Consider the following 72,089-nt stretch of genomic DNA (forward strand, 5'->3'; position numbering starts at 1 on the left):
TATTTGCAATCTATGCAAAAGAATGTGAATAAAATTTATAACTTGGGCTTAACAACAATCGCCTTGGCCGAAAACACAGCAAATTATGTTATTACAGATGTAGAAGTGCATGGCAGTCTTCTTTTTGTGAGACTTATGGTATTTCAATCAGAAAGAAGTGAAATTCTTTCAATTCTCCTCTTTTTGTCATTTTGCTCTGTGTTCGGCAATCTGGAAGATGCATGACCAGCTGGATGGGAAAGATGCCTTGACACTAAGCACTCAAAGCTCAGTGCAAACAATGCAGTTGGAGTTCGGCAGTTGCTAAGTTGCTAAGCATCCCTCCGTGCCTCATGCCCGACCACGCCCACCACTCCTTTTTCGCTTTGTGTGCTGTGCAATTTCATTAATTTAATGAATTACATTTGGCAGCTGCTGCCAGGTCGGGATGCCCCGAGATGGCCGGGCTGTGAGGATTCCATTTAATTGCGCAAATACGCCCAGATCCCAATTCGCAGCAGTCTGCTTGGATGGATAACCGCTTGGTTATTTTTTAGTCTGCCGTATTAAATTCGCAATTTGCATTTGTATTCCGCACTTAGTTTGCCAGACAAATGTCTGGGCATATTGAATTAGGCAAGGAATTACCTTGCGAACTTGAATTGGCATAAAAGCAAATCCTCGAAATTAAACATAATTCCGGCTCTCAAATACGTTGCATACTCTGTGGCGTCCAGGGGGTGAGTGTGTGTGCGTGTGTGCGCGTGTGTGCGTGAGTGTATAAAGTGGCATGGGGTTTTTGGGTTGTATGCTTATCTAACATTGCTGTTGGTTTCGGCTTTGATCTGTCAAGTTTATTAAAAGGTGCTGTCCGTGTATGTGTGTGTTTGTGGGCGTGCCAGGGCCTCTGTGTTGGTGTGTGTGCGAGTGTGTAATTTGTGTGTTTGCTCGCTGTCCGTTTTATGTGCTAGTATTCATATGCTTATAAACAAACATAAATTACACAGACAGCCAAAGAGGAAGGCAGGCAGGCAAGCAGATAGAACCGCACACACACACACAAGCATACACACAGCCACACACTCGCACACACACATTTGTGCGTTTTATGGAAATCTCTGTGACCTGGGGAAAAAATGTTCGCAATTAGCCGCAGTTTTTACAGCCAGCACATTCTGGGCCAGGCAAAAACGCAAAAACGCAAAAACATAGGAAGACAAAAAAGACAAAAAATATATATATTTATGTACATATGCATATACAGAGCACACATGAAAGATAAATAAATGTATGGAAATGTATACACGACTGGCATGTGCGGTGGCTACAATATTTTGCAATTTAAACGCTTTCTCTCCCAATAATAATGCTGTGCAGCAGAGCTCTTCAATTTTTCGACCGCAAATTCCCATTTCACTCGCTGCCATTTGCCGTTTGTTTGACAAGCGATTGATCACAAAATGAATGCCATAAATTCAACAACGAATCGCATCGAATCGAATCGAATTGAATCCCCTCGGGAGAACGAAGGCCAGGGGCGAACCTTCAATTCGGTAGTCCAACCCCCTCGGATGGAGATGGGCATAAACAAAATGACGCTGAACTATGCAAATAGTTTTGCATTTCTCAGCTAGCGCGCTGAATATCATCCGCATCACGTATACGCCCCGTGTGCACTGCACTTGCCACCGCTGAAATATTAAAGGCAATTCAATATGGAGATTACCTCGGCCTTTCGTTTCACACCACCCACATCCCGCAACCCACTTCACTTTCACGGCACGCGATCAAATAGTATTTGTTAACATTTCGCAGTTATGCAGGCGAGTTCTGGGCGCGAGGCGGAGGAAGGGGGACTGGAGCGGGAGGGGGGCTGGTGTGCGTGCTCCTGTCGCTGATTTATGCCGTCTCATTAGGGTTTACAAGCTACCATAATAAGCTTTGCCTTCCTGCCTGCCAGCCTGCCAGTGTGTGCGTGTGTGCAAGGTGAGTCAGCGCCGCTTTTGGCGAACTAACACCTGAGCACCCAAACAGCCAAACAGCCAAACAGCAGAACACCTGGCCAACGGAACAGTGGAGCACTGCGAGCCGAACAAATCATCCTTGACGTGCAGCAAAGGAGTCGAAGCCTGTTTCGTCCTTTCTCACACTTTTTCACCAGGCCCGATAAACAGCACATTTGTAACTCTCGATCACATATTCTTCTTACTCCTGAAACCAACAAGGAGCCTTTCAGGCAACTGAGTGACAGAAATTAGCAGGACATCGAAAATCCAATCTGTTTTTAAGCTACTCCAAGTTCGAATGTCCAAGCATTGCAACTTCAGTTGCACTGTGCACTCGATAAGGTCAAAGAGCAGCACCAACTCCGACTTTAACTTCCACTCATACTTGCGCGGGGTCAAGGCTGCCAGAGCCGCCCAAGGTCGACAGACTGGCCTTGGCGACGACCTTGGAGGGCTCGCCCCTGGGCGCTGACTAATCACTGAACACCGCGCTGGGTTTTTGGGCTGCGGCTCTAGTTACTGCTCCGCTCACCCGGCGTATGCGCAATATGCAAATCGGTTTCGCTTGCGGCTGCTCTTGAATTCCACTGCTGCACTTTGGAGCTGGGATTATTTCCATTTCCTGTTCGCTATCACCAATTCCCGCTGGCTTCCGCAAAAGTTGGCACAGCTAAAAGCCACAAGCGAATTATTGGCATAATCACTGTATTGTCATGTCGCAGATGATACTTTATTTGCCCTTTGAATATTTTTGCATCCCGAAAGATAATATATATATTTATTAGAACTCTGATGCCTGTGATTAGAGCATTTACTATAAAAGACAAGCGAGCGTTTAAGTCTAGCTTGTACTGCATAATACGTTTAAATGAAATACGTTTGGTTGGCATCAGGTATATATAGCCGATACACATATGAACATATATATGTAACTATGTTTCAGAGACGAGATTCTCATATTTTTGAAGTTTTGCTTGCTGTTTGTCTTTTGTTTGTTGACACAATGTTCGCGGGAAGGCGAGTTGGCTAAAGCCGAATGCAAAGAGGACTAATTAAACATTTTAGCCAAGATGAAAATGAACATTTTTTGGCTGCCTACGCGAGCATACGGCTCAACTCAAATATTATTCTTCGCCGGGGCACTTCTTAAGTTTTTGCTCCACTGCTGTACTGCTGTACTGTTGTACTGCTGTACTGGTTCTGCCAGGTCCTGCTCCTGGTCCTGGTCCTGGTTCTGTTCCTCGACTCACTTCTGGGTACAAGCTCTAATTGTCTCTGTCATTTGCAGTGTTTGACCAGAGTCTGAGCATTTAGGGCTTCCAGCGGATTCATCACGAATGGAAAACGGAATACACTCCGCATTCGCCGGCATTAAGCCGCTTAAAGCGCCGCTTTCGGACTTTCCCGCTGGCAAGCAATTTAATGCCTGACAACGGAACCAAATTAAAGCTGTCAAATGAAATTAAATGCCCCAGTGACAAATACAAATGCCGCAGCTGACAATTCAGTGGCAGCAAAACGCACTTCAAGTACCTGTCACGTGTGCGGGCCAAATAAAATTGAAATTTACATCAGCAACAGTGGCAGAGGACTCTATGCAGGAGTACCCCATTTTGTATTTGCCCCAGCAGGAACAACAGCAGAAATGGCCATGGATGAGGAGGAGGAGGAGACCCATTCCCCGCGGAGGCGAAGGTGAATGGGTATATTGACATTGCATGACTTGACGCGACTTAAGTACGCCGTAGTACAGCAGCAGCAACATCATTGAAAAATGTGTCTAAGTGAATCGTCTGTTGACATCTGCCACTCCTCCCATGACATCCTTCGCCGGCTGACACCACTCCCAGCAAACCGCGATCCTGGCAGGACTTGCTCGTGCGCTAACTGATTAAAGTTAATATGCACTCATATTGGATTATGAGTGCTGTCAAATGGGTTCTGCCCTGTTCTGTTCCGTTCCGATCCGCACTGGAGTGTCTGTGCGGCGGGCACAAAGTGGAGGCACTCAAGTCGAAGGCCAAAGGAATAGACCAACCCACACCGAATCAAGAACCTTAGGAGCCCATACCATACCATACCGAACCAGAACAACTTGGAGCGCGTTCGCTGGATTCGCGCCATTTTTGGCACTCTGGCGGGACGTCGCGCCAATTTATGAGCACAGCCCACTCCGCCCATTCCCAAGGCCACGCCCCCGGGCCCTCGGCCCCTGGCGGCATTGCCCTCACCTACACCATTAATCATTGTACATCAAACGGGAGCGAAGAGTGCGCTGGAGAAATACGCATAAATAAGTATAGACATAAGTTATATACACACGCATAAATGTGTCATGTCTGTGCCGCGTGTACGCATATGTACATATACGTATACGTATGTATGTGTGTGTGTGGGAACACGTGGCACTATGGGCCAAAACAACTCATTACAGACTGGAAAACGGAGGTGCAGTTTTGAAATCGTTCTTTATTGGGGAAAACAGGTGCGTTGCATTATCTATGGGTATTATTTTGAACTTTCGATAGTTCAGGGATTATGAAATTGAATTTCTAGAAACCCTAAATACTCTATTGTAACCATATAACCATGTATTATAACCATTTTATCTATGTAAAGCACCATCAGTTGTATTTTCCTTAACATTGGAAATGTGTCATAAACATAAGCCGTTCTAGGAAGTGAAATACATATATTTTTATAAATATCTAAATATTGTAACTATTGTAATTCCTTGAGCATCTTTGACAACTGTAAAAAATGGGACACCACTCGAAAGGATGTTCTTCTTTTAGATAAATAAACCAGTTGGACTAACCAGTTCGACTAACACCTGACCCTTGAACTTGAGAAGGGTTATGAGGCGACTCTGTAACACTCAAAACTCATGTAATTATTTAAAGCAAAATGATTATCAGGCCATTAGGTATAGTTAAAATCGAATAACTTTTCATCTACATATAAAAGTGTTCAATTCAGTTAATTATTTACTATAGATATGTGTATTTTTAGCATTTACAAATATATATAAGTTGTCTTGAAGCTGTCATTGCTGAGGCCTGATTTCTTGTAATTTATTTAAAGTCTTTGTGTAATAATTACAGGTCTTAATGCTAATTCCTTGGCCCAGAGCGCCCCTCGCATTTCTTATGGCTTCAACTTCCTGCCAAAGTTCCAGCTGAGCCCTGGCTCATATTTGCCTTTTCCCCAGCTAATTACCAAAAAATTGCGGTTTGCGCAACGCTGCCTTCTAATTCGCTGTCGACATCCAATTCGTTTCGTTTTCTTGGCGCTCCTCGTTTTCGATTTGCAACGCATTACGAAATGTCGCCGACAAAGTGAAATAAAAATCAGATAATGTAGATTTTCACAATCGGGATAGGGCTACTACGGGTACTCCGGGTACTCCGGGTACTCTGGGTTTTCCGGGCTTTCCGGGTATTCCGGCGCCTGTCAGCTGGCAGTTTTCCTTTGCCAGCTGGCAGCCGGCTGACGGGAATTCCCGAAAAGTCACAGGGCCTACAATGGCAGTGAAAAATTGAGTTAGCGATAGCAGGAAGGCCAACGACAGAACAACGCGCCGAACAGAGGAGCAAAGCTTTTAAGGCTGTTAAGTTAATGTCGCTTTACGATGTGCCTCCTCCAAGAAGGGGGTATTCCGGATCTGGGTTCACCAGGGCCACGCTGAGGGTGGGGTATGGGTGGTTGTGGGGATAAGGTGAGGATGTAAAAGGGGGTGACCCACACCACACACTTCCCATCGGAAGAGCACCTCATCCGCCGGCGAGACAATTGTTTTCGCCAAGTCAAGGATGTAAGGGAAATGGCCTGAAGGCACTGTATTTTCATTAGGAGTGCCACCATCAAATTAAATAAAAATTATCTATTAATTTATCTGTTATTTTCAACTTTTTTATGTAATATTTATATGTAGAAAATTAGAAAATGTATGTTGAAACTACCTTACTGAATGTTAGCATTTTGGAGATATTTAAAAACTCTACAATACAAAACTCTACAATCACATTAACTTTACAAATAAAAGTGTTGGGAAGGACATAATATATTTTAAATATGATATTAATTACAGATCGCAACACATATATATAGTTTTACATTTTAAAATTATGCCTCTGTCTTTATTATTGGTATCTAAAGCATAAATAGTATGATAAATCTATACTACTCTTTATAGAATCGCATATTGATTCCCGATTGTTTCTCCTATAAATTTTAAGCATTATAGTTAAAGAATTTGACATAAAAATTCCTTAATGCAAGCCGAAAATTCTTTGGTAGAGAACCATAAATGTCCTGCAAGTAAACTTGTCACTTTCGAACACCAAGGAGATATTTGCGTGCTGTTCACAGCAAATTCGTTTGCAGTTTGAATAAACTTGGATCCTCGTTCGAGGGAATAGCAATACTTTCGGTGTTGATCTTGGACTTGGCAAAGGTCCAGCACTCACCTTTAAATGGCCCACTTTCCCAGCCCAGCGGCCATTCAACAGGCGCTCGGCCGGAGTCAAAGTGTAGTGACATTTAACGGAAATGAAGAAAATTTTTCTCATTTCCTTTGAGTGAGGCGGTAGTGCCCAGGAGCAGCAGGACCAGAACCAGAACCATAACCATAACCAGCACCAGAAGCAACAGCAACTGGAGCAACGCAGAAACAAAGGCCAAAGCCAAAGGACTTAAAGTCCGAGTTGGCTTAAATGATGTTGCATTTTAGCTGGCTGCTGAAGTGAAATTATGCGGGTTGCGCTGAAAAGTGTGCCATAATTTGTGGCCAGGAGCTGGTTCACCGCGTCATCGGCCAGACAGCGTCAACAGTGTCATTATTGTCATATTATTACCGCCTTCTGCCCGATCTTCTCAACGCCCTTAGTGCCTCGCTCGTCCTGGCAAAGTTAGGCTTGTATGGAGAAAAGTTTCCTAAGTACTTGGGACAAGGCTTGGCTTGGCGTCGTCGACAATGATGACTACGAGGATGTCGGATTCAGTGCCACTGCTGCTGCTCTCCAGCCAACCCAACTGACTGTCTGTCATCCGTAGCTCACCTTGGCCGCCACAACAGCGACATGTTCTGCTGCAGTTATGCGGCAAGTTGTCTCCAGAATATTACCACCTGCTCCCCTCCAGCGTCACGTGTAAGTGGCACGAACCCTGCCATGGCGCCACCGAGCTACCCCGCCCGCCCAGTGATGTTCCAAGCAGCCAAGCCAAGTCAAGCCAACCAACCACCCACCTGGCCTCACGTACGTAATTGTCGCAAAAACTTTGCGTTAAGAAAATTATAGAAGGAATGTGCAGCGGAAATTCATGGCTGGTTAAACTTTTTACATGGAGGCGGTGCGAGTAGATAATGCAAAGCGGTGCAGAACTGCTGACCAGGTGGGTGGGGGAGTCCCAGCAGCGGGAGAGCTGGCGAAGCTGGTTAAACAAAGGGGAATGGAAACTAGTTTAAATCGCTACGTTAATTAGTTGATCTGGGGTTGCGCTGCATTCGCGAAAAACAAGAGCGTGCTACGTGATAATTGCTAAAAGAAAATGTTTCGGCAGATTAGCTCGCAGATTTTATGCGGTTCAAGCAAAGTTCTAGAAGTTCTTCAATTTTCGAAGAAAAGTATTGAAGATACCATTTCAGCTTTTGAGTAGCGATGAATTGTGGAACTACAGGATACACACGCACATGCGCTTAGATGTGTGGACTCCCGTACAAGCACAGCCGTAAGAGGTCCTTCTGCCTTGCCTGCTTTTATGTTACTCCAACTTCGGTCTGCCGCTGCTACATTTTTGTCTTAAATGATTGCCATAAAAAATAAGTGCACATTATTGTTACAGCAGGGCCGAAGACTAAGGAAGTGAGGGAGAGAGAGAGAGGGCGAACAGGGCGGACAGAGACGGAGTGAGTTCGGCGTTCAGAGGCACTTTGCAGTCATCCATACGCTGAGTGTAACAAATGATTTTCCCAGTTTTTTTGCATTATCAGCTTTTGAGAGCAGCGCCAGGAAATCCTTAAACGATTTACATCGCTAAACGGCTAAACTAACTAACTTTTTGTAGGATGAAAACAATCCACAATTTTTCTGCATCAAGACTTTGTGTGGATGTTTTTCGCATTGAAATCATCTGTTTGGATCATATAATGCATATAATGATTTAAAGTTCGCATCGTAATATATATTTTTTCCCAGTGACTGCCACTCCACTATACTCACTATATATTTACCTTATGAACTTTAAGCGCACTTCTATTTATACCTTCTGTTACATGAGCACTTTGCAAATATGCACATATTTATTTTTAGAACATTTCATGTTTGATAACCCCAAGGGGAACAGCAGCCAGCTCATTTTCAATATTTTCGCAATTTAATATTCATAACGTCCAACCCCTTCGTTATTCTTGGCTATTTTTAAACACGCTCCCAGTGGCCCTTCTTCCCTCGCAGAATGAGTAACGCGTACCCTGGCGTTTGGCAATGATTTCCGCTTTTCGATGGTATTGCATTGCGGAAGGGATGGATGCCAGGGCAAGGAAATTAGAGGTGCAGGCGAAAACAAGGGCATAAATAAAGGGAGGCGGGTGGATGGGACTCTCGGGACCTAAGGCCCCGTAGCTGGCAATTCAGCAGAGGGACAGGTGAAACAGGAATCTGGATGCAGGTACAAAGGGTCATTTGGCCAGTCAATCGCCGGACTACGGCACGGAATTGAATGTCATTTCCCTGAATGTCATTTTCCAAGCCGATGCGATGGCTGTGATCCTACCAGGCAAATGACACTCGATTCCCTTTGCCAGTTATTTCCAAGTATTCTGGAGAGTCGGCCTGTTCCCAGCATTACGCATACGCCGTGTGGTGCACCATAAATGACTATTATTTTTCCGCAATCCTGTGCATACGTTGGATACTTGGGAATATTCTCAATTTGGCATGGACTAAAAATGCAAATGAAAAAAGCGTAAACGCCTTATTGCTCATACGCACTGTTGGCAACCAGCAAACTGCAAACTGCAAACTGTTTTAAAGTCAACAGCAAAAGAAGAAATGTGTGACAGAGAGCGCTGCTAAATAAATTTGCTGGAATAAATCAATATAAACAAAACGAATTAAAATCATAAATGAAAATCAAATTTGAAATCACTTTTATTTTTTCTCTCAATTTCCTTTCACACACACTCGTGGGAGTATGCACATGCACACGCACATCTCTTTGTTCAAGCCATAAATTAATTAAAAACAATACATAAGGCATAGGAAAACAAAGCTTTTCGGTATATCCATGGCTGTTTTGCAGCTCTGCAGTTACTTAGTTTGCACAATGGCCTCTGCCGACATCGCGGTCGACGTCGTCTAAGTGCAATCGATATATGCTAATAAAACTGTCCCACACACTCGCACTAAAAAAAGCACACACACTTGAACTGACACTTTTGGGGTTATATTATATACAATATATTGGAAACGAGAGCGGAAATCGCTGTACAAAAAAATCTGCGTGGGCGGACATCGAAAGGTACTCGAAATCGGCGATAAAGACACTCACCTACAAAAAAAAACCCACTCGTTGTTCTAAATCAAACACGAGGCGCCTCGACTATGAGATACCCCCTAGAAGTTGGGCTTTTTTCAGTTAAATGATAATATTTAATAATAATAAGTTAAGTTAAGTCAAACCCAGATCCAACACCGGCTAAGAAGCATCGTTTGTATCAGCAACTCAGCTAGTGGAATATGGCGGCTGGACTTAGTGGGGCATGACGGGATCTCTGGCGGGATTTCTGGCGGTACATTGTGGGATATGTCGGTACATGGCAAGATCTCTGGAGGATCCTTGTGGGGACATGGTGGGACAAGGCGGGAATAGGCGGGATTCGGCACGATAGGGCGGGACAAGCCAGGACCTCCGGGGACATAACGGGACATGGCAGATTTGGGCGTTGGAGTGGGCGTGGCAATATGGGTCAACAAACTTGCACTGCGTTTATGTCTCTAGAATCTGTATGCTTATTCTCAACTCTCCAGCTTTTATAGTTCATACGGACAGACGGACAGCCGGACATATGGACAGATCGACTCGACTATCGATCCTGATCAGAATATATATACTTTATATGGTCGGAAACGATTCCTTCTGCCTGTTACATACGTATCAACGTATCTAGTATACCCTTCCACTCTACGAGTAACGCGTATAAATATGTTAGTAATGTTTATAACAATGTATTACAACAATTTAACTTAAATTATCGCTTCTATGAGTAATATTGTGTTGTTGCTTGTAAAATGAATCCATTACCTGGAATTACCTAGATTAATGAATTAAACTCGATATACTTAACATTTTCTTAAAAACTAGCACTCAATTAAAATCGCGTCTGTTTCTCACAAAACTCTAGTCGCAGGTGATCCGCGAAAAATGGCACATCTTTTATAAACGGAATCCGTTAGTTTATTTTGTTTCTATTATTATTATATTATCAATTATAAGTATATTATCATTGTATAATTAGCTATGCTGGCCTAAGCTGCCTAAATATTTATGAATTTATTTACATACCAAAAAATCCCCATTTGAATTGCTATTTTGGGCTATTTGGGCGGGAAACTTGAAACCCCCGATTGAAAGACATTAATTTCGTTCAGCCGTCGGGTGGTTGGAGGTGGATCTCGGCCCCACTCCCCCCCACCACCTCCCCCGTTTTTCCTAGCCCAGTGACACCCCTTTTTTGCTCGACATCTGGGGGTTTCCTAGCTGAGAGCCGCGTGCGATCACGAAGCGCATAAATGGCATTTGACACGTGACAGAAATGCTGAATTTTAATATTTGCACCACTGTGTTTTGGGCCACAGCTTCCTTCTGTCTGTCTGTGTGCGTGCGTATTTGTGTGTGGTGCGCATTAGTGTGTGTGTCGCCGTGGTGGCCAGTGTGTGTGCTTTGGTTAAAGTGAATTTCATTTGGATTTCTGCGGACCGCTATTGTTTCTTCGGTATCATTTGCCCAATGCCAATGGTCTACGACTATATATGTATGCTTGCCATGTATATAGCCAAGCAGGCATATAGCCAGGATGCTAGGGGATTCCAGTTTCTAGCTACCCCCGTCAATGTGCCGTCAATGGGTATCCACTGGATTGGCGCTCTTTAAATTTGTTTGCCCCGCATGTGCGGACACTTTGCTCAATTGATGCGACATAATAACTGCCGGCAACCAGTTTTGGCCAAAGTCGGGACAGTTTCCTCTGCCATCGCTGGACCTGGGCCCCCATCAACTTTTGACTGCCCATTAAATATTATGGCAATGCAAACGAATCAACAAAGCCAAACAACACGGCCTACATACAGCCAACGAAAATCAACAGCGGCAATCATTGGACGGGTATTTTGCATATTTGGCCATTTTTGGCTATTTCTGGCGACGTGACGGCAAATAAAAGTTAAATGAAAATTAAACTATGCAAATACAAGCAAATTTTGTGGGTGAAAGGCGGGACAGGGTTGCGGATTTCGACAGGATTCCGTTGGCCTGCTGGCGTTTGAATTGCCGTAGAGCGTCTGGTCATTTGCCAATCAGTCTGAAACTCAAAATTGAATTGGGTTTTCAATCCGCGCCCCCTCTGCCACCTGAGCCATTGTGGATTATTCCGATTAAGTGATAGACTGGCATACATATATCGAAATTATCGATGATGGTTGATATTATCGATGATGACTGAATTCGGCATCGCTAGTATTGCCTTTTGGTTATTGAACGAGATCTATGGCAGTATTGCTTTCTTGTGTTTTGAAGATTTAATTTTAATTTAATACTAAGATCATGCATGCATTTTTTATTTTCAATAAGGGAAATTGAATTGGAATAAGTTTAAATCGAATGTATCGATTTTATCGGTAATGGGCATCAGCGATAGCATACAGTATGTTTTCTCAACACAAGCTTCAAGTAAGATTAGCATTATCAGTTGCCTAAAAAGTGGTGGTGTGGGATATAAATTTAATAACTTTAAGATTTTTTAAACCGAATTACTAATTTTGTGATCGATAAGTGCCACGAATGAAATCGAACTATGTGCGACTGCTCTAGTGTTAGAATCTTCTGCCGCCGGAGACCTCATTGCATACTGGCGAGTGTGAGTGGTGAATTCCAGCGACGTCGATAGAGCGATGTTCCTGAGCGATGTTCCTGACACGGTTTTCTAGTCCTGCGCCTGCTCATGTTCCTGGCGCTTGAAGTGACCCTGGCTCTGGTTGCGGATACTGCCGGTCGCCTGAAGCCCGCTTGCAGATTTGCTCGTGGTGATGGGATCATCGAAGAAGCCTTCGTAGAGCACAAAATTGTTGCCCTGCGGAATGGTGCGGACCAGGTCGTAGTGCTTGGCCATGAAGGCCAGCATCTTATTGGACGGTCGGTCTACGGAGCACTTCTGCGCTGACCAGCCCTGCTTCTCCAGCATCCATTCGAAGAGCAGCTTGCCCTGGCCGCAGCGCTGGCGACTCTCGTGGACATAAAAATCCAGAATGGCTGGCGTTTTATTGAACCGTCGGTAGCAGCCCCCCTGGTCGAAGACAAAGAGGTCCTTGGTGCCGACCTTAAGCAGCCCGGTGATTTCCCAGTGTCCCGCCGCTTTGTCCGCCATTAGATATACCACCTGGTCGGGAGCCAACTTGTCGGCGGAGGTCACTGCATGGCAGAGCCCCTGGGCGTCCGCTGACAACTTGCCCATGACGTTTATGATTTCGCTAAGCCGGCAGCTGCTCCTCGGCTGTTGTCCCCGATTCGTTTGGGGGTAAGGTCTACATTGGGCGACTTCGGGACTTAGCGAGTGCGCCTGCACCCGGATGATCGACTGCGGAAAGAGGTGCTTGATATCAAAGGCGAACTCCACCATCATGGTCTGTATTTATGACTTGAATAATTCTCAGGGTATTCCGACTCACACTCGTACTTGATTAAAAAACATTCAGACTATACCTTTGACTTTGGAACAAAGCTAATCGCATAGCTGGCTGTGATAGCTTTTTCTGGGGGTGAAACTTGGGGTCTCGAACTATTTCAAAATACCATTACACATGCCTCAAAAATGTAACGATTCATTGATCTGGTGCAATGCATAATTTAATATCTCATCAAAAAAGGGACATGCCGGAGCCAAGGATCAAAGAAACTAAGCAACTCGATGAAGCATAAGGACAAAAGGATGGAGCCACCGAGTTTATTGAGAACAATATACCTTTTCAAGGACGTTTTCCCAATCAATCGATCATGACGACAACCAACCAGGAAAAGCATCGAATGACAGTAAAATAATAGTATTGTAAGAGCTTCCACTCACTTAAGTAAAAGCCAGGAGTAATACCTAAGCATATTAATAATAGTTTACATCTAAAGAGGCTTAAAACTACAATCAAATATTAAATTATATTAAATCCTTGTTTACCAGCTAAGCAAATGTACCGAAAGATAGAAAATATTTTGGGCCTGTATCTATGGGAGTGCATTTATTTTGAGTTTATGGCTGGGCACTCAGTGCTCCTCTTTCATTTTCCGCTGGCCAGAAGGCTAAAAAGTCATTGACCGTGAAGTTGGAACGGCAGCAGCTCGGGATGGGACAGTAATCCACTGAGAAGGCATGCTTGATTGCACTAACCCCATCGCCTGAGGTCCTGGGTCCTGCGTCCTGCGTCCTGAGTCCTTACACATTTTAATATTCGGCCTTGTATTTAAACTATTTCTGGTCGTGTGCATATTTTTCGATTTTGACTCTGGTCCGTTGAGCTTCCGGTTGCCAGAATTCCATTCCGGGTCAGATGTTAGGCCGTAGTGGTGGTGGTGGTGGTGGCAGGACGAAGAGGAGCAGCAGCTACAGTGGGAAATAGCCCAACTGATTTAACTGATTGGCTGGGCTGGGCTGGTCCTACTGGGTCCCTTATCGAGACTTTGCTCGAGTCGGAACGCCTCTTTAATTTTTGTAAGTTTCCACGGCATCCTGGTCTTGAATTCCGATCAGCGAACTTCTGACTACAAGTCCCATTCGCAAATCACACAGTTCCCTGGTCATCGAGCCTGGCATATGGCCTCTAACGATGGGGCCAACAAATTTCCTCCGTCCCCGTGGCTTCACTTTGGCTTTTGCAATCCAAACGTTAATGGTCTGTCAATTATCGCCACCCAGTGTGTGTAACGATAAGATATCGCCCCCAGACGCAAAACATTCCATCCGCTCCCTCCCTGCTTCCTCGTGTCCTGTTGTTCTGGTATCTTGGTGTACATTGCTCTGGGCACGAGTATCCGTGTTCCCTCAACACTTTAGTACATCATTTAGTTCGAATTAGTTATGGACATAGAGCACACAACTCTCGGGCAGCCGAAGACACACAATCGAATGAAACAACTTTGCGCACACCCAGGATGAGGCCGGGAATTCCAACTAGCAGATGGGGCAGGGGGTCAGGGGTCGCCTCTGGTTGCCCTTTTTACATTTGTATTTATGGCCTGGCCAAGACACTGCTCCAAGACAATGATGCCTCTGCGGGCGCACACGAAATTGGCTATCGGCCTGGGCGGCATTGAAAGAAATTGTTGATGACTATCGCTCCAGACATAATATATAATGCATATATAACGTTTTTAAGGACTTATATACGCTACAAATATGGCTCGTATTATTAAAAAATGCTGGTCAAAAATAATATACAAACTATCATAATCACATGATAGACTCCATAGATATTATGCAAAACATAGAGCATAGAACAAAGCTATATCAAACACAGTTAGATTTGGAAAGCTATTTCTTAGCAAATTTCAGTATTGGTTTCTATTTATAACCCTCTAGGATCTATGCGATCTATGCCTCATTGTGATGGATATGAACACCCCTTTTTCCGGCAGTGTACTTGGCCATTTGGATGAGGAAATGGCGGACTGAAGTTCGCTCCCATCCTCATTTATTTTCCCGCCTCTGTCTGTGTCTGTGTCTATGGATCCGAATCCGAATCCGAGTGCGCCTCCGACTCCAGGATTGTCTGACTGAGTACCCATTAGAGTATGACGAGTGGTGGATGGTGGGCGGCGGAGGAGCCTTTTGGCCTTCATTCCCCGGCTGCGACTCCTTACGCTCATCTATTTAGAGGCTCTTAGTTGGGTTTTTGGTTTCCTGGGAGGTGGCGACGGCCGTGAGCTCCTTCTCGAATTGATTCTGCCATCCCCCCCAACACCGGAAGTGGGTTCACCCCATTGTGCGTCTTGTTTGTCTTGCGTAAGTATTTTTATTTCCTTTGGTGCGTATTGGAATTTTATTATCAGCTCATATAAGTGCAATAAAATGTTGATGTACGAGTGTGGGTACCAAGCTGGTGAAAGCGAAAGTAGTACATGTGAACTTACCGAGCCCCGGACCAAATCCTTCGCCCTTCGAAATGAAAAGTTGGCGTTCGGTTTTGCCTTGAAATATTTTCAGTTTTGCTTTATTTATTTGATGTATTCTTATGCTGACGCATACTATTCTGTACCATTAGTTTATTGTTGTTATTCGCTATTATTATTTCCGTAAGCTATGATAATTATTTTTGAAATAGTTTGCTTTTCTGAGAGCTTAGCCTACGCTTCATTTAGTTAATAATTCTCATAATTTTCTAGAAAAAAAAAACCGATTCTCGCCTCTCTTTAAAATAGTTCTCATTTTCATCTCAGTTTCTGCATTTCCGCTTGCACCCCAGTTATCTTACAAACTCGTATATATGCTTTATTGGTAGAGAGATCTCGGGGGACCCTATATGTATGCTATATCCCATTCACAACGTAACGATAACAGACAACAATTCAACGACTCGAAAACTCAGGCTACAATTTTGATAAATTAACATTAATGTGTGGTGTGTGCCTATGTTGGTGTACGCATGTATAAATAGTTAGTTCGAATTGCAAATTTACCAATTAGCTATAATTAATAAGCGTTTTCTTTGGAAGAACTTAACTTAGGAGCATTTCGCACTGATCTGAAAGTTGAACTGTTTCCATAGTCTTAGTCTAGTCCTATCGCCTAGAGTTTTATCCTTTCGAAAAAAAAACCATCCAATCACCCACTCACACACACACGCACACACACACAAACAGACTCAAACACACACACACTGAAGCTAACGCGTATGTGGTAGTGGAGTTCTTAGGAAAGTATAAAAACCGTTGAGCTTTTCCGCGAGTTTCCTACGGGGTTTCATGGAAATTTGAGCCGGGGCACTGCTTACGCCTAGGTACACAATAAATGGAATCGTTTTATAAACTACTACACACGTTCGAGTAATTACCTATCAATTATTTGTCACATAGAAACAGTTAAAAGGACGGCTGTTGAAATCAGGGACCAAACGGCTGTAGTCCTGCCGGCATGCCAAAATACGGCTTGGATTGCCCGGGGCCATGCCTCTGTGCACCCAAGTCCGGCTCTCATTTGCGGCAGGACACAGGCTTCGGTCCGTGTTTCAAAACTCAGTTTTGATATTCCACTATACACGTACGCTTACACCGATATTTGCTACTCTATCCGCTAAGGTAACCCTCATATTGCTTCCAGCAATGCGATAGCCTTTGCTCTAGATACCCTGATTCTCCCCCTACTCCCTGCTATGCATCCCGGCTCCCCTTGGTACTAACTGATTTATATCTACGCATATACATATGTGGGTGGTGAGTATATTCGATCTAGATCAAGTGACTAGCCTAGGTACGACCTCTGGATCTTAAATGCTTCTATGTAGTATATACGAGTATATCCTGTACGAGACTGTATGTCAAACCGAAAGTCGAACTGAAAGTGACCTCTAAGCGGGACTTTCATCGGGGTCGGCGCCCCTCGATATCGTATTCATTTGTGGGGCTCATTTGATTCATTGCGTCTGTTCGTGTGTGTGTGCGTGTTACCCTGTTAAGTTGGGTGCAATTCTGTCGCCGATGGTTGTGGTTACGTCCATGGCCCATCAATGGGCGGTCAGCCAACTAACTTGGAACATTCGTATGTGATGTGTCTGTGGTGGAGGGCGCCGACCTCGAGGCCCGCTAGCTACTGTATCCGATTTAAGTGCGATCTATCCGCGATTTAGCTAACTAACTCTAGGTACCGACACCTCGTGTCGCTGTGGAACAATCCGGCCTCTAAGGATATGAATTTCTTTACACTCGCTTACCTAATCGTACTGGGGGAATCGGAAGGGGGGTTCTGTGTGCCGTGGGTCTTGGTTTTTGGGTGGGAGGAGGAAAAGCTTGCTGCTCGTGATATGTGATAGGTTGTGGGAGCAGCCCACTTCGAAGGACACTACTCTATCCTGGTAAAGCGAATCGTATCCGTGGCGCTTTGCTTACGGCTACTTTGGAATCATAATCGCGTGCTGGCTGTGTGTTGATTATATCGCTACTTGGGGTTAGCTTAATGTAATTGTTAAAAATTGTACCTAGCCTACAGCTCGCTATCCACGCTCCATGCTCCACATAGCATGTATGTATGTATTGTAGTTTAGTGGTATGTACAGATCTATTTACATAAGTAGCTGAACCTTAAAGCTATTGGGAAACGCAACGAACGACAAACGAAACGAAACTGGAGCCCAATTGAGATCTCTGCTGCATCGATGGCCTCCATTTGGCACACTTTGCCATCCGCTCCCGGGCACGATCCGTTCCACAAGGGACCCATCATCCAATTGGCTATTGCTATGACTATTGCTGGTGACGTGCTCGCCGTTGATAATCACCCCATGTGCATGATCTTCTTGAAGGCCTTGCGAAACTCGGGATTGAATATCGTGTAGATCACCGGGTTCACGAAGCTGTTGATGTAGCCCAGCCAGGTGGTCATCATGTAGGCGGTGAGCCCAGGTCGGCAGTCTTTCTTGAACTTGGCGCACATGGCGTCCATGATGTTGCAGCTGAAGAACGGCAGCCAGCAGAACAGGAAGACACCTGTTTGAGGGTTTGAGAGTTTGAAGGTATACGTATGATGGCATAAGGATTAGACAAGGACATGGTCTAAGCGGCTAAGGGGGCTCAACTTGAACTCACCCAAAACAATGGCCAATGTTTTGGTGGCCTTGCGCTCCTTTTTGGCCGACGATTTTTCGCGTTTCTTTTTCGAGGCCTTGTGCACCTTGTATATCGTGAATCTGTGCGTCACGCGAAGGATAATAGGCCACGGTGGTATATATTGCATTTTCCGCAGGAAAAGAAGAGGGGAGGGAAGGCGAGAAGGAAATGGGGTGGCATTAGCATCGACTGGCCAACAAAAGCCCAAATAACTAATAACTGTAATTAGGGGCGATGGACGACGGCGTTACTCACCTTGACGCCTGCGAGTTCTTCTTATCCTTGCGCGAGGACGTTTTCGATGTAGTCGATAGCGTCGAGTCGTTGCGTGCCAAAGTCATGGCCTCCTGCACTCCGTACCGCACAAAGGACAATGGCTTCATGGCGACGCTGTGAACGGAAGTCGGTCGGATTCGGAATGAGAACATAACGGCGGGGCATTACGTACTACTAGTCACTATTTTTGGGCTTGCCGGATTGCCTACTTGGCCAACATGCGGCTTCTATTTCGGGTTTCGAGGATAAAGTGGCAGGTAACTCGCTAAACACTACGTAATGGGTCTGTGGGAAAACGTGAGCTCTTTCTTTTTGCCCAGCAACTTAATCAAGCGATTGTGCAAGAATGGCACCAAATAATCAATTGATGACTTCCAAAGGCTGTTACATAAGTATGTAAACATGCCCACAATAATTGTGAAAAGCAGAACTGATACTGCAAATCGCTATTTAAATGTGCAATTGCATTGCTATCTGTTTGAAAAATGTGATGTGTAAAATAATACATTATTTGGTTGACAAAAACATTTTAAAGTTGACAACATAACCCGACATATTTAATTAAAGTTTGCTATTTGTTTACCAATTATTAATTGGAAGCAAAGATGTTGACATTTTTGACGCGGTCAAACTCTTTGTCTGTTTTTATTGAATGAAAAAATGAAAAAAAGCAATGCGCGTTATTCGCATTTATTGTTTTGTTTATAAATAATGACAATAGATGTGTGCATTTTAAGCCATTTTAATATGCTACGTAATCTAGTGTAAGCAGATGAAAAAACATTGCGCAAAAAGAGCACTGCCTCCAGCTAAAAAAAAAGTATTATATTGTGCAAAAACTATGTGCAAAAACTTTAATGGGAATGCTTAATTTTGTCGGGCTGCAAAAACAGTTCATTAAACTTTTAAACTGTTGCAAATAGTTTCAATTTACGTATGGTACAATCAAAAAGCTAGTTTTTCAATGATTTAGTACCAATGTGGTACAGATATTAAACTGTTATAAAATTAGCAATTTTTTTGAATTTCCGATATAATTTGAAAATCATGGATTTGAATTGGGATTTAATTTTTGGCTTCTTCTTTTTGTGCATCAAACCTATATAAATATATATATTTGTTTAGTCCGAAATTTTGATTTTAAAACAATAACTTGGATGAGGCATTATGGGTTTCTCCGTGCACCAACTGCTACTACGCGCATCCATCTACTGGGGATGCTATGTCTACGGGGGCAGGCTTACGGATCTGAATGCCAAATACCTGGAGTTATCGACACCGACTGACCTGAGGGCGGGCTCGCCGCGCTTCGGCGAGTCGTCGCCGGTGGGGCGCCGCTGGCTGCTGACGCTGGACCGCTGGAGGGTGGCGCCACTGGGCAGCGGACTGTCCGGCGGCGAGCCGCTGCTCCGCGGAGCGGCGGATGTGGCGGCCGAGGCGGAGGCGGGCGCCACGCCTGCAAGGACATCGTCAACGTTTGAGGCTGCATAACCAGAATCATGATTACCATTCGGATCGGCGACGACCAGCTGCGGCTGTGTGGTGATTTGGGCCACAACGCTGCTGCGAGTGCGTTATGGCAACGTGGAGCGATGTGGCGGCGGGGTTTCCCAATTAATGGTGCCGCGACCATCCATCAATCAATCAATCGGCGATGGACGACGCGTGGGCGGTGGGCGGAGAAGCAGCAGAATCGGCGTTGATGAAGGACGAAAAGATGGAAAATCGGGGCGCAACGTCAATTAAAGGCAAGGCAAGATTGAGTTTTAATAAAGTGACGCATTAATTGAATTATTGAGAATTATTTTTCTCTGCCATTGGCTGTGATTTCTTTTGGCGGGTAAAGTTTCGCGGTCTTGCTTGCCACCCAACTCAGCCCATCGGTTCGGTTCGGTTCGGATCGGATCCCATCCCTTTGTGCATGCGGCCTGTCATTAATGGTTTCATTTCATGTCCTTATTGGATTAAGCAGGCCATCAGGATGCTAATTGGCTGCGCTTAACGCTCGCACTTAATGGCGGTTTCAGCCAGGAATTGGGAGAAAGATTCGAGTGCCGTGGGGCGGGGGCATCCGATTGCACGGATAATGGGCAAGCGGTCCTTTCGGCAGGACCTGATTGAAAGTGCAGCACGCTTTTATGTCGGCAATTGAGTGGCGCCGTGGCCGGACGAAGCTGGCCATTAGATTGACAGTTTTCCATGGGCATGCATCGTCTGGGGGTCCGTTGCTTTGCTGCTCTGCTGGTCTGCTGGTCTGGAAGGAAGTGCAGTCGAGACCACTCAGCAGAAACAGGCTTATCTATTACGTGTTTGGGGCACGTGCCAGGGTTGTCAGGGTTGTCAGGGTTGCCAGGTTGCAAGTTGCAAGCGGACAAGGATAAAGATACGGAAACGAAACTGCTGAGCTCCGAACTTTTGCAGGGCCATCGGAGATAGCCCCCGGCCAAACTTTCGTTCTCCAGGCGATGGAGTTTGCTGCGAAATTCGCCGAAAGTTTCTGCTTTTCATACCCCGTTCACGTAAGATGTAAGTGGGTTTGCAAATGTATATGTCCAATCTGACTCCTTTGGCAACGTGTTTATATTCGTGAAGGAACATCAGCCGCCAAAAGAGGCTCTTACACAGCCAAAAAAAAAACTTGTCAAACGTTCCCTGAATAATTCATTTAACAGATGCTTTTATATTTATTTCTTTGTAAATTTGCAATCTGTATAGAGCTATCATGTTCTACGCATTTGCTCAAAGTGCATCAAAGCCCTAATGGAGTACTCACTTGCCCGTCTCCTCGACAACGGTGGCCAGCATGAACTCGGTGGACTTGTCGTTCACGATGACGTGGCAGTCGTCGATGTCCGGCGAGATGGCGTTCTCGTCCTCCTCCTCGTTGGAGCCGCTGGCCGTGTTGGTGGCGGCCTCGTCCGGCAGGATCCTGCTGGCATGGCGACTGCTGTCCAGGGCCGTCTCCGCCAGGCGCCGGGTCTGGGCAATGTTCTCGATGACGCTGCCGCCCGTGAGTTCCGATAGGTGGGGCTTGCGGGCCGCCCGCTGCTTCCGCGCCCGACTCCTCAGCGCCTGTGGGTGGGTGGGCACGAGATGTAAAGCACAGAAAACAGTATACCAAACATAGGACACAGGATACGGACTACGGACTACGGACTACGGACTACGGACCACGGACTATGGGCTATGGAACACGGGATGCAGGATGCAGGAGAGAGCGGATTAGGCACTGCCATGCTGCGCTTGCATCCTCCGGATATTCGCCCCCAGTCAGCAGCAAATGTGCACAAACAGAAACAGAAACAGGAAGAGGAACAGAGGCATCCCCAAGCCAGCAAGCCGGCATTGCAGATTGTGGATCTGCGCCAGCAATATTCATTCCACTCGACTCGGAGAAATCCGATTTTAATTGCGGTCTTTTAATAATAGTGCTTGAAATTGTTGCGGATTGGGAAGAACCGCAGAAGGACAAAGCGCGGAAAATTCGCTCTAGGAATTTGCAGATTCTCAAACACATTATGATTAATAGCAATCAATGTGGGAAACTTGGAGTGTTGAAGGGAACTAACATGTTTGGAATATATCGTATAGATGCCCACTCACCTTGAAAATGTTCCAGTAGAGAAACACCATGATGATGCAGGGTATGTAGAAGCTGCTCAGCGAGGAGTAGAGTATGAAGTCGGCGTTGTAGAAGGCGCATACATCGGGCTCGCGGTTGGGCGTGTTGTTGAGGCCCAGAACTATCGGCGATCCGATGGCAGCCGATATGGCCCACACCAGCAGTATCGTAAGGCAAACGCGGCGGCTATTTTTGTGCTTGGCGTACTTTATTGGCTGTGTCACAGCGATGTATCTGTGGGATGCATCCGTGGAATGTGTGCTTGGGTCATGTGGGTCGGTCTCCGAAGTAGGGGCTGCTGTGGACTCACCTGTCTATGGAGATGGCAACTAAGTTGAATATCGATGAAGTAGAGCATATCACATCCATGGCTATATAGAAATCACAAACGACGTCAGGCAGGGCCCAGGCTCCATTTACCTGCAAAACAAAAAGATGAGGGGCGGCAGGTTAGTACGAGGATGTGGATGTGGCTGCGGATGAGGAGCACACTTCATTTGTTCGGCACTTAATCGACTCGGGGGGAATGGAGCTCTATGGGAATGCCCATCCTTTGTCGAATATTAATAACAATATTTTCCCATTTCCCGTCCTGCTGCCACAAATTAGTTTTAGACTCTATCTCTTCATCGACGTCTCCGGCAGCATCTATGTTATGGCCCAGCCCGAATGCGGACTCCATAAAAACCCCAACAAAAACGACAGGAATTTCCCAAGCCAAACAATTTGTAGCACACAAAGCACATATAAAATGCCGAGTCCTTGATGTGAATATGTTTGGGTGAACCCAACCTGGCGTGGTTGGGGAGTGCAACCCGTGTACGAGGTATAATGTACCGCCAACCGATTCGTTATTAGAATGGGATCGTAAACACCCGTATTCTAGCTTTTGGGATGTGAATATTATCAGTAAATAAGTAGTTGACTGAGCTGCGGGTAATAGGTATCGCATAGTCGAATACACTCGGCGAAGCCAGATACCCGAAATGAGTAGTTTAACATTTTGAGAAGTCAATATTTGAAAAGCACTACCTATTTATATACCTATATGCCACCCATTTGTGAGTGCTAACTAAAATATAAGTAGACGGTATCGAATAGTCGAAGTTAATCGACCCGAACGTACTATCTTGTTTTTCTTCTCCAATCGGTTTTGCGCCTAAATTATACAAGCACATTGAAACTTGAAGCGGGGCTCAACGCGTGGGAGTAGTGTAAAATATTGATACACACGCAAGCACACCACACGAAAGTAAAAGTGAAAGTGAAAGTCAAGTGAAAGCAGCATAGAAATGTGCTGGAATAGCTGGGCAGTCGCCGACTTGGAATTTCTTAGAACTCGGATGCAGACTCCTTAGCCGGAGCTAAGCGAGCATAACAAAAGTTGAGCCCGGCTAAAGAAAGTGGCAAAAACTTTTGGATATAAAGACACACGCACGAATGCTCATCCTCCGCCCTCACCCATACACACACACACACACACGCGCACACGTACCCACACAAGCGAACTACATATTCGAAAATGTGACATTTTTCTACTGCTCTCCCTGGGCTTCCTGTTTCCAGGTCCATTGTTGGGCACATTGCGTATACGAGGCGTGCGCCCCGCTTTTGGTGGCCTGCAGCTGAACTATAATTTATAATGTATTCGTAGGTATTGTCCATAAGTGTGTGTGTGTGTGTGTGTGTGTGTGCATAAAAATACAGACTTTGCTCCTGTCAAACTCGAATGAATGTTTTTGTTTAGTCCCACATTTGGATAGCTGCGATGCGTTGCGTTCACTACTTTCTTTCCTTGTTGTTTCTGCCACAGGCGCCAAAAGTTTCCGAAAGAAAGTAGGTTGCTGTGCGATGATGATAGAATGGCTTACTGGCTTTTGAGAGTATTCTCCGACGCATTGGAAATCGATTAACCAAGCTAACGTGATCTGTCCATCTATTATCTGCACAAAATGGGCTCTTTGCCTAACCAAATGTGGCATTTGTCGAATTATTTACGGCTTAGTCTTGAAAAGTTTGCTGGGAATTGGTTTCTTTTGATTCTTTCGCTCTTCGACTTTCCCTCAGCGGCAAGCTTCATTGAATTTTTTAATATTTTTCCAAGCCCATTTGCCCGGCCCCTGGGCCACGCCCCCAGTCTATTCTGTTTGGCTATTGGGTATTGTGGAAGCGATTTCCAATTCAGCGAAAGTGTCTCTCTGCCCCCTCCGCCGCCGCCGAAAAGCATCGGCTCTTTCGGGCTGTTCGAAAATGTTCAATTTATGTATTTTGTGAGCATAAAGGCATTTAAAGTCAGTTGTCTGCCGGCAGCTGGCTGTCCTGCTCCGCCGCACCTTCGTCCTTTGCCCGTCCTGGCCTCTGGTTTATTTTAGAGCAGGAATAGAAAGAAAATGTCTATGCTATCGCTGTCTCTGCCGACTGTTGTTTGTGTGCGGTTCCTGCAGCAGGGCATAAAATAAATAAATTTATCTATTTGCACAGTCAAAGGCGAGCGCACACACAAAAACCCAAAGGGAAAAGCTTTCAGATGCTCTCTCTCCCTCGCATCCAAAGAAATGGACCAGGACAATGGAGCCTGGAGCAGGGGGGCGAAGGAGACAGGCTGACACTCACCCACACACGCACGGGGAGCATACGCACACATTCACAAACAAACAAACACACATAGCATTTTGATAATTGAGCTTCTGGTTTTTATAGTTTGCACGCTGATACGAAGAGAAAGCAAAGGATATTCCACACACACACACACAAACACTGCATCGATTTGTGTCTAGGTACACGCAAAAAAACTTTCAGATCCGCTTTCAAAAAATACGCTTTGTTTGCCGACTCAATGGTCATTATTGCTTTGAGAGTAGAGGCTTTGTCCAAAACAATGGATGTACTGGCACGTGAAAAAAGTATTTGCGAAATACACAAAAACCGCAGGATAGCATTAGGTGCTATGTGAATGAATACAATTTAAAAGTGGTCAACTCAACGATAAGACACAACTCCATATTTAAAGGCTTAGAAATAAACAGGTATATATAATGGGATTTTTCAGGTGTACTTTCGAGCCCAGCCTAATTTTCAGTGGATGGCAAGCGGGGAGACCCCTCCTCGGAGGGCAGTAACTATTTGTACAAATCAGGGCAACACACTCACATGTGAGGGGGCTTGTGGGGTGGTGATTTGGCCAAAAGCTGACTTAAAACCCACTGGGAAGCGTTTCAACGCCCTGTATGCGGTGAAAAGTTCATCAGACTCCAGTGCAAACAGAACCGATGCTCGAATGTAAGCTAATCAGTTTGCCCAATTTCCTTTTTTTTTCGAAAAACTACCAAAAATGTGGCTACTAATAAATAGCCTAAATTCTCTATCCACCTAAGGTTAAAACTGGCTGTATATCGTACACGAAAATCCTCTTTGAAGCTCTGTGCTCCTCAGAGATTTTCCCACCTGGAAAGGATCAGCAAAATGTAGACACGATACTTGCTTGACATGGGTCCAGAAATGCAGGCGACAATAGTATGACTAGCAAAGTTCTTCGACATGGTATGACATGCTTGAAATAGTTCCAACTTAACTGGCCTTCTTTTCATTGAAGTTCCTTTAGCAAAAAAAAAAATGAGCCAACGAACAAGTGCGGTTGTTAATTAAGAGCAGTATTGGCCAGAAAGCTGGAAAGTTGAGGGCTTAGCAAATGGCAGTAGTCTGTGTGCTTCCTTTCAGACCAAAGAGTCCTGCTGCCGTGCACTCAACAAGTCGGCGGCCAAGGACGCGTTAATTAGCCGCCATTACGCCAGCCCCGCCCCCTTGATCGCCGCCCACCGCGCACGATTCGTTGTGGATATTTGCCTGTTTGTATTTGCTTATAAGCATTTGCCAGGTGGCATTCGCAGTTCAGTGGTGGTGACGATGCGTCCGAGCTCCTATCTGTGTGTCCTGGATATCCTTGTGTGTGTGTGTGTGTGTGTGAGTGGCGCTGCCATTTCCTTTATGCCTGTCAATTGCGAATTTTATTTACCAGTCTCGATTTATTTCATTTCATTTCGCTTCGCGTCGCTCTGTTTTATTTGCCCCGCCACCGATTTTGATTTTTTTCTGAGTGCTTTTGGATGTGCGAGGCGGCGAGGGTAATGAAGCGGAAGCGGAAACGAATTACTTTGTAGCAGTCGCAGCAGCCTTGACCTTGCAGCCCCCTCCCATACCCCGCTCCCGCATGGCCCATGTGCGTCATGCATTCCTCTAGGACTCCGGACACGGAACACGGGAGCGCCCGAGCTCTGGATCCGGGGATCCGGGCATCCGGGGATCCAGGGAGCCCGGAACCCATAAAAGACCCCGGGCCCTGACGCACGTGTCCCACGTTACAGGTTCACCCTGCCCGCTCAGCTATTCGTCCTTTTCGTCCTGCCGCTGCGGCTGCTGCTCCTCGTTTTGGCTATTAAAAGTTTGACGGCCCCGGGCGTCACTTAAATTGTTAGTGAATTGAAAGTGGCCCCAAAATTGCTCAGTGGAGCTGCAGGGGCGTCGGCAGCGGAAAACTTCTCTCTCCCGAAAAGCGGGTGCCCCAAATACATGGGCGCCAGGTAGTCAGGGACAACATGAAAGTGTCATTGAGCCCCACTTTGGGAACTTTGGCATTCAAGACGCTGAGTCTAAGGCTGCTGTGTCCTGGAGTTTTCTTTCGTCTAAAAATACTGGTTTTCTTATTATTTTTAGAATCAAAAGTAAGGCATAGTATCCAAGCCAGCAACATTGATTCTTAAACAGAAAACTTCTTTGACCACTCAAATGCTTTAATGTAGATTTTGTGCATTTTTGGAACATGGTTAATAAGTGTAATAATTGGGCATTAACGTAAAGCTTTTAATCTGAGATACTGGAGTCGATATATATAAGGAAGAATTCCAAAACACAGTAAAATATTAATAAATATCAATATAATTAACAAAAAAGGGATGGACACACGACGAATGGCGGATCCCGACCGATTTGGTTGGACTTTTTTCGTGGACTCGACAAGTTGTGGCCCGATTAAGTGGTGTGTCCAATCCTCGGCCATCCTTTCCCATTGGCAAGTCAATTAGAGGCCCTTGACTTGCCACCTCCGCCCCCAGCTAAGCGGACTTTCAGCTGAAGGGTTTCAGGACTACGGCTTCAAAGGGGCAGGGTCCTTGCGAATGGGCGGGGAGCTGCAGGTTTTGGCCTATGCCAAACGAACGCGTGCCAGCCATTAAAAGCTTTTTAAAATTAATTATAAAACCGAAAGTAGACACAGAGAGAACTCGCCCAAATAAAACGAACGGAACGAAACGAAACGGAACCTGACAACCCTTTTCTCCGTTCTCCGTTTGCAAACGGCAGGACGAGAACGGGCAGATCCTGTCAGTTCTGCTTCTTGCCAGCGTTTTTTGTTTGTCCTGGCAAATTCAACTTCAAACAGATTTTTGATACTTCACTGGGCAACCGCAGAGCGGGCGGTGGGCGGTGTGTGGCAGGTGGCCTGGTGTAGGAGTAGGAGTGGGAGCTGGAGTGGGCGTGGCAGGCAGAGCATGCGTAACAAATTGTGCACATTATGTGGTGCAGGAACTAGTTGCCAATGAGCCCCCAAGTTAAGTGTCAAGCTGAGAGGAAAGTTTTCCTGATTTGGGTTCGCCATTTGAGCCCGTCCATCGCATCCCTGCTCTTTGGCCATTGGCTAAGCCCGCTTTCGGCCGGACAGCTTCATTATCGTCTCATTAGAGCCGAAAAACGCTTCTCGGCTTCTCACTCGCAACTCAGTTAAGTTCGGTATCCACGTAATTTGATTAACAAACTTCGGGCAACGGCACACCTTGAATTTGAAACTTTAAAGGTTAGCAATAAAATCAAAATGTCAAGTTTGGTCCGAAATGTCAAATAATTCGCATAGTTGATGGCATAGTTTGGTGCTTAATATTGCATAATATTAATTAAATGCGAGCTGCAGTACGTGGGTTTAGTTACCTAAAACATTTGACCCCTGACCCCTGATTATGCTGGCTCGTTTAGGAAGTACACCAATTCATTATAAACTATTAAATCGCAATGAAAGTTCCTTCTTCTCCTGGGTATTAAACCGTGAGGTATCTTCTCGTAGAGCCAACTCTTTTCGCACTAATCGAGCCATCGCCGCATCCATCCTGTGAAACAGGCTTTTCTTTTTCCTGTCAAAAGTAGTTGTCGTTGTGGGGAACGAGATGATAAACGAGGCAGCGGCAACGAGTTTAGTTGCGGAGCGATAAACCAGAGGAAAAGCTGGCCAAAAGCGGCAGCTCGAATTGCCAAGGCTCCTGTGCAAGAGTGTGTGTGTGTGTGTATGTGTGTGTGGTAGCATCTATCTCTGTCTGGCAGGATGCCATAACATTTGGCTTTTTACGAATTTTCATAATTTGGCGACTGCTTAGCATAAAAATGTCACAGCAGCTGCAAAATATGCTGCTAAGGATTGGCCGTCGTTTCCTACTCGCTGATCCTGCTCCTTACTGTTTATATCCTTATTCGTGGTCTTTGGTTTTATGCCACTCGCATAATACACAAGGATACACTCGCGCGCTCGTGTGTGTGTGTCTGTGTGCTGTGAGTGTTTGTCTGTGTGTGTGTGTGTGTGTGGACGCGCCCCTTTTTGCCTATTTTATGGCCGCCATTAAAGTTTACTTAGTGGCCGGCCATGCAACCCAGCAGAAATCCCCGAAAAGAGGCGACACCAACCGCAAAACAAGACGTCAAAGGACATCGAGGACCTTGAAAACGGGCGGCAGGGGACTTGTGCGCCATGTGGGAGGTGAGCTGCGTAAAAGTCATCAAATAATTTGTTTATGTTGCCAAATGCTGCACTCGCGCCTGCCTGTCGTTTGCGCTTTAATATTTCAAAGTACATAAAGTGCGGAAAATGGGAAATGGAAAATGGACAGCGGAGCTGCACGGGTCGCACTGTGATTTGGATGCAGGGCCATCCACTAATTGCATCTCTAAAGAGTCAAAACTGGAAACTCACAATGTTACATCGGGAAAGAATGAATTGGTTGGTTCTTCGTTTCTTGGCAATTACTTAATCGACAAATATACGTTCTTCCTTTTGTAACTGTGGGTATGATTTTAAATATTAATTTATTTGTTATATAACTTTACCAATGCTTTTCACAATTCGAGATATAGATAAATATAGCACTGCAAGTAAGCATTTGGAGTGTGGTTATTGAATCTTTCCTTGAATCGAGCATTCATTTAGACTTAGATTTCAATACCTAACACTGACATTCATTTCTGCCAGTGTAGCGCAGCAGCCATAGATAATTTTGCAGCACTGGTAATAAAGTTAGCGTAACCTCGACAGTGTCAAAGCCAAGGAGCTGGCGACTATTAAACGAGTTTCGCGTACATTTTCTTATGCCACGCAGCCAGACAATGTTAATTGAACTGGCTGCCGTAATAGACACGCACACACACACACATAGCCACGAATACACTGGGGCAGAAGCGGGTGAAGGTGGGCGAAAGTGGGCGAGAGTGGGTGGCACGGGCTTTTAGCCAAGTGGCAGGCACTTGATGCTGTTGCTTCTGGCTCGTTTCTGGGCCCCATGAGAAGCTCAGGGCAATTAATTGACTTATTTATTAAGTTTATTGTCTGCCCGGGTATACGTGTACACGTATACGTATGTGCTTACGTTCCTATCTCGCTCACTTCCTGTGTTGCCGTCTCTTTCGCCGGCACTGTCGCAACAATTTTAGCGTTTTTGTGCGCCATTTTTAATAGCCTCGGACTTGCCCCCGAAGGCCAAGTAGCAGCATACTTGTACACATTATGTGTCGTATATATTCTACATGCATATATACATTTATATGCATGTATGTGTGTGTATATATATGTACATATATATTGGCTATGTGCACATACGGATGTGCGTTCTTTTCATGGTTGTTGTTGCAACAAATTAGTTGTCATTAGCGTCGAGGGAAATTCTGTTTTAAGATGACTTTTCCAGCCCCTCGGCGGCATATTTTCGCCTTGGATATTGGATATTTATATGGCCATCGTGCATGAAAGCGGTAATAAAATACTCTGCCAGCCGGCGGAGAAGACATCCATCCGTTCGCTGATTGAATCTCGGCTTTTTCCATATTGGAATGGGACTTTGGATGGGTGGAATCCGATTGGGAGTGCCACTGGCATTGGGCCACATGGCTTTGGGCCAAATCAAAATCTGTGTTAATTATTCAGGCACCGCTGGGCGAGCGGCCAAATGAAAAGGCGACCAGAAACCGAAATCTGCGGTCCGTGGTCTTCAATCCGGCCGGAAGTGCGCGCTTTAACTCGCATGCGTGCCGGAGATGGCAGCCGCCGGGGACCGGCGACAGGAAGGGGGAGGGAGGGTCAGAGGTCGGAGGTCGCTGCTTCCTAGAGAGGAAGTGAAAGTGGAGAAGATTGCAGGCCACACTTTTTATAGCTGCCATTTAGGCCACCCACTTGTATCCGCCGTCCGCCATCCACCATCCGCCGGAGCAGCTGAAAAGTTTCTGCCCTCGGCCGATTTCATGCTGTTAGATTATTTATTTGAATTGATGTGCGGCCTGCGGTTCAGTGCGGTTCGCTGGCTGACAAGGATTTATAAGGATACACTGCGATGCGCACACACAACCGCACACACATGTATCCAGCAGCCAAGTGCTGAGAACAAAGCGTTGCCTGCTTTCGGGCGCATTCAAGTTGGCTTAGTCAACAAATTGTTTCTGCAGCCAAAGGAGGCTGACTGGGGTCACTGCAGACTGCAGGATTCGCCAGAGCGGCCAGCTAGGGATGGGGATGGCAAAGCGTTATCCTTTTAAGACGCGATAGTAGCTATGGCTTCATAAGCATTTCCCCTTCAATGTTTTCCAGCGAATTGTTTACCTCGATGAAGTAATCTTGTTTTTCTAATTTTTGTTACGAATTTATTTTCCTTATTTGATAATATATTCTTTTGATCCAAGCTGCATCCTTTCACTTCTTAAATGGATCTATATATTCTATGCTTTCAGAGCACTGATGAGCATTAGGTGCGATATATGTTGCCGATATGTCGAGGCATTCGCAGCATCTTGTATCCTCTGACATCCCTAAGTCCAACTTTTCGGGTGTTTACTGGTGGCTTTCGCCGCAGTCCGTTTGCTTAGCCACTTGCCGGCATTTTAGCCGCATCGTCGTGGAGCACTCTCCCCTCAAGTGGCTGGCCGGAGTGCAGGGAAAAGGCTTTCGAGTCTTGGCAGTGGCCCAAATGAGCGGAGGATCCCAGATGACAGGACATGAAGGTCCTTACACTCGGGGGCCAGTAATGAACCGAATGGACCCAACGTCACCTCCTCCGATGAGCGGCACTTAAGCCGGGCCAAGCATTTGCCTGCAACCTTTTAAATGGCCATTAAAATTAAAAAACTTTACGCCCCCACTCAGCTCGACCCCTCATCCGGATTGCCACCCATTCGCTCCACTCCTACTGCCACTTCTGCTCCTCCGGCTCCACTTCACATTGGTTTTTCCTTATTTGCCTGGGCTGTCCTGGAACAAGTTGCGGAAAACTCTTTTTATTGCCTGCCACATGGAAACAGTTTTTGTGTAGTTTGGCAGTTTCTGGCCCCGGGTGGCCAGGTTGCCAGGTTGCCAGGCAGCCGGGTAGCTATAGTTTTCCAGGTGGACAGGTGGGCAGGGTAGTGGCAGGACCACGCCCACTACAAGCTTGTTTACAGTTTTATTTTGCTGCTGCCGGAGTAGTCATAAATGCTGCCTCCATCTGCCGCACATTCCGGAAAATTGCGAGAATCATTGCGGGTGAGTTTAAGGTTGCAGGGCTCGGAAAACTTTTCGCCGACACCTACGGGACCACCCAGCATCCTGCTGTTTTGGCCAGAACTCAAAGCCAAGTCCCATTCGATCCAATTATCAAAGGCATGCATAACAGAAGGGGTTGACGACACTTGGCCGTGTCAGTGGCACTGCCGCAACTCTATTTCACATTTTTTTGGCCACGCACAAAATATGATTACACCGGATAACAGAATGGAAATTGGTAAAATGACCAGGTTTTATGCGTTGAGAACTATGTTTACACATATGGGCCAACTGCATTCTTGGCTTTTGTGTTGCCAACGTGTGTGGTTTTTGGGAGAACACGTTTCCGAGAGAATCACACGTGTCGCATGTTTATGCAATTTGAATAAAAACTGTGGTTTAAGTGGCCAGAGGTTTTTCCACAGCCGCATGCACAAACATTTTTCCGTGCTATGTAGAGAAAGTGCGTATGTGAAATGCGACTTCCATTATCCCATTTGAGCGGAGCTCCTGTTTTTGGGGCTAAAATGTCCATCTAATGGCACGTTGGCTTTTAAAGCGTTACAAGAACGGGAAAGAAAATACTTCAATACTCTTCATTCTATTTTGGGTAAAGGTGTCTTCCCCTGATGTTCGCACCCACCGAGATATATATTTTTAAAGGAGAATCGTCCGAAAAGTCCTTCCAAAAATAGGTCTGTATCAGCATAATTTGGTGCCGAAATCACTGTCAACGAGTGCCATTTTCATCGGCAAGGCCACTCCGTTTTCCTAAGCGGCTCTTTCTGGGTCAAAGGCTGATTAAGTACCGTTATCGTTGCCGCATATCCGGATGCCAGATACTTTTCCGCTCTCCACTCTGCCGGAGAGCCAGTGGCAGACATTTGGCAGGACTCGCTGCGAGTCCTTTGGCCCCTTCGCAGTGGCTCCCATTCCTTTGGCCTGCGCTTCAAGTGCCTCAAGTGGCCCAGTGTGTGTGTGTGTGTGTGTGTTAGTGTGCGTAAGTCTGTGATTGCGAGCGTACATTAATCAGATTATTTATTTTTGCCCTGAACTTATGGCAATTTCTGTTGCCTCTTTACGGCCCTCTCAAGTGGGGGCGATGCGCAAGGACGAGGTCGGTGCAGACCTGAACGATTGACAATTGCCATTAAAGGCTGTTTTCAGAGCACTTTACGTCGCTCATACGCCCCGTGGGCCGAAGAAATACACATTCACCCGACAGCTCACAAGTGATAAGTGAGTGCGCCTGCACATGAGGCAGCCTAGATAACAATCCGTACAATCCGCAAGAGAACCTCTCTATTTCCATTCTGAAGTTCTAGGAGCATCAAACGAACTCTCGATTCTGAGGTATGTAAATATTAAAATTTCTTTTGCGATTATGCAACATTTTTCGTTCGACTTCCTGGAATGTGTGTAATGAATTTGTGTTAGCATTTTGGATGCTCTGTTTGCGAGCTATATGCAGGTGGGTGAATGTTGGCCTGGGAGAGCGATAAACCCTGATTAGAGCATTTCATCCATTACATTTGCTCGCCGGGATGCTTTGTGTTATCCTCTGGCCATCCGCCGATCCCCCTAATCCCGCCCATCCTTTTCCATTTCTGGAAAAGTCATCACGAAAGCATTGGCCAAGCTGCATACAGAAGCAATTAACAACGAAGCCAAAACATCCAGAGCGAGCAGGGAATGGCAATGGAGCAAAGGAGCATTAGAGAAGGAATCGGAGATATCCCGTACCCGTTCCCAGACGAAAAGCAAACACAGCTCTGATAAGATTAGTGCCCCGAACATGAGGCAAGCTCTTCGGCGAGGGCTTTGTTGGCTCGCTTGGATCCTACACTGAGCAAAATACTCCATCAGTGCCGCAGTGATCATGGATGCAAGCAAGAAAACTCTTATAGATAAATATAGCTAACAATATCTACGAATAGTATATGTTTCTTAAGTACAAAATATTGATTATTAGTGGGAAATGCAGGCTATATTAAATCGATTCTACATGATTCATGGTTCAAAAGTATTTAGTTTTCATTATTAATTTAATAAGGATATAACATCCTTAACAGACTTGTGAAGTTTCGGCAGAGGACTCCCTTTGTGGACGTAAAGAACCGAGTTGATCACCATTTCCGGTGATATTTTCTTTCAGTTAGCGAGTCCCTCCGCTCCTGCTCCTGCTCCTGCCCTCCGAGCAGCTTCCCGGCTGCCCCATTCAGTCCAGGTCCAGTGTGCACGCTTTTACACTTTCAATGACCACTTGAATGTCAACAAAAGCTTTCAACTGACATATACAACCACTTAAAATAGAAAAGCAGTGGCCCACACACACACACACACATAGACAGATACACATGCACGTGGCGCGGGGCAGGCAAACATGTTTGTATATTTGTTTAAGCCGCGAGTTAAAACGAGCCATGTCCTGTGCCCAAAGAACATCAGCATCAACATTCGTGGGAGCAGCGCTTCTAAATGGGCGTATGTGCGTGTATGTCCAGCCACGCCCACCGCTGACAGGCGGAGCCGGACAAGCCGGACGAGCGGGACTCGCAGGACGAACAGGACCCTCCTCCATCTGCCCGTTTGTCCGCCAGCTTGTGTCATAAGCAATAATTCTCCATTGTTGGCATCTCGTCCGTTACGCCCCAGGCTCTCTCTTGTTGCTTCTGCTTTCTTTTTTGTTGGTGGGGCGGTACTGGGCGGTGGGTGTTGGGTGGTGGGTGGTGGGTGTTGGATACCTCAACCTTTGTTGCGCACATTTTTATGAGTTAAGTGCTATCCGGCACAAATGCCAACACACACAAAGAGCGCAGAGGGCTCGCAATCTTCCTTACCTTCAGCCACCAATCTCCAGCAGCCACACTCATCCCACCTAACACAAAACCACCACCTACATCCCACCGCCCACAGCCGCCAATCGCCTACCACCCCTTTGACCCACTCGCATTTCCCATTTCCTTCGCATCGCACTGGACCGTGTTACTGCCCACTTATTGTGCTGTTGTTGACGCAAATCCTCTTAACTAAATCAATTTTCATGTGTGTCCGCGTGCGAATGTGTAAGTGGGTGTGGGTGTATAGCTGTGCGTACGTGTGTGTATGTGTGTATCCCTCGGAAAATCACCAGGAATTGAGTTAAATAATACTTGGTATTTTGAAGATTTCCATGCCGATCTCAAAAATATTCTCCACTGACTAACCCTTTTCCCTTTTTATGTAAAAACCATTGTAGCACATAGTCTAAGGTTATAATTTGATTAGTTTAATAAATGTAGTTTTCCAACAAGTTTACTGTTTAAGCCTTCAATTCGAAATTAAAGTGCCGCCGAAAAGTATGCATTTGTTTTGGCAGAAAAAGCTTATGTTCCACACAAATTAGCAGGATTAAAATTAGTAGCAAACGACCTCAATACTTTGCCTAATTAAAATCTTTTTGATGTCCTGTTTTATTCCACATTTGACATACATTGTCTAACCAAGTTAACAACATGTTTCTGTGCAGAAAGAGAGGGCTAGCATGAAAGAGAGAGAGACGGGCGACGGGAGATCGCGCCAAAAAGAAAGAGACCGCACGAGCAACTCTGCGCAAAATCTCGGGTTTCAAATCACTTTCGCCGTCGAAAGTTCGCGATGGACACGATGTGTCTGCAACTGACAGCTGGGCGGGTGTATGTGTGTGTTTGTGCGGATAAATGGGTGAATGGGTAATTAAAAGCCGACACTTGCACAGGTGAGCTGACTGATGCACTTAATGACAAGTTAATTTGCTGTGATTTTCAGTGGGCGTGCGTCATTAGAAAGTCAACAACAAAGGTGAAGGCGGTCGGTCGGCCATTAATTTGCTGGCAGAGCACAAGCGACATTTAACCTGCACCGGAAGGCCAATGTCCACAAAACCTTGCCAATCGAATGCTGTGTCCGTCCCTCTTGCACGGCGATGGCCTCCCGCTCCCTCTCTCTCTTTTTGACCCCCTTTCGGCAGGCCGTCCTTCAAGCGGCTCGTTGGTCTAGGGGTATGATTCTCGCTTCGGGTGCGAGAGGTCCCGGGTTCAACTCCCGGACGAGCCCACTTTTGCCACTTTCCGTCTTTTTTACCATTTTATTTCTTCTATGCATATCAATTGTTTCTTTCCCACACTCTTCTCGGCCCTTCAGTCTTCTGCAGTTGGAAATAAATATTCAATTATGCTGGCAGTTGTACTCATTTGCGTGACAAGTTTGCACATTTGTTACTGTGCAAGGCCACCCACCACCCGCTACCACCCACACCGCCCACCGCCCCCGCTGTCAGTGTGTGTGACGGTTGTTAATTTCATTTGACTTGCGAGGGTTTTAATATTGCAATGGAAATTCGGTACAATTCGCCGGCGATTAAATAAGCACGCAATTAATTGTGGCAGCCATGACAGGCGTGGCTTGCCACCAATTAAGAGGAATACTATATGGCTATATGGCATATAGATGCCCCCAGCTCCTTGGGGTCGATCACCTACGCCGTCTATAATCCCCAGCTAAACTTCGGGACATCGCAGCCGGCACCGCAATCCGAAATCCGAAATCGGAATGCTGATGAGCCAACTGAGTGGACGCGGCCGGAAACAAGGCACTCCCATCAATCTGTCAGACGGGCCAGTGAGTCCTGGATGTCCTGGCGAACGCAGCTCAGCTCCCAGCGGGTGAGGCCAGTTGCCCAGACAGTCCGTCAGGCAGTCAGTCGGTCTGTCAGTGAGTCAGTCAGTCAGTCAGTCAGTCAATCGAACAATCAATCATACGGAATGACAGCTACGTCGGCTTAAGTCAAAGGCAGTCGGCCAAGAAGGGATCTTCTCTAACTTACAGTCGCAAAATTCGATAGCCTGTGGCAATCGCACTTGCAACTTTAATAGTTCTAGGAACGAAGCAATCATAATGTTTATTGAAATAATGTTATGCCACAGTTGGCACTCATAATAGTGTTTTATTCTGTTTAATTGCACTTTAAGATTGATGATTGATGATTTAGCTGTACATTTAGCCATTTGATTTTGTCTACGTTGGTTTTTTATTGAGTTTCTTGCCGTGTAACTTGTTTTTTGTGCTATCCCAACAGTTTGAGCTCCTTTTTCGGTTTCGCATTCCCTTAAACATTTGCTGGGGAAACACATTGATTTATATGCCGGCATCGCCAAAAATTGAATGTTATTGCTTGAATGGCCCCAATTTACTTAAAAGCTACGCTCCTCCGCCCACTGCCCCTCTGCCCCTCCGATGACCCCTGACCCCATTAAACAAGTGGTGGGCTCCACTGGCTCCTGATTGGTATTTATGAGCGTGTTTATTTATTATATGACCCAACACTTGATAAAATTAAACGGAAATGGTTGGCAATTTTGCATTTGATTCTGACACCCAAGCTCGCAGGCAGGCAAATTCGCCAATGAACTCATCTGCCCAATATTCCGACCAACATATAAGCTAGTTAAGTATGTATATTAGTGGCTTGGCAACTTACCAGAAAGTAGACAGCAAATGGCATCACGACCACGGCGACCAGGAGATCGGCGATGGCCAACGAGACTATAAAATAATTCGTGACCGTCTGCAGGGAGCGCTCGCGGCACACGGACAGGATGACCAGGATGTTGCCGAAGAGGGTCAGGATGGGGAACAGGATCAGGATGAGCGCCCAGTAGTTGTGGTCCACTGAAACGAAGCGAGTTGTAGTTACATTATAGCCGGGCTGCATCCATCCGCAGGCACTTCTGCTGCTGCTGCCACCCCAATTCCCTGACCAAAGTCCACCTTGCAGGACGATTTCAGGGAAAGCTCAACGGGCACGTAAGTCAATTACAAAGGCAGCCCGTTTAATCAAGGACTCTGGCTGCCAACTCATTTTAATGGCAACACAAGTAAGGACTAGCACACAAAGACGTGATTTATACTGCTTCTAATATGTTCTATCTAATATTGAGTGATGCATGTGTGCCAACAGCTGCGTTGGTAAAAATTTAAGTGATTTCACATGTTTAACATGTGATATGCAAGTTATCAAACTTAAAATACCTTTATCTTCATTATGAAACAAATAAAACAAACAAATATGTGGGAACTTTTCCTGAGATTGCAGGAGCAAATGAGTTGTATTAAGCGTTTAAATCGAATTCTTGCTATCGAAACTGATTTCTAAATGAACAACCTTATACATGAATTGCCTATCGGTGGATTCATTAAAATCTGAAATCTATATACCTAAATCTGAAACTATATGCCAAAATTAAAGAATTATTATAACATGGCTTTCAGTGGCTTTTGACTAAATCCTTTGCAAGGTGATAAAATCTAAATATATAAGTAAATATCATCTTATGCCTAAATATTATCTATATATATCTATAAATATCATCTAATGAGATTTAATGGTTTGAAAGACATTACCATAAATGATATCGAATGAGCTTCAATGATTTTTAAAGATATATAATATATAAGTTTGAAGATGCTAAGTAGTATTAGTCCGATTGATAATCCTGCTTCGTACTCACCCACTCTCAGCTCGCCGCAGGAGTCGGTCAGGTTGAGCGTCTCGTTGGTGCAGTTCAGCCGGTAGCCGTCGAGGTACAGTCCCGTCAGGTTCTGCTCGAGGAGCAGTCCGCTGCCCCTGCTCCCCGGGATGGCCACTCCCGGCGCAATGGTGCTTGTTCCCGAAACCGTGCTTCCATTGTAGTTGGGAAAATAATCGTTAAAGTTTTCGAGCAGCAGCATGAAGGTGCTGCCCCCTGATCCTCCTGCGCCGCCTGCAGCCCCGCCCGCCGTACCGGCCAGTCCGCCAGCCACGCCCACGTCCGCAGAGCCGCCTCCATCGTAACTGGTCGTCGAGGGCGCCGTTCGATTGCCCAGCGTCTCGCGCGCCGCCGTTGCTGTCCGCTGGAGCAGTTCCGCATCCCCGAAGCCGCCCAGCATGCCGTAGTCCGTCTCCGCATCCGCCACATTGTCCAGGGCCGCCTCCTCCCCGCTGTCGATCAGCGCGATGCCAGCATCGCCGCCGTCGCCCGCTCCCGCTGCCCCTCCGCCCGCCAGCTGTTGCTCCACAAAGCTGCGCAGCGAGTACCGCCCCCGCTCACCGTCCTCCGCACTGGAGTTGCTCTGGGCTGGCTGCGTGCTGTTCAGTGCCTCCAGCCAGGCCAGGGTTCCGTTGGCGCCCGTCCCCGCCAAGTTCGTGCTGTTCTCGGGCCCGCCCACTGCCGCCTCACCGCCCACCGAACCCAAGAGCCACTCGCTGATGTCGTCGATCAGCGCGTAGCCGGCGTCCTCCGCCGCCGTTTCCACATCCTCGTAGAGCGGCATGTAGCCGGCTGGCATTGTGGGGCCCTCAACGCCCGCCTGCGCATCGCTGCCGTTCGCCGGATGAGAGCCGTCCGCTTCCACCGCCAGGTGGTGGTTCATCCACGTGGCTCCCGCGGATGGGGCTGCCGTGGTCGAGGTGGAAGCAGCGGCTGTGCTCAAGGTCGCCGATGTGGTTGCTGCCGTTGCTGCAGTTGCCGCAGTTGCTCCCGTTGCCGCCGCAGTTGTTGCCGCCGTGCTGCTCAATGGCTGGGCTGCCATGGTGCCGCCGGTTCCGCTGCTGCTGATGCCCCGCCGCCAATCGAATGGGCTCAACCTCTAGTGGGGCGGGGGCGTGGCAGCGGAGGCGAGCTGCAACTCCTGCAACGCAAGCGGCATGTTTCCGTGTCCTGCAGCGAAACAAAATAAATAAATAAATAAGAAAAAGTAGCTGTGTTTCAATCAATTATTCGGTTCATTATAATCAAAGTCCTTGAATATGGCTTAACTATACAATTGGAATTTTAAGCCTAATTGGTCGCGTTAATGTTTCTTAATTTAATAAATTCTTGTAGGCCGCAAATTAAACTCTCTCATGGTAATTTTTTGATTTAATATTCTTCCGCTATCTACAATACGAAGTCGTTCTCAATTTTCCCTACTTACACGTTGCATGCACCTCTGTTGCATTTTCAACACAACGTACTTCATGCCCCTGCAATTATCTATCCGCTTGACCACGCCCCAACCAACACAGCAACACACCATCCCGCCACGCCACGCCCCCACGCCATTTTAGACGTACGGACCCTTTGCCCAACTGCCATGGCCGCATGTTTAATTAACTCTTTAATCAATTTATTGCCAATTATTCTACAAAAAGCGACAGCGAAAATTGTGTAATTTAATTAAATTAGCAAAAGGTTTTTGTGTCTCTCGCCCCACCAACCATTCCACTCGCCCACTCCCACTTCCGCTCTCGCACCCAAAATGCCACGCCCCCTTCTCGACGCTGTCTTGCTTTTACACATTTTGCAATTTTCGCTTTTGTATTTGCCAATTGGCGCTGATTAAAGCCGCCCGAGTCGATGGGCCATAATTAAAAGATGGCCTAATGAGAGGCGATGGGGCAACGTCTCGAGTTGGCTGGGGTCAAAGGTAATCGGATCGGAGCGGACTTAAGTCCCCTGCCTTCTGCCTCCGTCTTCAGGAGATCGGGTATTCGCACTCTGAGTTTGTGGATTCTGGACTCTGGATTCGGATCGGAGGCAGAGATCCGAGAGCTGCAGACCCAGACGGCTGGCACTAATCCAATTTTGGCACACTTCCAGGCAACGAGAGGCAGGGAAGCAAGGCCAACCAAATGGCGCAGTGCCGCTCGGACGTGTCCGGGTGAGTGTGCCGGGCTTTTTCATTAATTACGGCAGCAGGAATAGCACCAGAACTTAACCCGACTCAACTCAACGCAACGCAAGTCAGGCCAAACGAAGCGAACCGAAGCGAGACTCGGAGCAACCTGCAGTGCATAACCCAGGAGGAACTCGGCCAGTCAGCAGCTCAGAAACTCAGCTCAGCTGAAGTCGAGTAATTAATTTCACTTTCGCTTGAGCGATGCCTTTGAATATGCGCCAGTCGCACGCGAGCCATAAAGCACGGCCGGAGTCGGAGGCCCAAGGATCCGGACTGGGAAACGGACCCGGACTCGGATGAGTGTCGCTTCCTGGGCCCCCAGAACACCGCAATCCACATGCCACCACATAAGTCAGGCGACTGCCTTCGGTATTGTCTGGTCTATTATATCCTAATCATTGTTGGCACACATCGGACTTGAAGCATGGGGCAGTGGACAGTGGCAATCGGACTCTCCGGCGACAGGAACACGGAATCGTTAAGCCTCCGACTCACCGCAAATCAAGCCGGTACATTTGGGCTGCTGGGAAACAAGGCCTAATCGATGGGCGCTAGGTGTTTGGCCTTGGTCCACAATGAGCTACACTGGACGAGAATCCTATACAGATGACAATTATGCAGGAATTCTTGGTAAAGAAATAATCCCATTATATTACTTATGGGTACCCGTTAGTCGAAAACGCGAATCTTTAATTGATTGGATGACATGGGGATATCTGAGAGTGGAACACTGGAGTCTTTAATAGTTTATATGACTTTCTTGATTGATTGGATTCTTGGATTGATTGAATGTGTATTGATTGGATGCCTAATGGGTATGTGATAGTCGAACACTCGACTCTTTTTAATGGTTTAAATGACTTTAAAGTATCTGTTAGTCGAAAACTCGATTCATTAATTTAGTTCATTAACTGTCGTGGTGTACGACTAATTTGAAGTGAATTGATGGCACATCCGTTGAATATTTTAAAAATCCAATAACTGAAGACATCCTTTCGCGATCTGAATCTCCTAAAAAAAACTCCTGCACTAAAGAAACTTGTATACCCTTGACATCATCTTGAGCCCCCGACACCACGAACAACTAGAGTGTAGTTCTGCCATTATAGCTGGTAATCGAATTCGGGTGGAGTGCATTTCCGCACCGATATCGGGAGGAGTGGTTGACACTAGCGCTTCGGGCGAGGTTCCTCTTACTTTTGCCCGGCAAACGCAATTACTCACTGCCAGGTCGCGGGAGTGGGTCTAATCACTTGACCCCACTCAACCTTGGGGCGCTTATAATATGACGTGGCCACTGCAATCCAATCCGAGCAATCCCAGCCAATGTCGTGCCTCATTAACAACATCCGGCCAGTGCAAGGCACATTCCCATTTCCCCACTCTCCGCATTGCCCCATTTGCCGCCGCACCACACGACACTCAATAAATCAGCAAGTGTAATTATTTTCAACGCCATCGTAGAGTCGCGTGTGGTTGGGGATTGGGGAGAGCGGAGGAAAGTGGGGCAAAGTGGGGCGAAAGTCGCTTAGCGCTGTTTTTGGAAGGGGTTAGCAGGAGGAGCTGGGTGCCAAGGCCAAGCCAGCACACATGGTCGAGATTGGGAATGCGGCTTCCAGAACCTTGGGCCCGTCCTATTTATAAGTATGTTTTCCTTCTCACATTAAACTGCCAGCCTGAGGTGCCGTTTAAGTTTTTACATTTTTCTGGGAAAAGAGTAATCCAAGGGCTTGAGTTGATTGGAATGATTAATCAATGGTAGATAATGATTACATTATGCGCCTTATGCAAGAGGGGTGCACAATTTAGTAATGTTATAGAAATACCTGCCTAGAAACTATAAGTACCGCGAGGCACGAAGCTATCTGAAGCACAGGTGGACCTCGTCGTACGGATACGATGGCACAAGCTAACAGCGGGCAGAACAAGGAAGCAGCATTGAAATAACCCATTGGCTTCCATTCTTCCTCTGCGCTCCAACCGATGGCATCGCGACGAGCCTCGGGGGAGCCACGATATCACATTTTCCATAGCTTTGACCCGTGCCCATAATTCAAATTGAGTGGCAATGGCTGCGCTGAAATAGAATGCAGGAGCGAGCGGCGGCTGCGGCGGCGGGGACGGCAAGCAAATTGGTTTCAGATTTAGCCCGACCGGGATGGCAGGACACAGATACACATACCCGGACATACACGGCGGCACGGAGACATAGACACATGTTGCCCCAGGGGCGAAAAGAATCACGACACCAAAAACGGGTCCTGCCACAGTCCATATGTGCGCTTGTGTGTGTGCTGCCTTCTATGTGTCGCCTGCGGTATCGAACAGATGCTGTCGCCTGGCCAAGATCAACAATTTAATGGGCATCGTCGTCCTTGTATCGTAATGCCTCGTCCTCAGGCCCTCCTGTCGTCCCGTCCCCGCATCCTCCTATCCTCCTGTCGTCCTGTCGCGCTGCAATCGCCTGCGAGGCCCTGCGGCAAATGCTTGTTAACTAGTTATGCGGCGGCTCCGCTGTCCGAAACTTTAAACATCTGACACTAGTGCCAATGAACAGGAGCGACAACACCGTCGCCAACCGCCAGAGGAACTTTTTACATTTGTGCGACATCAGCATGACAGTTGATTAATTCCATTAGGACGAGCTTCTGGGGCGGAGAAGGATAAGGAGGAGGAGACGACCGGGACAGGGCGGAATGGTTTGGGCCGCGGCAATGGGGCGTATGAGCAATCCGCTTGCAGACCATCGCATTGTGTATACGCAGCGTGGGCTCATCATATTTATGAGCCTTGTGACTTTTTAGTCCCGGATTTAAAAGGACAATTAGCAGTGTAGTCCCACTACAGTGATGACTTACATAGCGATTCCATCGAACTGTCTGCAACTCAGAGGCATTGCTGAACTGCAAGTTAGTAATAGGGCTTCTTCCCCATCAGGGGTCAAAGAAACCTTTTCCCTGGGGTTAAGCGCAGAACGATTCGGAATTTGTCCAAGCAAATCGGAAGCTCTCGCCCAAGCTTTAAGTTATTGTCTGAATGGGTGCACCAGATTGATGGGAGGGTGCCTGGGTGCCAGGATACGAGGATACTAGGATACTAGGCAACCAGGGGCCGGTAGACAAAGGGAATCGCGACTAGATATATTTTTGTATATGGGACAAAAACCGCTTATCGCTTCAAGTCTACTCAAGCGTCAACCGAGCGATTCATTCGAGAATTTCTTATGCTTCACTGAACCAGAAGTGTCGTCGTCGTCGGCCACATCGTCGTCATCCTCGTTCGCATCGTTGCTATACAAGTATATATATATTTTCCCCCCTATATATACGAATATATATATAGAAATACGGACACACATTTGCGAACACGGGGGACAGAGGTGAGTGTGTGTGTGTGTGAGCAAGTCATCCACCCCGTGGATTCCCCCACTTAGCGCCCGATCCTCCGGCAACCCTCTATCATCATTCACGCCGCCTGGCCAATGGTTGCCCCTTTTTTTGCCAACGCATTCGATTTTCCACACCCCCATTGTCAGTTTATATTGTTGTTTTTTGTGTTTTTTTTTCTGTGTTTTTTTCTGCGTGGTTCGTATTCTTGTCTAATGGAAAATTATTGAAAAGAAAAGCCAAATTGCACGCTCAATTTTCTGCAGGGCTCGGCAGGAGGCTGTCATGTCCTGTTATTTCTTCTCCCCAGTGATTTTTTTCTAATGCACAAAAAGTAAAGTGCGTCTAAATTGAGCACAGGCTGTGAGTCGCAGAGCCGGCAAATGGAACAGGCCAACGAAGAGCCAACATCGCCGAGCAATCTGAGCGGAAAAGGATAACAGACTCCCAACAGCCACACTCTCACACTTGGCAGCCCAAAAAGGAACTTGAACTTGAACGGCTTTTATCACTGCGGATGTCCACGTAAGTGAAGGGCCGCAGGCCACACTCTATGCAAAATGAGACACTATATGTGGGTTACTACCTTTCGAAAGTACCACCCTTTAAAGGAATAGGAGTACGTTGAAGTGGAAAAAAGCCTCATAGTTCGCATCAATACCAATAGTTAAGCTCTATAGTCAAAAAGTCAAAGAACAATGCATTTTATAGATATATATAGAAAATGGTATCCAAAGTGGGGCTTTATATGTGGATTTAATTATTTAAAAGGATTTATGATGTGATAAACATACGCATGCAAGCATATATACATGGAAATACCAATTAAATGGCCTTTTAAGATATAAGAAAAACTCCAGCGGACTAAAAACTGTGCACAGAGGTAACCTTTTGGACTCGACCAGCTGCAGGGACCTTGAGGAACATTTTACTTTGAGGGGGCAAAGGTTTTGTATAATAAGTGGAAAAGTGGCCGACCTGCGGGACATTTCTCCTGCACCTAATCTACGTCGAATGGCCGGGAAAAGATGGCCACGGACGTCGAAGGACATTGCCAACTGACTTTAAACCGGACTGCGGCGCTTTAAGCTTATGATTTATTCAAGCAAAACAATTTTGCATTACAAAAGGGCATAGAGCTCACGGGCCGCTGACCACCGACCAGAAAGCGCAACAAAGTGCTGGACACTGGTCGCCCCACGGGACTTTGCCGGGGAAATGCGGGGAAAAGCGCGGGAAATGAGGGGAAAATACGGGGCAGGCAAGCAGAATTATGCAGTGGGGCACAAAGAAAGAAAAGAAAGCGAAAAATGAGCAGCGAACGGGGCGAAATTGCCAAACAAAGGCCCCAGCTCCACAATTGACGTGGCAGCGAAAAGGGCGTCCAAGCCAAGGGGGCGTGGCACCGGGCTGTGTGCCCAGGGTCTGCACTTTACATATATTACAGATGCCTACGCCTACACGCGGCCAACTTCCAACTGGACCCGCAAAGTAGGCAACACTTTTCTGCACCAGCAAAAATTCAAAGGACCTTAAGCGGCCATTTATTCGTCCCTGGAATGGACAGAAAAATGCTGGGAAAGTGGAAAAGCAAGCTGATCTTGTGGTGGTTGCCTAATGGGCATTTAACTTTATAGAAATTCTAGAAAATTCAACACCTGCTTAAGAAGTTGTAAGTAAACTTAAAAGGATTAAAGATGCCTCGTTCAATGATATCATGAGGATTTCCTTGGAAATATTCAATTGAGATCTTTGATACTTTAGTAATAGCTTTTCGATAGAATTTTTTCCATCTTTAGTTAAGACCAGAAAAGAAAGTTAAATATTTAGTCGCTTTTTTTGTTCTAATGAGGTGGCTTTGCAACACATCTTTCTCTCTCTGCAGCGGAGTTTCGTGGCAATAGGTGGACGAGTGGGTCGAAGTGCCACGACAATGGAAGCATAAAGGGGAATCCCCGGCGAAATCAATTTCAGTATCTTATTCGTGCCCGTTTCGCTTCGCGCAGTTCGCCAAAGGACGCTGCGGCTCTCTCGAACAAAGGAAAATATCTTTCATTAACTAATTAGCTTACTTTTTCCATTTAGAGGGGGAGCTGGCGCAGGCGGAGCAGGAGGAGGAGTAGGGTGTGGGTCCAATCTCTGTGGGTTTTGCTTTTGTTTCCAGCCTGAAAGGATAACGTGTAGCACGGTGCTCGCATTAAAACACAACTACTTTCTCCGTTCGGTCTTATCCTTGCTCTTGGTGGAAAGGAAACAGCCGGCTATGCCTTTGGTTTGCCCGTCGTTCGGTCTTTGTTATTTTACGCTTTAGAATTCTTTTGGGCATGCCAAGCCAAATTTGTTCAGCCTCCTCCATCATCAGCCACCGCACCCGATTTTCGCAGCCCCCCTCCCTCCACCAATCCACCAGTCCTTCACCGCGCTTTCCACTTTTCCACTTTGCCGTTTTTCCCGTGAATCGAGAAGCGTGGAACGTGGAGCTTGGTGCTTGGTGCTTGGTGCTTGGAGCGTGGAGCATCGAGCATCTGCGGTCGGAGCCGCTTCGTCATCGTTGTTGCCTCGTTTCCATACACTTTGATTAAAGTGAAAATAAATGAGGGTCCTAGGCAACTGCTGTTGGCCTAGACCCATTCTCTGCCCCATTCCCCATCCCCATCTCCACCTCCACCTTCACTTCCATCTACATCCCAAATCCAATCCCCATTCCGTTCCATGGCCCATTTCCATTCCCATTGCGCCGTGTGCGTCTTTTTCAGCCGGTTTTCTGCTCGGCTCTGCTCCTTTATTTTTTCACCAGCTCTCCACTGCGGGCAACTTCATTAGATGGCTACAAACACAAAATTCAGGCGGGCCGAGCTATCCGTTTGCGTCTGTCTTGGCTACAATTAAATAGACCGTTATAACGCCGGCGATGGGCAAAAGGACGAACAAGGACGACGGTGGGGAAATTCATTTAAATACGGGCCGCAATCGGGGCCCGGCGCAAATTAGTCAAAGCAACTGCTTACCAGCTCTGAAATTGCTAGCCTCCAGATCGTAGTGGCCCAATTTGAGGCCCAAACTGGTAGATGGAGCATTTAGCACTGGCCATCTTCCAGAGACACTGCAGCAAAGAGGGGGCAAGTACTGGACATCACACATACTACATACATGTATAAACATAGAACACCATATAGCATTTATTCAGGCAAATTTGCAGTGGAATTCCAGATAAAATCTTGCAAATAAAAGGCGACTTGTTTTGCCTTTCCATGTTTAATAAATATTTGTGTTTCCCAGGACAGAGCACAAAGTAAATAAGCTGCATTAAATATGGAAAGGTATTCCGAACTCAGAATATCCCAGAAATTGCTGCTAGGTTTACAGGCTAAGTCGCACATTATCTTACATACATACCCTCTTCATCCAGGGAATGGCAGGTGAAAAAGCCGAAGCAAATAAATAAATGCTGTACCTGTCGTGGGAAATTGAAATGGGACCCTTGTCCAAGCTCTGGATCTCCGAGGACATTAGCCCGGGGGATATAAGTTTTGGAAAGTGGCCGTCCAAAGTAAAGGACACATTTTTCCCCCAGTGCAGGATGCCGCCTGCCGCAACTTTTAAGGATCTCAGCTGGGAACTCATCTCAAGTCCAATGCCAACAGTCTGCACATGGCCAAATACAATGGCCAATAAATTGGCGATCCGCCTGGCTTATTAACCGGCCGAGGAGGTGTCCTTCGCGTTTAATTCAATAATGCAGCGGCAACTCGTTTGTCATTTGATGTGTGCGTGTGCCACGCCCACCGAGCTCCTGCCACAGGAGCAGAGGCTTCCGCGGCGCCTTCAACTTCCCAGTTCCTCCGTTGCTTGTCAGATTTTCCTGCGGTGTCATGTTCGTCGTGTCCCGAATCAATAAATTCGTTTCCTTGCCGTGCGAGGAGTCGACTGGCCACGCCTCCTGGGCGTCGGACCAGGAAGCTCTCCTGCAGGAGTGTCTCCGGCAGATTGCTTTAATGCCAACCCACTTACGGCCCCTCCCAAGCTCATAAATTTGTTGCCGCCCGTTTTAAACAATAACTTCATTTGCAGGCAACTTTTTAATATGGCCATGTAAATATATGCGCAGCGCTCCTATCGCATCGACGGGGAAATCACGAATCACGACGAATCGGGAATCGGGCACCCAGTGGGCGGGCGCGGTGCGGGGGCGTGGCATGCGGCTCGACTCGCTGGCAGAAACTCAATTTAATGCAATTATAGTCGACATAAAATTGATAAAGTGCGCTGCTGCATGTGCCGAGAATAACCAGGCGAAACGAGGCTGCAGACTGGACAGGGAGGACTCCACCGCCCACCACCCACCACCCATCCCACTCACAGCTCGGAGCACACATACTAGAACAGGCGTAGAGTGTAGCTAACTCACACAACCGTGAATGAGTGCACTGGGAGAAAAGACAACTCAGTTCTGGTTAAATGCATGGAAAAAAAAATTAAATGCATAAATAAAATAAAAATAAAATCGAAAAATAGTATTATTATATAGTAATATAATAAGTAGTATTATATATTTTTAGAAAGAACACGAAAACTACAAAAACTAAGCTCTTGATATTATTCTCAAAATGCGTAAATACTGAGAGATGAACAATGTTAGTATTAGCATTATTATATTGAATTAATTTTATGATTTCGACATGATTTCTGAATTATATATCACAACATTTCTTATGCTTAATTAAGTTTCATTGAGAGTTTCCATGCCATAAATAATTATTTTCAATGAAATAAAGTTATCTAACAGTTGATTTTCTGATTTTTCTCAGTGCACCCCAGCACTTGCAAGCATTGGCTGTGGAAATTAATTACCAGTTGGTGCATAGAAATGCAAGGAAAAGAGCTGCCGTGGAGAACACAGAGAGCCACCAGGCAGATACTTTCGTTCTGATTCTGACTTCGTTCACGGCTGCAGCTGGTCCACCCTGGACCACCCTAGAGCACCTCCACTGGCCCCACTCGACTGTTATCGGCAACTGTGCGGGATTTCATAAATTTCACTGGCCATGCCAAATTAAAAAGAAAAATCGGCCACGCCGCTAAAGCTAACAAAAGTTGAATCGTTAAAAGGCAAAAAACGAACGAGAAATTTGTGGCAAACTTTCACAAAAAGCATTCGAAATTACACAGAAAAAGTGTGACCGAGGAGGCCGGTGAAGGACTGGGGAAACACAAGTGGGCCAACATCGGGCTGCTCAAATCGAAAATATTATGCCACACCAATTTCGATGGCAGCACATTTCTTGGCAATTGCACAACACTATGGCCTCTGACAATCGAATGCCGGTGAATGGAATTGTTGAAAGCCAAACGAATTTACTAATGTCTCTCCGAAAGCTCAACAATAAATTCTAATTCAAAGATATTTCAAATATTTAAGCAACAATTTGCAGCTGTGTATAGAGCACGTAATTAAAGTGTGCGCATGGAAATACAGTAGATATAGGCTTAGTATTAAGTACTATTTCAAATACGAGGTGAAAGGCTCAGCTTAGAAACCTTTCTCTAAAATATTTATTTCTTTTCACTTTTGCGGTCTGGGGCAACTTGTATTTAATTTATATATTTATATATATATATGTATATAAATGTGTGTGTGTATTTTTGACTGGCTCTCTTCCAGCGAAAATGTTAATAATTGGCTCGGCTGTTCAAGGCAGAAGGACCTTACAATAAATTGCCCGGGATATTATCGTTCCTGCCTCGTCCTTGTCCACCCACCGCCGCCCACTTTCTGCCCCAGCCGAACTGGAAATTGATTACAGTTCATTTCATTTTGGCTTTGTTTATTTCCTTGCCCTCGTTTCCATTCATTGGCCGACTTTTCCGCGCTCCTTACGCCAACTGATATGGCCAGCGGTTTTCCATTTTCCATTTTCCATTTCAATATTTATTTGTGAGTTATTATTATTATTATTGCCGCGGCCGATTCGATTCGATTCGATTCGAACTTGCCCAAATATTACTTTCGCGCTTTTTTCGCTGACTTTCATTCGATTCCGGGGGAATCACACGGTCCAACCGCGCAACTGTTAAGCCATTTAGTTCTGTGTTTTGGGGGAACTTTTCAAATCATTTCGGCCTGATTATTCTTACCATTTCCACGCCCAATCAAAGACACTTGGTCACTTTAAGGCCGAAACTATTTTGGATACTTGCCAAAGATAAGCGATTTATTTAGCGATTTATCTCTGTTGGCCAAGAAATTTGGAATGCTACCCTTTAAACGGAAGCTACTGTAAAGTTTTGTTTTTATTTACGCAAGTCCACAATTTAATTGAGTTCGTCCGGATATTTCAGTGAAAATAAAGGCATTATATTTTATGAGGGTGTGCAGATTGGGGATGTTTTCATGCGCCAATCGTCGGGCGAATTTCATCCGAATTTAATGGGAGTTACGTTATTGTTTTTGGTTTTTTCCTCCCGCCCAGCAGATAAACGCTCATTAAACTGAATAGCCAGCGGCGATAATTGCATAAGTTTGATTAGTTGTATAAGTCTCTCGTTTTAATAATGCAAAAGCCGATCTGCCACGTTGGCCAGAGCCCAATCAACGCAGCTCAAATATTTAATTTGGCCTAACATATCGCAGACTGAACGGCCAAATGCCAAATAGTGTGAGCACTTGAGTGCGGAGTAAATTATGTTTATAAGTGAAGCATTAGTGTATTGATTGAATGGCAGCTAAGCCGGGATAATACGAGGGTTCCTCGACTGGCGGCCTCAATGAGCCAGCATAAAAATCACATACAAAAAGGAAAGGAGGCAATATGGCAATACAAAGGATGGCAAGAGGTTATTGTTTCAAACTAAAAGGTTAAAAAATATACATAATCATTTGTGAGCTTAAATTACTGGTATATCATTAACATTATACCGAACACTGATTACCAGCAAAATCTGATTAGCCAGCACTTTTTGTTTCACGTATTAAACACACATTTTTACCAGCTACTAGTAAATCATTTCGAGTTCGAGTGGTTAAATAAAATGAAACTCCTTTGGACCAGATTGCCACTCAAAGCGAATTTAACTCGGCTGCTTCATCGCTGTTCCGGACATTAACTTTGAAGGTGGAAAAAAGTAAGCCAATTCGAGGGTTAAGCATCTTGACTGCGCTTCTGATCCGCCCGCGTTGCCACTTGTCGTGCCGAAAAGTACAGTCGCCACTTGGAAATTTATGCGACTCAGCGGCTCATTAAACACCGAAGACGATTTAATCCCGTCCGCCCCTCCACTTTCCACGACTTTCCCTGCTGATTAGCAGTGGATTGTTGTTGTAATTAATAGATGGCTACACCCGAGAACACCCCCAAACACCCCAAAACTCCAGACACACCCACACCACCCACCGCATTAGAGGGTTGCCAGGCAGCGGTATTTTGCGCAGGAGGCGGTCCTTCCGCAGAAATCTGTCATAAATGGCACAGCGACAAGGACAAGGACGAAAATGCAAATCACAATGAGCCTTTTTATTTTGTTTGGCCCAACTTCGGACTGTCTTCGCATTATTGTTGTCGAGGCCACAAATATGCGCATAATTAATTTGCCGCCTGCTTTTTTGCGGGATTTGCCGAGTAGATTAAATGGCATTTCGTCAGAGTGTAGTCTGTGTTTTAATTAACCCGAGCAAAATAAAAGGGACCCAGGGGCCGGCGGTGCATTCAACTGTTGTCCCATGAATACTTACCAATCGGCCGACCACTCCGGTGGTCCGAGGATTCCAGCCTCTTGAGTCCGGGGATTGCCCAAGGTCCCGATGTCCCGGAGTCGAGTCGACGCTAAGTACGTAATGCCAAAGTATGCGGTCTGCAAAGGAGCAACAAGCAAATGGAATTTCTTAGTTTACGAGCATCCAGTCAGGACAGCACGCGGCGGTGTCATCATGAAAAATGCAGCAGATTTGACAGCCATTTGCCACGAAAGGATGTCCCGACAAGCGCCATCCGCCCGGGATCAGGATGTGGCACATCCACAGCCCGGTCCGCGTTGAGAACTAAAACCAAGCACCACTGTCGACTGACAGCTGCTGGGCAAAAGGCAAAGGGGTCGAGTGAAAGCTGCTCACGTCACTTACAGCTCAAGTTGTGCCAGGATTTTTATGCCCGCGATGCAGTTGCTCCTCCTGCGCTTGCACATCCTGCATTCACTGGCACAACCCACTAACACACATGCACATATGCACATATGAGTGTATGTGCATGCCATATTGGCCGAGTTGTTCACATGCTTATTAAATATATATTTAGATTCGATTCGTTTGGCCGGCCAGGCCTCCGGCAGCCATAAATTAAGCCGGGCAATGAAAACATTTAAATTGCAATTGCACCCACAAACAGTTCAATTAAATGTGGAAGTCCTTAAAGCGCATTTTGCACTCATATGCAAGTTTTTTGGGCTATGAGGATGGGAAGAGGATGTTATGAAGAATAGACCATTTTTCCATAGTATTTGGAACAGGAGAGAGTTGGCACCTTGCCCCCAAATAAACTGGGGATAAAGATAATCGCCAGCTTATCGTTATCATAATTATCCCAAGAGTGACATGTTCCAGTACTCTTTGAAATGTATATATACTACCTAACTGAATAATCGGCAGATTTCGGGACTCATAAGCAACGCGGGCAGCTCATAAGTCGGATCCGATCCAATCAGCTCGGTGCTTTTTGTTTCGGATCCTGGCTAGTGCCTAATTGAAAAGTAATCCTTTTGCCATGGACGCTTCTGCCATTGCTCCTGCACTCAGAGAAACGGGCTGGCACTTGGGTTTAAAGTCTCACAAAAACTAACGCCAGTTAGGCAAGAACTAATTGAGGAGTGGAGTGGAGTTCTAGCCAATGGAGCTATAATTCGCTCAGTGCAGCCCTTTTCCCTCGGCTACACAAAAACAACATGCATTCATATGCTCGCATTTTTGAGCTCGTAATCCGCGCCAAAACAGCGCCAACAACGCGCAGCATGGAGCGGAAAAATATTAATTGGAAACAAGAGGCTTTCTCCCCTCGGATTGTTCCGGCTTTGTCCAAATGCACTTAAATGCTGCTTTAGTTGCGTTCCGGAAGGGGGTACACTTCTGTTGTTGTTCTTGTTTTCAGCTGGTAATTATAAACACAAAATTGCTAACGAGAATGCAACAATATTACTGCATTTTTATGGGCCCTTCACCAAAGTGGATCGAGTTTCTTTTTGCCGAATGAAGACCTTTTTGACGGATTTGAATTTAGAAAGCCTTTTGATGGCGTAGAAATGTGCTACTGAAGTACCCCTCAAAAATATTTGGTATTTGTGTCCGCATCATCACCATGGAACATATCATATCCTGAAGTTCTACCCTCTTTTCTTATCAGTGCTCGCAAAAAGCCTATCAAAGCCCATGTTTGCTCATTAAGTCAGATTCCATCTCGAACAGGACTCTTTTTTGGAAGGAGAATACTTTTCGCAACAGGACCTTTGAAGGCAGGCGAACTTTGCCGCTAAATCATGCGACTGTCACTGGAGAAATGTTCGGAAACAAGCCATTCAGTGTTTGTCTAGGGTATCACAGGCAGCTGCCACGCCCCCGCAGCCAACGCCCTTCGCTGGCGAGCAATTGGTCGCCAATACAGCCGTATTGTATGCAGCATACTGTGTACTGTATACTGTATACCCTGTGTGTTGTGTGCTGTGTGTTTTGCGCTTTGTGGAGGGGCAATATGAGAGCGCTCGACGTGCGAATTTCGCGTAAATAAATTTAATATCTGACGCAATCTGCCACGAAAAACAAAGGGCCGAGAGCCACAGAGCGCGGCAAAAAAAAGAGAAGTGAGAAAAACGTGGAACATTTCCGCGCCACGACTGTGTTGTGCCTTTTCCCAACTTTTTTTTTTTGTTTTCCTCCTCGCATTTTCCTGCATTTTCCGCCCCGCCCCGCCCCATTGGCGAGTGATAAAGGGAGGGGAACGTGAACGTAAACGAATTTGTAACTCGATGATGTCGGCATCGCAGCTCACTTTGTGCGCCGTGTTCCAATTTCATTATGCAAAAATCCGGCGAAAGGCAGCGAGTATCCAGCATTCAACACCCCCAACATCCCCACATCCCCACATCCCCACATCCCCACATCCCCAACATCCCAAAAGAGCGACTAGAATGCGCTGCAAAACTGATTAAACAAAACACGGGAAACGGACCGGATGCTTATATATCGCGGATTTCCATTTCGCAAATAAACATGAATACTCCGCGATGTCCACATGTCGCCATGAACAATGGATTCGGTGCGAAAATACTGGCGTGACTAGCGGATTTTTTTCGTGACCCATTAATTGGCTCCAATTGCACTATAATTATGGAAATGTTCAAATGAAACACAACAAGTCACAGTGGACATTTATTTGTGAGACTCTCCATTCAGTTGGTGTTCTGAGTAATTTCGTTAGCTCCTCGAAATGGTCAATAAAAATATGTGTTCCTAAAGACCGATACAGAGATTCCGGCTTCTGTTCGTCCTGAAACACTTTGCATATTTCTAAAATTCCTGCCGGACATCGTTCGGTATCTCTGGTCCGACTTTTGCCGGCATATAACATTTTTATTGCCCTTATATATTTGGCTGTCCAGACTTTTCCCCCATTTCCCCCATTGCCGCCCTATTTGTTGTTGTTTTCCGACTTCGTTTCATTGAAATGTAGCATTTTTATGACACTTTTGCGTTGCGTCGCCCTGCTTTTCTGCAAATATGCAAATTCAGTGCCACGCCCACATCCTATATTCCTATATATACGATATTCCTCCATGGGCCGCCAACGTGGACAGCCTCCCAAATGAATGTACATGAAAATGCCCGTGTTTAAGTTTTTTAAGCGGCTGCTACACTCGAAAAAAAGTAGCAGTGAAAGGGCCAAACATGGAAATTTTAAGCAGCTTATTCACTTAAACCAAAATAGTTGCAATAAAAGAAAACTCCACCCATGAAAGTTCACTCATTACAATGCGACGACCACACTTTTTTTCAGTGTGGTAAAACCGGATGCGGACACGGGGGCGGCAAAAAGTAGGCGTGGCGCACTGACAGTGAAAATATTTATGCATTTGGCCGTGAGGCAGTTTGAGAACTCAGCTGATGAGAATTGGGCGGCTTGGGTGGCTCCACTTTTAATGGCTGGCAAAGGAAATTTGTTTTTTGAAGGGGGCTGGCTGAGCTTCGACGCTTCGACTTCTTAGGTTGACTCAAAACTTGAGCTCAGATAAAAGTCATAAAGTTTGTCTCTGGAACAACTTGCAGCTCCGTCGCCTAGCCCCCCGAACTCGATTGGCTACACTGGGAGAAAAGGTGCTAGCTCCGCTTGTTAGCTTACTTGGTAGTAGTAACACAAGTATTCTTACAAGTAATATAATAGCCCGTCGCTTTTCGATGGCTTCGAATTTCCCAGCTTAACACATACATACAAATTTAGATTAAGGCACTTAATTTGCAGAATCATCTGTCATCTGTTTTTTAGCACAGCAGGCCAAAAGAATGTTTATTTTGAAACATTTATTGTACTATATATTTGCTTAGAAAGTAACTTGTGCTGGGGGATTGGATCCATCCATTGATTTCGAGCGACATGTGATACGAGTCCAGGGAAATGTTTGCTCACCTTTGTGTGGCCATCGTTTCAACATTAGGCGATTTCAATTTTCTATCGGGGAAATTCGAATGGCCGACAAAGAGGAGGCGACGACAAAGCCGAGAACTTTAATTAAATATCCATTTCCGGTGCGGCATCCGATCTGTGCGAGTGTGTTTGTTGTTTGCTCGTGTATTAGTCGGTCTTTGATCTGTCAAATGGCAAGGCACGCAAAAACAAATGTGGAAAAGCCGCAGGAAAACTCATTTACTTGACCAGTGCGGCAAATGGAAGGGGGTGCGGGTGGGGTCGGGGTCAGGGGCCAGGGGTTCTGCTAGAAAGAAAGAAGGGCGCCGCCGATAACGTATGCATCGCACACCGACAAGATATATGATGGCAAACTTTAGCCAGCTTGCGTTGCTTTTTGTCGTTTGCCGCTCGCAGGCAAATGGCAAAAGTTTGATGCCACCTCCCCCCAACAACCCCTCCTCCCCCCTCCCACTTTCCCATGCGTGGCATTTGAAATGCTAATGACAGATGAGCTTAGGCCAAGAGCTGGAGCTGGAAATCCAGAGCCAAAGTCAAAGTCAGACACACAGAAACTCGAAGGCTGGAGGCCTCATAATTGAATGTTTGGCCACTGCAGCCGGGTGGCCTTTTGTGCGGCCGGCAAACCCCAAGGGGCAAAGGTCAGGGCGCCGACGAGGGACCAAGGACAAACTGTTGGCTAACTAATTTAAATATCATGAATTTAACATAAATATATGCCACAGCGGCGAGTGGCAAGTGGCAAGTGGAAGTGGCAGAGACAAAAGGGCCCATATCTCATATATCATATGATATCAGAAAAATCTGGTGACCCCTTTTGTTGCAACATTTCACATTTCACTTTCTGCTGCTGTTTGCCGTTTGAAAACAAATGCGAAATGTTGGTCGAAATCTGCATAAGCAAATAGTGTGCGTTCTTAGGGGATGGCACTTTCCCATGTCCCCATTTCACCATATCACCATTTCCCCATTTACCCAGTTTCCCCCGGTTTTCCCCAGTTTTCCCCAGTTTTCCCATTTCCCCGAGTCCATTGTACGTGCTTCGTTGGCGGAGCTGCGGGAACCACCAGAAACCAGAAAACAAAACTTTCAATGGACTGGCTGGCAGCAAGTCAAGCTGCCCGAAAACAGAAAACAAAAAATCCCAATCGACTGGGGATGGTATCCATCTTTTTAATCAAAGCCAACTCGCAATGCAAGATATTGCTCCACCCAACGGATGGCTCGGAACCAGGAGCCGATCGAAGGAGCATCTAGCGTTCATGTCCGAAAAAGAAGACACATTAATGGGAAATACATAATTTTGGGGACTGGCTCGTAATAAATTTAAAGTTGTCTCTGGCGCTGAGTTGTCCAATTCCCCATCTAGCCCCACTTCCGATTAACCCACCCGCTGTCAGTCTGTTTTTTTAATTTTATTTTCGTCCTGCTCTACTTTTAGTCCCAGCTAAGCCGGAAGGGATCAAACGGTTTTCCCCGCCCGCTTTTCCCAGCACAAAAAATGAGGCAGAAATAAGGAAAGAAATAACATTTCGACAGCTGCCCCACTGCGAAGGTGGGGCAAGGGGGCTTTTCCTCTGGGTCAATGAGCATCAGAGGTTGACTGCATAATTTATGAACATAAATGGGCGTGACAAGGGATTAGGGGGGCGGGGCATGGCGGTCTTCCAGCGCAGAACTGGGGGTCACCTAATGACCTGGCGCACTGCTAAATGCATGGAAATTGTCTGCGCCAGAGCGAATTACAATTAATTGGAAATATGGCTAAGCCCGGAATTAGCCCCGTCTGCAGGTGGGAGTTTCCTCTTTTCCGCATTTTCACATGGCGTGCTAAGTCCTCGCCGAGGCAATTGAAAAACGAGAAAAATAATTATGGAGGCACTGACACAAAGATTAAGATTCGGTAGCTTATCAACTTTTCTTACGATCGTAATTTTAAAAGTTAAGTAGTAACGAATTCCCGTGCTAAGGCAGGTGCATTCGTTACCAGTTTTTGCCTCGTTAGGAAATGTTTTCCTTCGATCACGTACTCCGCGCCAAAGTGCTCGAAACTTCAAAGCCCGGACAACCGGCCTTACATAAGCAAATCACAACGATTCGTTGAAGCTAGCACACACACATTCCCCTTTCGGCCTGTTACAAAATTCTTAAAAATTCGAAAATCGTAAAATAAATCGAGGAAAATTGAAAAATTAACAATAGCCAATAGCCAACAACGAATCGCCACGATGACCTGCACATTGGTACTCCTGATTGCCAGCATTCTGCACTTCGGAATGCGTGGCAGTTGTCTGCTGGACATAGAGCGATTCCCGGTGATTCCCGGCACCATCTACGCCGGCCACATTGCCTACTGCGCCATCCTGTACTTCCTGCACGACATGGAGATCCTGCCCACGCGCTATCGAAGCCGGATGGGCTGGCTGACCGCCTTCCTGATCGAACTGGTGCTGGGCGTGGCCTTCATGGAGGTCCTGGCCCTTTGGCTCTGGTGCAGCGTGGAGCACATCCTCCACCTGTCCACCCGGTTCGTGCTGCGCCGCTACCTGGGCGTCTCCACCGAAGTCTACCTGCGCTGGGAGTGGGCCATCATGGGTGGTCTGATGACCACGCTGGCGGCCATGCTCTGGATAAACGCCTACGAGGCCACGGAGACAACTCAGGCAGAGAGGGTGTCAAGGAGCAAGGACATCCGGATGAAGGCGGTGCTTTGCCAGCGGGAGGAGAAACAGAAACGGAAGCAGGATCAGGATCTGGAGAAGGTTGAACAGCCTGCTCCGGAGCCAGAGGAGTCACAGAATCCTGATGAAGTCCAGCTGCCGGAGAATCATCTGCAGCTGCTGGCCACCACCACTGATTGCTAGCCCGTTGTGGTCGCCTCCTGCAACCTGTGCTGCTGACAAAAAGGACTTCGCAAAGCGGCCTCAATTAGACGAACGATCATGCCGGGAGCAGACCAGACGGAGCAAATGTATTTATTCCAGCCAGATGGACTCGAAAGGCTCTAAATACCGTGCCGAAGGATACTGGGAATGGGGAGCGGGGCGAAATGATGGACTGCAGTAAAATGTCTATGAAAATTGACTTGGTGTCCTGGCATTGAGAGGCAGTCGGGCGGAAGGAGCTGCCAGCGCCTGGATGCGCGTCAATTGACAAATTGTCGGCTCGACTGGCCCCTTCCTCCTGGTCTTGCCCTGCTCCCCTTGCTCACCGTTCTAGCCTTGCTCAACTGCCCAAAACCAATACGAATGCCAAAATGCCAAAAATACAATCCCGGGCAATTTTAGACCCAAACAAAGCAGAAAGTCATCAGAAATGTTGTCTAATTTCATTTCGTTTCACTCGAAGGCCAATTTTTGGCTTTTATTATTCATACAATTTCTGGCAACGCGATTTTAACGCTGCTGTCCGTATTGCGTATACGCACTGTGGTTCACGGAATTATGATTTCTTTTGCTGTGTGCGTGGCGCAGAGTGTGTGTGCTTGTGTGTTCGCTGTGTGTGTGTGTGTATTCCTAAGCAAACAATGGCCGAGCAGTGCTTTTGTTTATTCTTCCTTCGCTGTTGCTTATGTTGCTTATGGCCACCCACCCACACAGGCACACTCACACAAGCACACAGATAGCAAGCACTCACACACCCAAAGCGTGCCGAATTTCGGTGCGTGCCTGTTTTTGAGTCCCTTGTTCCCTTGACGGCCTCCCACTTTTACTCCCACTCCCAGTGCCATAGCCACTTTTCCCATCCTGTGATCCTGTGTTGTGTATTTATGGAAACATTGCTCCGAAAATATTTTAAGGACGACCAACTCGGATGAAAGAAATCCAAGGGATGCTGTGGGCGGACAGTGGACGGGGTGCAGGTGCGGTGGAACCTTTGCCAGACACTGGAATTGATGATAATACCACCGTTGGCTGCTCCGAATACACAAAATCTGATGGAATCGAAAATGGGACAACTGACAGGCCGGAATCTGGGGGCAACAACTGCTGACTGGCCGGTTATTGAGTGCCCAAAGATGCGAATGGAGATTGCCACACCGGGAATCCTTCGAGAACCATGCGAGGGCGTAGTAAATCGAAGTCATACCTCAAAAGATGACAATTAAACACGTACAAAGCGCTGCAATTCTTGCGTTTATCAGCTTAAAGATAATTCCCTTCAGAAGAAAATGGAACAGTTTGCTAATTACACATTAAATTCTAGATACTTGAAGCAGGCAAATGCCAATTTGCAGTGCGGAAAATTAAATCATTTTCGGGTGAAATCCTCCAAGTCCCTTTGAAACTGTGGTTGGCTATTATCATAGGAGGTAAGAGCACTCCGCAGATCATTTGTCCACGAAAACTTTTGCCTTTGGCGACTGCCTGTTGGTTTGTTTGTCTCTATGCCACTTTGGAGGACGAAGGACGAGCGTGTCCTTCGGCCCACTCGCGGCGTAGCCAGCTGATGCCGAGGACAATGGCGGAGCGGAGGCTAATTAGCATCGTCAACATGGGCCACCTTAAGGTCCTGCGTCCTTTCTCGCTGCTTTCTCGCCAGCGAAGAGTGGCCCATCTGGCCGTTTGCAACATGATGCACGCGTCCCACGCTGCGCCGGACAAAAATGAGTTGGCCTAATGATGATACAGCCAGCGCCCAGGCCACACCCACCCGAGCCCCCTAACCTGTGCTCTAGGGACATCCAGGCATCCCCTCGACATGCAAAACGCCAACAATAAAAATGTCACTCTCGCGTGTTGGGAGCCAGGAGGAAATCATTTTCACCAAATCGCAAAATGCGCACAGGAAACGGGCGGGCAGAGGGGAGCGGCAGCGGAGTGGGGCAAAGTGTTCTTATCATAAATCACGAAACCGCCTGCCCCGTGGGGCGGCGGGGGATAATTAATTAATTAACAGCGTCTCATCATCATCGCCGCATTGTGAACTGGGTTGCGTGACAATTTCGTGAGTTTTGCATGAATTATTTGGCCGAAAGCGAATTGTCAGCAGAAAAACATGGCCAACAATTAGCGAACGCCACTTGCACTTAGTTCGCTATCGGCACGCACGCTCCATCCCAGAAAATCGCGATCCCTCCTTGAAATTAATGCGATGGATGCACGATAGTTGTGCCACTTGCTTCAAAGAGGCCCAGTTTCCTCGCATACTATATATAGATGTATATAAGGCAAATATATATATGTGCATGTATATCGTGACTGGTGGCGACAAAGAACCGGCTGCTCTTCCGACCCGACGAACATAATCCCATTAGGAACACCTCGTCGCGATTTGGACGGAAATTCCGCTGGCAACAGTTAGTCGTTATGTTCATGTTAATGCCCCCATTCACCACCGATATCGAGCTGCCAGAATATGGTTGAATAATTATCACAAGATTCCACCAACCAGAGCACCAAGAATTTGGCAGCTTATTGTTTAATGGGGAGGAACTGAAGTACCTTAGTCAAAGGTATGGATAAACATCTTGAATTCTTGAAAATGTTCTTTGTACATACATATAGTATATAGTGTAGTATACAAATAGTAGAGCTTAAAAGTGTAACAAATCATTTATGTTCTTCAAATTTAATTATTTAGACTTATTGCCCAACTTATTATTTAGATTTGGGAACAACCGCTCTTGGCAACAACTTCACTCGACTTCTCTCCACTCTCCATTCTACACTCGCTCCCTTTCTATCGATAGCTTGCTCTTGTCTAGGGTTGCATTTTAATCAGGGCTGCAATGTAGAAGTATCGAAAGATCTAATGCCTATTGTACATCCCACATGTATGTTATAGTCGTATATTTTTGCGTAATTGGCTTATTCAAATTAAACTAAACGAAGTTGCTGGCAGATAAACACAACTTAAAATAAATATAGATAAATTAGGAAACCCTATGTTCATGTCCAAGAATGTATCTGTTCACTAGGCAATTCAAGATAGATTCTAGTTAGCTGCTCTTTAGTGCTTCGGATTATCTATAGTTATAGTTTTTCGACTTTATTCTTTTCATGTTAGAAGCAAAGCCATACCATACCATTGTTACTTATATTTGTTGTGCAAAAGGCCACTTGACTCCACTTACTTATTTTGCACTTTGTTTATTCTTTGGCTTCGCTCCCTTCGATTTCTCACCGATTTAATGCTCAATTGTTTACTGTAAGCCTCGTTTGAAATTTGCGCTGTGAAGTTTGTATACTTTGCTCCGCATTGCACTGCTCTCGAAACAGAAAACAAAAAACAAACAAAAAAAAGGAATAGCAACCGGAAAGCGTGATCCAAAAAAAGTCCGCAGAATTGCATTTAAACAAATTTGATTGCTCGTTTGTCAGTGTTTTTTTGTCGGTTTTTATTTCGTTGCGTTATACCCAACGAAGCCCAAACAAGTTGGCAAGTTTTAAACATTTTTTTGCAACCGACTTTGTTTTTGTTGCTCTTCATGTTGGGCATTGTTTGGCAGCTTTATGAAAATTTTAAGTACATCAAATTTTTATGATTTTCAACAAGTGTCTGTGTGTGTGTGTGCTGGAAAAGCGAGGCCAGTGGTTTGGGTGGCTAGAATTGCGGATTTGATTGCGATTGTCTGCCGCACACGCACACACACAAAGACAACCACCCACACAGCCACACACCCGCACTTACACACACAAACAAGCGGCTTCGCTCTTATTGCTGCCGTTAATCCGCAAAAATTTGTAACATTTTCCAATTTGGTAATCGTCTGAATGTTTCAAAATGAGCGAGAATCATGAATAATACGAGTGGGGCTTATGCAGAATTGTTATTCAAATTTCGTGCCCGAGCAGCGGAGTGTTTTTCGCAATGCTAATTGATTATGTGCCCAATTGCAAAAATCTGTGGAGCGCTCCTAGCTGCAGTTCATGTGCGAATATCTCCAGCTTTCAGCCCTGTCTTCTCGAAAATCCTTGCTCATCGGGAGCCCAAAAGTGCCGTGAATGCCTCCTGCAGCGTGTGCGTTTGTGCTTTTCAGGACTACATATCAGTGGTCCTGGCCAGGACGAAAGTCGGAGAGTGGATTGCAGCCCATCGCTCGTCAACGGTCTCTCCTCGGGTGTGCGGTCTCGAAGGACTCGACGGGTTGCAGGATGTGGAGCTGGCCGGGATGACTTGTCAGCTGGCGCTCAAACATTGTGACATTGATTTTCATTCGACAGACTTCGAACTCTCGCTCTCGGACGGGCCCACAATTTCGGGCATATCGGCCTGCTCCGCATCACGAACTATTGAATTTCCCGGAGCGAGTTACTGCGACCAGATGCTACCTAATTGGAAATTTCGCATTGCTCCTTCTGCGAAGGAATGCGGCAGGACGTCGCTTTCTGACTTTCTGGCTATCTCACATCCGTGTCCTTGCCATGGGGCCTTGCCGACCTTGAGCAGTTGGTTGGCCACCAGGAGATGTGACCAAAGTCTGATGATGGGCGAGTGTGGGGCGCAACCGACCGACCGAGAAATGCCAGCAAAGACAATGCGATTTTTCATTCGTTTTCTGGCTCTCGATGGCCATCCCTGAATTATTTTGAGCTTTAAGAAACTTGAGTACCAAACAGTTTTGAGAGGAAATTAAATGGATTGGGAAATCCTTCAGTGCTGCCAAATCTCTGTGGTCTTGGTGAAAAACTACAGAAATGTGAGTCTGAATCTTGGCCGAAATTAACATCCCTGTTCAAATCTTCAGTGAGGACATACGATTTGAACTACATATTAGAAAAACACACGTTTGTGTGTTCTATTAGCTTCATGAAACTTGAGTTGAAATCATATTTATATTGATTGTAAAATTGTAAAATAAAGCCTAATTTTACTGTGGTGCCATTGAATCTACATTAGTAGTTAGAAATGTAGTAGTTAATATCAATATCTATTGCAACATTTGGCAAGTATTAATAACTTATTACCAGCGAACTTTCTGCTTTCAAGTGCAACTATATTCCTATTGGGGGGGAATACTTTCAGTTGGCGCATTCTGGGCTGCACCTGTTGATCGCCTGCAGGTCCTGCGGGCTTTGGCCTTGGGCAACAGGTGACTCCAGTTGGAGGAGCAGCTGAAGGGCCATCGATATGCCCGAGGGATATGACAGCGAAGGAAAGTTTTTCAATTTGAATTCAATTTAAAGTTGTGACTGTGAGTTGTCCCCCAGCCGATTGGCATCGCCGTCTTTCCCTTACTTCGCAAGTGCTGAGCTTTCATATTTATTTGACTCCGTTGAAATGCAAATAAATGCAAACATTTACTCAGCGAAGCCAAGTGGCTGAGTGGCTTGAGTGTGTGAGTGCGTGAGTCACATAGCCACACCCACAACCACACACATAACGATAATTATGCAAATGTAATGGCATAATGTCGGCATGATTCCTTTTAGCGAGTGTCTCCTGTCCCCGCTTCGCTCCGCGCTGATTTAAAAAGGAACAGAAATGATGGACGCCTTGGGGTTTTCAGATACCTTCTCCTGTCGCGCTGAAAAAGGCCGGAAACGGAAGTGAAGGCAGGGGCCCCGCAGGCGGAAGGAAATATACGAGGGCATTTCATAAAACATATACTTATTTCACTCATCTAACGCGAAGTATGCTTTAGTTCAGCGAATGTAATGCGAGCTAATGAGAATCTTTCGGAGAACAGAGCTCTGTTCGTCTGGTTAAGAGCTCAACTCTCCTGGGATTTCTTAGGAACTGTTCTACAAGGCAAGTTCTTTCATTCCTTGTTATTTTTCTTTGCTAAAAATGCTTTAAAGAATGTTTGAAAAATTAATCTCGCAGTTGTCCCGCTATTCGAGCAGCTTGCAGTGAAGCTCGAAGTGACGAAGTAGCATTTTTCAGGCTTTTCCGACTTCCAAATTTCTGTTTTTCCCCGAGCAGAGCAACTCCGTTCGATGTCTTGGCAGACCAACAAACTGCATAATGCCTGGAAATGGGCTACGGACAAGCCAAACCAGATCCGGGCGACACTTATGTAAAGCGGTCGGAAAAACTCTCTCAAAAATGGAGGAACCTTTTAAGCGGAGCAAACTGGGTTATCCACTAAAGTGCAGCCATCTGGATCGCCGGCAAATGTTCGTGGAACGTATGTCAGTGCGTTTGAGTGTCTGTCCGTCCGTCCGTCCGTCCGTCTGTCTGTCTGTCTGTATGTCCGGGCGAAAAGAAAGTAAAGTGCAGAAAAGTGTTTGTGCATCCTCTGTCACGTCGTTTTTAGATGTATTTTAAAAGATTTAGCTGCACATCCCCCAGGGGTCCCGAATAGTGGACACACTCAGGGGTTCGTCCATGGACGTCGGCTCCCCAGGGCGAGGGGGCAGCCAACCGAGTGACAAACCCAAAGGCAGGCGCGGATGGGAATGGATGGTGGGTGGTGGGTGGTGGGAGGTGGGTGGAGCCTGGTGGTTGGTGTTATCCTGCAACCGCAGATAAACTGCTGGCAACGGAACGAACTAGGTGGGGAAGTGTGAAAGTGAAGCAAATGTGAAACAATTCCGCTAATTGCAAAAAATGTGATGCCAACATGGGTTGGGTGTGGTCCGGGCGAGCCGGGCCACGGTGGACGAAAGTGGGTGGCTGTGGGTGACCGCATGCTGCAGCGTGGTCATTAAAAGGCGTTGCATTGCACACAAAAGTATGCAGCACTCTCGGTCGAGCAAAGAAGCTTGCAACAAAGCCGAGCTGGCTAAACTTTAACTGAATTTCGCAGTTTTCTTGCCGCTGATTTCAGTGCTTTAATAAATTTAATTAGGTGTTTTCCGACCGGATTTGTTTTCCTCTCCACGGCGAGAGTGAGTCGGATGTGTCGGGTCACTCGAAGTCCGCCATCGAGTGTTGCACTTTACGCACGATTTTAATTAAATGCCGCGCGTATGCTCCGCTTTTATTACTTGGTTGTGCTCACCACCGGATGGTTGGATGGATGGATATATATGGGAGATGGGGGACCACGAGGGTCGGCGGACTCTGCAATTGATGCTATATCTATTGGTGCCTGCTCCTGCGGACCAAATGACCAGCTGACAGCGAGTGGGCGTGGCAGCGAAAAATCGAACCGAGTTGTCGCTGACAGTTTGATTGAGTTTGTGTCCTATCAGCTTTCTTGTTGTGCTGCAGTGGGGAAAAATCAATTAAGCATTTCCAGTTACAAGTCTGGCATTCAAAGTTTAGCATCCATTATTTGAATAACATGCTTAACTGGCTAAAAAAGGACTTGCATCCTCGTGATAAAATGCTGCCTTGAAATCAAGAGAGAAAACTAAATTTAAGGTCTTGAAGTAACATGAAATTGGAAAATTAATAGGATCAAGGGTTTTCATTTATGGATCAAAAATACATCTTGATTGATTAAATTAAGAATATATTTTATTTTACTAAAATAAAAATATCCGTCGGCAACTCACAGTTTTAAGTCTTCTTTTGAGAACACATTTTTTTAATTCTTTCATTGCTTGAAAATACGGATAAATAGCTATAGGGAGTACTATAATGCTGAAGTTTTAAATAATAAAACGTTTCTGCTTGTGAAAAGCAGCGACTATACCTAGTGACCAGGTCCAGTGTCTATTTTTCCCGCTGTGCGCTCTCGCTTTTCCTCCCACTTCGACCAAATCTGCGCTAAGGGGATGGAAATGCGGTGGAAAACTCGCACTTCCGTCGGCGGAGGAGCAGGGAGCTCAAGAGGAGCCGCAGGACGCTGGATGCAGGACACGCTGCCAGACGAAAAGGACCGACTGCTGCTTTATTAAGCAGGAGTCGGGTGACAATTCCAGATACTTTATGCAGCGCAAAAAGCCAAGCTGCGATGCGGGGCGCAAAATAAAGGCAAATGAAGTTAGTGCCAGTGAGCACTAGAAATGGGAGCCACTGTGCATTGGCCTGTCCTGTGCGCCGACTAACAAGGATAATTGCAAAAGGAAGTAACAATAAACCCAATGATATCGATGCCCAGTTACACACATAGGGGGAAACTGAGGAAACTGAGGAAAATGGGGGAAAACGGGCAAAATGGGGGCGTGCTGCTGCGGAAAACAAAGGAAAGCGAGCAGGGCCAGAAAGGACGCGATGGAGGAAGTGGAAGCCGTGTCCTGTGGAACGATTGCGCCAGCGAGCAATCAGCGTAAAGTGCGCGCCGCTTTGTAACTGAAACGATAAAAGGGAAAAAGAAGGTGGTAGCAGGAAAGGCGAACAAAACCGAACAGAACAGACCAGAACTGAGCTGAACAGAAAGATGGGTTACTGCAAAAAAGGACCTCGGTCGGGGCGGAAAAAAGGAAGGGCGGCTGGGAGGCTGCAAGGAGCGGAAGGAGCGGAAGGAGCAGAGGGCAGCTGGCAAACAGCAGCAGCAGGGGAAAAAGAATAAAATATCGTTTATTGAGGGCACTCCAACGGCGAATGTGATTGTTGTCCACCCATCACCCACTGAACTCCACCCACCGCAGGCCAGCACCCCTGGTATTTTCGACTACCCATACCCTTGCGTTTCCCGGGCATCCCAGGCGGAGATCAAAGCCCAAGACGACGAACCTCACTTGGCTTCACTTGCCCACCGGAGTCCAAAGTCCGTAGTCCGGAGACCGGAGCGCGGAGCGCGGAGCGCGAAGCATGGCATTCCACGAGTGAAGAGGGGCGGACGAGAAATTGGGACTGGGAACTGCAACTTTGATTGAATTTTATGAGCATTCCAGCACAAGATCATAAATATTCGCTTTTATGCGTCCATTTTGCGCTTTCATTGTTCATTTGCCAATAATAATAATAACAGGCGAACAGCCACCGAAATTTTTCATCACATTGATAATTAATAAACGCTCTTGCGACTTAAGCTGTCATTAATCTGTTGCCATTTTAATAGAATAACGAGAGAGAACGCGCGAGTTTTTCGGCTATCAGATACCCTACACTCGACTAGTTTTTCTTCATTCTTTTGGCATTATATAAACAGCATGTTACATACTTTTCAACAAATCTATAATAATATTTTTCATCACGAACAACGCGTAGGCGCCTAGCTTAGTGTTAAATGCGCACATTAAAATTTAAATTGTGTCACATTAGTTCAGTCTTCGGAAAAGGGCATCCTTCTTAATTAATGTATATGTGCACAAAGTGCAAAATGTAATTTATTTGGCATACTAAATTATCATTAAATTCTGCATTAAAACTGTTCCAAACGGAGAGAATGGAAATCGAAAATCTAATTTTTGTAACTACCGCAATTCACAAAGTAACCGATACAAACAAGCGTATTGCGAATGAAAATGAAATAAAATATAAAATAACGCCCATGCTCTGGGCGTGACCGAGTGCAGCGTAATTTATTTTGCAGCCACGGGTTATGCCAACAGTGCGTATGCGTACTTTTAATTCCAATCGCTCATACGCAGCGTGGGACAAATCAACAGGATGCCAAACTAGGTGAGGAGCCCCGGGGCACTTGGCAAAGGGCAGGGGAGTGGGGAGCGGGAGAGGGAAGCTGTTGGGATTCCATCCACGACCGTATGCCAGAGCCATTTGTTGTGTTGTTGCCTTGTCCTAAATGCTCTCCCCCAAACCCGAGCTCTGCGTCACCACCGCCCACTTAGACACGGACATCCCGTATCGCTGTGTCCTTGTGCCAACGCTTTCATGCACATTTATCGTGATTAGCTATTAATTGATAATAATTAACTTAAGCACAAGCCACAGATGCCGGATGAGTGAGTATGCGTGGCTGTGTGTGAGTGCGGTATGGATTTCCTCTGGCCTCTCGGATCCGAACTGCGAAATCTGAAATTGACGTTCCTCCTGTTGATTTGCGATCCAAAGCCAGACACTCTGAGTGCTCCCATTTGTCGGATGTATAGCCCACATTAGCTGGCAGTTGACTGAACCCGAATCTGAATCTATATCCGAATGTGAGTCCCTCGAGGAGCTCATCAAAGAAACTAATGCTCGCATTTCGCACTTATTCCCGCTCCCATTTCAAGATGACTGTACATTTGCCCAGAATTCCGTTTGATTGGCCACAAAAGTATGCCAGGAATCACCAACTCTTTGTAATTTCAACTCGAACACTCATACTTACTTTGCTCACTTTGGTATTTTACTTAAATTCAGTCGAAGTGCGCTCGGTTTCAGGTCCTTGTTGCCTTTCGATTCGCTTTCCTCGCTTTTACTCTTTTGGCTTTAACCAAATGTTTTGTACACATATGCACTAACTGATTTTGTTTTTCTTTCTTGTTTATAACGTTAAAAAAATGGTAAAAAAAACCAAAAAAAATGCTTTATCGCCGACGGATGCTGGATACTACAAATTGAAATATAACTACTATCGGGTGATTCCTAGATGGTAAATTTCGTACAACCTTAGTTGTGCAGCTTGTTGATTGAGTTGGTTAAAGTTCATGAGGGATGGCAACTAAGGACGAAGCGCAAACACAAAAACACTGATTTGCAACACAAAGTCTTGGCCTGAAATGATTCCAATCTCTGATTCACACTGTTCGACTGTTCATTCAGTTGGGTTCAGTTCGGTTCAGTTCAGTTTAGCTGCGAATCCTTTGCGCTCACGTTCACGTTCAGCTACAGATACAGATTCACTTTCACTTCTACTTTCACTTTGCGGTCAGAGTCTGGGATGATACGATGCGACTGAAGTGCTGATTGGAGTGGAACTGAGTTGAGTTGATGGCTTTAGCTGCTGCGAGATCCGTGCGGCACGTGCGAACACGTTCAGATTTCATAACCAACTGTCGAGTCAGCTGCCGCCGTCGCCGCCGCCGAAGGACCTCACTGGGCCGAAGCGCTCCGAATAGGATTCCAAAGGCCGAAGCACGAAGTCCGAATCACGAAGTGCGCAGCCGAGGCCCCAACGAGCTCTGTGCCGGATCCTTGGGCGTTCAAAGGGCTTTGGCTTTCGAAGTTGGCTCTTCGGAGACACCAACCGTTGGCGGGGCGGTCCCGTCAGACTTTTGGGCGCCCCTTTTGGGTGCCAGTGCCAGTGCCCAGCATCCGAAAAAGGACTCTCTTAAGCGCTCTCTTACCAGCCAAGGCAGCTGGTGGCCCAAGTTAAGTTCCTCACGAAACGAGTGTGGAGCGTGGAGCTTGGGGATTGGGGCTTGGGGCTTGGGAAGTGGAGCGCTGAGCATGGGGCCACCCTTGTTGCTCAAGTGTTGCACATTATGAAGCCGAAGCCAGGCATAAAACTTTCACCATTAGCCGCGTTAATGTCAAGCGCGCGCCAAATTCCTCAGCTGGCCATTGGTGCAGGGACATTTACCGGGGGGGGCTCAGTGAAAGTTTTATCGGCACTTTCGGCCACATCGGCATGTAAGTGGTTCGTTGGTGCGAGATGAAGGCGACAGCAGCGCCTTATCCCCGAATGATCTTGGAGATCTGTGTGGAGGGCTTTGAATGGGATCAATATGTAGTGGCCACTCCAGTGGAAACGCAACACATGCTGTTTTCAAGGAGATGCACTCTGGAACTCGCCAGCTCTGGTAATCCGGCAATCCGGCATTCCGGCAATCTGGCATTCTAGCATTCTGGCATTCGGTTGGTACCCCAGATCCTGCGCCCTCTTCTCCGCCGCGTCATAGCCATCCTGGCACTATGACATATTGTATCCACACGCGTACGTGACCGTGTTACCAACTGGCGGAAGAAAGTTGTGCCCCTGCTCCTACTTGAGTCTCGAATCGTTTGAGTTCCTTCTCGGACTTGTTTACGTCTCCCGTTTCGAGAGCTGCACACATAAATCCCATAAATGACAAACTTATTAGTGGCCTGATAGGAGCAGAGAAGTGCCAGGACCAACAGCACAGGACGAACAGGACAGGCAGTGGCATTATGAAGCGGGAAATAGAAATTAGTGACAGTTGCACAAATTACACAAATCACAAATCCAAATTCACGGCCTGGGGGCAATTCGGGGCGGGAAGCGGCATCAGGCACATGTATCAAATCAATAAATTAAGCCCCACGCCAACTAACATAAAACATGAAAATTGCGGTGGAGTTGCGGAGGAGAGGATGGGATGGGATTCCTGGGATTAATTTGGTTGGCCAGCCTCGCCAGTAGTGGCATTCCGCTGGGAATGCAAAGTTTCAATTGCCAAACACGGCGACCTTGGGCACCAATTTGACCCACAATGTGCTGACCCCCAGCACTCCGGAACTCCGGAGCTCCCGAACTCCGCCCGCAGAGCGGCCAAAAAACGGGGAGCTGCGAGTATTTGTGGGCCAACTAAAACAACAACTAGCTGAAACAACAAACAGCCGGGCTACACAAACTGGAAAAAGTCTGCGGGACAAGTTTGGCACATTTGTCACTGGGACACTCTGCAGGTTCGCAGTTTCCAGTTTCGGGTTGCGAGTTTCGAGTGCAACATACAGCATGCAGCATGCGGCATGCAGCAGCGGCATGCGGCATGCGGCACATCCAATCCTTGAGCCTCGAGCTGAAGCTAAAAACATTAGTTCTCCCCTTGCCAACGAGACAAATAGTTTTGAAGATTCAATCTCATAAAGAAATTGTGGAAGAAAGCGAAATGCTGACTGCGAGAAAGGCGGTAGTTGCATTCGTAGTCGGTCTGTAAAAAGTGAATACTACCCAGGTGCTTTGTCCCAGGAATCTAAGGACATGTCGAAGGGTGTTCGAATTTCCATCCTCCACTCTGTGGGTGTGTGTGTGTGGTGTGTGTGTGGTGTGTGTGTGAGTGTGTTCTGTGTTTTGCGTGTGTCAGACAGGCGATGGGAAGAGTGAGCGGGGAACAAAAACTTTTTCAGCAACTACAATAATTTAGTATAGTTCACCAAAAAGTTCCACCTGTCCGCATTCCGCCACCCACTTCCGCATCAGCATCCGCACTCACATCCGCATCCACTTCCACATCCACATCCGCATCCGCACTCGCATCCGCATCTGTGTCGGACGGCCGTCCATGTGTGCGTCTAAAGTTTATTGGTAAAATTTTATTGCAGATTTTTGCGCTACCTGCTCTGCTGCCCCGCCCACATCTCTCGACGCCCCCCTCGCCCTCGCCCTCGCCCCTCCCCATTCCCGCCACGCCCACTTTCCCCTTGCGCCAGCAACCACACACACCTTTCGCCATCGGCTTGCCGTCGTCTTGTGAAAATATTTGGGAAAACTTTTGCAATTTATCTGTTTTATAGCCAGCGACCAGCACTCACACACGAAAAAAGGCGAGCCGAGAGTCGAGGGTGCGGGCACGAGAGAAGGGTCCGTTCAGGTATCTGCTCCTGTCGCTTCCAGGCTTAGTGTATGGGTATAGTGCATGTCTGACCCCCTCTCCCCAGCCATGTCCATGCCCAAAAAAAGCACACCGTGCGAGACAGAGCGTCGAAAAATGTACGACGCCAGAAACCGAAAAAAGCAATTGCAAATGAATCGAGTTAAAGTAATTTAACAGTAGATTGTCCCCGTCCACTTGGGAAGCCCGCAGGTCCTGGCGACTTCGCCTCGAACTGGCATACGGAGGAGCCCGGGGCTGCGAAGGATGCGGAGGATAGCGAGGATATGGAGTCCAACAGATGGCCGAGTGCTGA

The 72,089-nt window shown here is 46.4% G+C and overlaps 3 protein-coding genes and 1 non-coding gene across 4 annotated transcripts; 2 read left to right on the top strand and 2 right to left on the bottom strand.

Moving 5' to 3' along the window:
* Positions 1-11,812: 11,812 nt before the first annotated feature.
* LOC117147554 (alpha-tubulin N-acetyltransferase 2) lies at positions 11,813-12,976 on the bottom strand. Its single transcript, XM_033314496.1, has one exon. The coding sequence runs from the start codon at positions 12,880-12,882 to the stop codon at positions 12,187-12,189; it is 696 nt and encodes a 231-aa protein (XP_033170387.1). The 5' UTR covers positions 12,883-12,976; the 3' UTR covers positions 11,813-12,186.
* A 2,469-nt stretch (positions 12,977-15,445) lies between these two features.
* Positions 15,446-39,772, bottom strand: LOC117147220 (dopamine D2-like receptor). The gene is made up of 10 exons (XM_033314033.1): positions 39,749-39,772; positions 38,305-39,421; positions 37,275-37,465; positions 22,274-22,383; positions 21,945-22,197; positions 21,115-21,413; positions 19,605-19,904; positions 18,321-18,455; positions 18,045-18,145; positions 15,446-17,945 (listed from the first exon to the last, which is right to left on the bottom strand). Exons 1-10 carry the CDS (start codon positions 39,770-39,772, stop codon positions 17,734-17,736), a joined length of 2,742 nt encoding a protein of 913 aa, XP_033169924.1. The 3' UTR covers positions 15,446-17,733.
* Positions 35,780-35,851, top strand: Trnap-cgg. The gene has a single exon. It is a non-coding gene; the product is annotated as a tRNA-Pro (tRNA).
* Positions 39,773-57,638: 17,866 nt separating the features above from the next.
* Positions 57,639-58,862, top strand: LOC117148266. Its single transcript, XM_033315578.1, has one exon. It carries the CDS (start codon positions 57,785-57,787, stop codon positions 58,418-58,420), a length of 636 nt encoding a protein of 211 aa, XP_033171469.1. The 5' UTR covers positions 57,639-57,784; the 3' UTR covers positions 58,421-58,862.
* Positions 58,863-72,089: the final 13,227 nt, after the last annotated feature.

The sequence above is a fragment of the Drosophila mauritiana genome, chromosome X, assembly GCF_004382145.1.
Source record: "Drosophila mauritiana strain mau12 chromosome X, ASM438214v1, whole genome shotgun sequence".
In the NCBI taxonomy this organism is placed as follows: domain Eukaryota; kingdom Metazoa; phylum Arthropoda; class Insecta; order Diptera; family Drosophilidae; genus Drosophila; species Drosophila mauritiana.

Excerpts from the sequence above, each read along its gene's own strand:
- LOC117148266 (XM_033315578.1), top strand. The coding sequence starts at position 57,785 with ATGACCTGCACATTGGTACTCCTGATTGCCAGCATTCTGCACTTCGGA.
- LOC117147554 (XM_033314496.1), bottom strand. The coding sequence starts at position 12,882 with ATGATGGTGGAGTTCGCCTTTGATATCAAGCACCTCTTTCCGCAGTCG.
- LOC117147220 (XM_033314033.1), bottom strand. The coding sequence starts at position 39,772 with ATGCAACAGAGGTGCATGCAACGT. Across the intron at positions 39,422-39,748 it reads AACAGAGGTGCATGCAACGT|AGGTTGAGCCCATTCGATTG; the intron begins GTAAGTAGGGAA and ends CCGCCCCACTAG. Across the intron at positions 21,414-21,944 it reads TCTACTGGAACATTTTCAAG|GCGCTGAGGAGTCGGGCGCG; the intron begins GTGAGTGGGCAT and ends ACCCACCCACAG.